This window comes from Phyllobates terribilis, unplaced genomic scaffold (genome assembly GCF_046119375.1).
Source record: "Phyllobates terribilis strain yellow unplaced genomic scaffold, ASM4611937v1 Scaffold_1__5_contigs__length_1240528914, whole genome shotgun sequence".
In the NCBI taxonomy this organism is placed as follows: Eukaryota; Metazoa; Chordata; class Amphibia; order Anura; family Dendrobatidae; genus Phyllobates; species Phyllobates terribilis.
The window spans coordinates 118,356,111-118,428,199 of NW_027362761.1; positions in this window are offsets into that span (position 1 = coordinate 118,356,111).

Below are 72,089 nucleotides of genomic sequence, written 5' to 3' on the forward strand. Positions count from 1 at the left end.
ACCAACACTTACACAGTTTTAGGCGCTCCCTTAAAAACACATCTGTTTAGTGTTTTCCTGCACTGAAGAGCAATCCCTGCATGTTCATTGGCTCTTTAAAGGGCACCAAACATGCAGGGAGGGGACCCGAGCATCCGCCCGAGCATCTCGCAAGTACTCGGCGATCGCCGAGCATCTCGAGTACTGAGATGCTCGGGCGAGTACCGAGTACTTGCGAGTATGCTCGCTCATCACTAGTATTTATCTAATTACTTTAACAGAATAACACTGCGATATAAGAATATAGCTCTAGGGTGACGGGTCGTTGCAGTTCATAAACTCTGTGTTTTTCCATGGAAGTAAAAAGTTATGGGCAACTTGCAACGATTGTCAGAAATCTGACTTTTTCCCACATAAGGAAACACTGAGATCATGAGATGGTCCTGTTATTTTGCAAAAAAACATTTTGTGGCCCAATGTCACAGTGGAGCCCTTGCAAAAATGAGGAATGAAAACAAAATTTTATGCTTTACAGCAAGAAAAGTCATAGCAATATGAAACCATACCCTATCATGATGTAAGAAATGGCTCCAAAAACTTTTTCTACAAGGGCCTCACCAAAGCAACCAAGATAAAGACAGGGCCTTGAACGGACAGACCAAGCTTCACCATCTGTAGTAGAAGTGTATGATCAAATTAACAATCTCACTTAAAATAAATCTATCAAAAATGACATATTCTTTAAATCAGGTTTTTGTGTTCCATATAATTTTTTTATTTTTTGTCGATGTATTTTTTATATCACTATTTGTATTAAAAAAAACAAAATGTATAATCTTGGAATTTTCACACAGGACACTGGCTACTTTAGACTTATTCTTTCTGTCCTTTCAGAAAGAGTTTACAGTATTTTTCTTATCAGCACAGGCAGTATTATAATGATAGGTAACACCTAATGATAGGTAATACACAGTTGATAACGGGATCTACACCAAGACACAATATCAATGCACTGCACGATGCAGCAGGTCCCCATGATAAAGGCTGAGGCAGCACGGGTGCAAAATACTGATGAAACAACCATTCACATGCCTGCTATTCATACAGAGGGTGGTTGCCTAGTATTATAAATGCACATGGATGAAGCTTGTATAAGGCGCCAGTTACACAGATAAGTGTAGTACTCAGTATCTGTCTTACAGCCCATTAGTGACAGCCATACTATTAGATCAGGTGGGCTGCCCAGCTCCATATAAGTAGGAACCAATAAAGGGCGCTAACTCTAAAGGGACTGGCTGCACTATGCAAAAGATGAAAAATGTGCAACAAAAAAAGATGAAAAAGATCTAGAAAATGCATGAGTTATTGGTTGATATTTTGACCAAAATACCTGAGGTTGCAACCCACGTCAAGGGTCCTCATTGTCTTCTGAGTCCCTACACTAAAGTTCAATTTAACTCACCAAAAACGACGTAGAATTAAAAAAAAATCACAGAAAAAATTCGGCCTTACTTACCAACTCCGGGTCACACTACCAATGCACTGCAGGATGTAGCCGGTCCCATGATAAAAGCTGAGGCAGCACTGGTGCAAAATACTGATGAAACAACCACTCACACGCCTACCATTCATGGAGGGTGTGGTTGCCTAATATCACACGAATAAGACTTCAATAGGGCGCCAGTCACACATAAAACCATTTTTACAATGGTGATCATTGTTCCTTCCATGTGTAGGGGTTGGGGGACCATTTTAATTTTCATGATGATGTTATATCCAATTTTGACTGATCATATTACAACTTCCTATTCAGGGGACATTTAAATGACCAGATTCAACTTGTTCATGGGGCAAAATCTAAGTTAACATTATACAAAAGGAATAATGTGCTGTGCCAAAATTCTCTACATTTATCCCTCAATGTATCAATAAACGAAAAGTGAAAAAAATAGTCATTTTTAAAACACCTTAAAGTTTTTATCTCATTTAATCACAATATAAAGCTGAAATGTAGCGTCCACTTCACAAATCCAGCTGTTTATCCACACTTTTTCCACGCCACCAGGCAGTACAGACTTCTTTTCCATGCACTCTACACATATGATCTTAGCAGAAAAATGTCCAACACTTCTCAAGAGGTTATTTAAGGTCTTTAAGTGTCACTTAACAACTACTAAAAAGTTGAATATTTGATGTACTTTCAAGAGGTCTGAAATAAATGTCCTACGCAATAAAGGTATGAATTACACTGCTTTTTCCATGTACCAGTTACCAGTGTGTATAATTCTAATGTATCCTAATAATTTCTATGCACTTAAGGACATCATGAAAAAGTCATAAGATTAATTTATGCGGCATTCTTGCTAAGCTTCGTCTGTGGTCCCTGCTCGGCCTGTTCTCAGTGTATGCTGCATAAATAAATGGACCTGAAAATCCTTCAACATCATTTAGAATTTCTCATATACACTATAAACCATTCCTTTTACCCACTAGGAATTATCTGGGAGCTGTGCCATGGTGCAATTTTGACTCCTAAGAATTAATACCACAGTGCCAGGGCTTAAGGGTAGACATCCTGTAGCTTAGGCACTGTGGTAGAGCCAGTTGGTTCTGGTCACATGACCCTCAGTGCCAATTTTTCTAGCATGTCACTGAGACAGGCACTAGGTCGAAAGGAATAAGAAAAATTTGGTACAAAAGAATAAATCAAAGGGCATGGGGGAACAGGGGCCTTAGATACTTAAAAGTGATTTAGGTAGTGCAAACTTGTGAATCTCTTACTCCTCGCCAAGTTAGTAGAATATCAGCACTAGAGCAATCATGTTATCTAAGGTCCAGATTATGACAATTTATTTGATGGCTAGTATTGTAAGGTATAGTGGAAAGTCTCGATTTCATGATAAAGTAAATCTGCCTATCAATGAGAACATAGGATGGTACAAGTGGTCCCCATTGGTTGGCATTTGAAAGTAATATACAGTGTTGTGCAAAAGGTTTAGGCAGGCATGGAAAACATGCTGAAAAGTAAGAATGTGTTTAAAAAATACAAGTGTTAATAATTATTTTTATTAATTAACAAAATGCAAAGTGAGTGAACATGGGAGAAATCTAAAAGAAATCAAAATTCGGTGTGACCACCCTTTGCTTTCAAAAGAGCATCTAAGCATCAATTCTCCTAGGTAAACTTGCACACAGTTTCTGTGGATGTAGGCTAGCGTAAATCCTTCTGTCTCTTCATGTAATCGCAGACAGACTTGATGTTGTTGAGATCAGGCCTCTGCGGTGGTCAGATCATCACTTCCATAACTCCTTGTTCTCCTTTATTGTGAAGATAATTCTTAGTGACATGTTTGGGGTTGTTGTCCGACTGCAGAATAAATTTGGAGCCAATTAGACGCCTCCCTGATGATACTGAATGATGGATAAGTATTTGCATGTATTTTTCAGATCCCAACAGCTGAAGGTATTTTGGAGTAACTGACTTAGGTCAATGGGCTTAGATTATGTAAAGGAATTATTAGATCGGTATAAAATCACCTTTGTGATTTTTGACATAGGTAGATATTAATTGCAATCGCAATGGTGTTGTGTAAAGTAGCCCCCCCATAGCTTTCCTGTGATTTATCCACTTCAATGAACAATTGCTTTATTACTTTACAGCTTACTAGCGAGTGTGTAATGTATTCTTCTATTATTTTTTCTCATTGACAAACTAGATGATTGTGGGACTTAGTGTCTTAAAGCTTGCAGTTCTTCCAGGTACGTCTAGCTGAAATGCTATGAACATAGGACACATCTTCTGCTCACTGTCATTTGAAAAGCTACTAGAGTATGTAAATGTGCGGGCCAGTAAAGTAGGGTTTCCATGTCTCTTTGCCAAAAGTTGGTCTCTTATATGGTACCATGATTACAGATGTAGCAGCCATGTTTGGAACAGATTGTGCTTTCTGTTTTTTTTTCCTACCACTAGTATCAGAGGTAAAAAAAATATTGGCTTATCCTGGTACCTGCATCAGGGACTATATCCTGTAATTTAGACAGTGGATCAAAAAAGTGGGTCTATATGACACAATACAGATGCACTTTATTTAATCACAACTGGTCACAGTCTTCTATGGTGATGCATAGATCCATGAAAAGGGTCTGATTACATCATTAGGGGGCTACCTTACACAACAACTTGTAGGACACGCCCAATAGAATTAGACCAGAAATAAGCAAGTTCTATTTTGGGACAGCCATTATTAGTTGTTCCCTGGATTTGTTTGACACCAGTTCACTAAAGGAAAGGAGGAACTATTTATAACAGTTCTGAATTTTGGGACATTCATATTTTACTAAGAGCATTGATAGAATAAACCTATAATTTCAACAGATTCCACTATATTGTGCCTATTCCGACACTATAAATTTTATGTCACTTCCTAAATCATAATTATTTTATTTTTCAAATTGTCCAGGAAAGTAGAAACTCATTTCTTTATTTTAGTAGTGATTCTTAAATTTCACTGTGACTCTAAAGGAAAAAAAAACTGTTATTACAAAATGTTCTCACTTGTGTGTCACATTGGCAATAATGTTCCCCAGCTGTGCTGTAGATTAACACTGGCATGGCTTTACAAATCCATATTTTTATTATAGCAAAAATGCATTGTATGATAACCTGTATATTTTGATGTACAAAAGCAATTACAATTCATTTGAAAAACTCACCAGGATCTACAGTACAGACCAAAAGTTTGGACACACCTTCTCTTTTAAAGATTTTTTCTGTATTTTCATGACTATGAAAATTGTACATTCACACTGAAGGCATCAAAACTATGAATTAACACATGTGGAATTATATACTTAAAAAAGTGTGAAACAACTGAAAATATGTCTTATATTCTAGGTTCTTCAAAGTAGCCACCTTTTGCTTTGATGACTGCTTTGCACACTCTTGGCAGTCTCTTGATGAGCTTCAAGAGGTAGTCACCGTAAAAGGTCTTCCAACAATCTTGAAGGAGTTCCCAGAGACGCTTATGTGTCACCCCAGGCCTGGATGCCACAAATAATAAAGGCTGTGTCTGAGAGCAGGAGGGAGGTTCCCTGGTTAGGGACAATTAGCATGCAGCACCTCCTGTCCCAGGCCAGTAGGGGGAGCAGGCTGCCCTATAAAAGCTGGAACTGGGGGCAGGGTTAGAGAGACCAGAGAGACCAGAGAGACCTGGGAGACCTGAGACTGTGACGGAGTCTAGGCCCAGAGAGTAAGGGTCAGCAGCAGGCTGAGGAGGTCGTGAGGCAGTGGAGGAACTGCTAGCCAGGGACGTACGGTGCTGAGAGCCTGTCCTGGCAGAAAGGGAGAATTATCTACCGGACATTGGGGTCCGAGGCTGTAAAGACTCTAAGTCCAGCAGCAGAGAACCAATCCGCGAGGGATTTCATGTCCTTTGGCCCAAAAAGCCCGGAGGCTCCGCCACAACAGAAGGGACCAGCAAAGCCAAGAGAGGCCAGAGGTAAAAGGAGCCCAAGTTGCAAGCCATACGGGTGAGAATACACGGCATGCTCAGGGACGTGGGCTATTTTACCACTAAGAGGGGAATAGTCAGAAAGAGCATAGAGAGCACGGTAGGCCTACACCCTCACGCTGACCAGAGGGGCTTCCCGAGTGTTCTCAGACATCCAGGCCCCCTTCTAGCCTGTACTGCTGTTGGGTCATTACCATCCGTTACAATAAAGACCCTGAACTGTTTAAGCGGACTCTGCATTCTGACCATCGTGGCCGGAACTATCACCCCCAACATCCACCTACACTGCCCTGGGGCTACACTCCTCCCGTGGGGAGTTATACCATTCCTGTGCTGCTCACCAACACCAGCCCCAGCGGTCTGTCCTGCAGCGGCGGTTATCGCTGACCGCAATCCACGGGTGGCGTAGTCGGACTTTCACATGTAAATATATATATAGAGAGGCTGCCACCATTTTAGCTTGACACCCTGAGCACGGGACCGGGTTGCCACTACTACCCCCATCAGCATCGCGCAACCTAGAGACCCGGTCTTGAGTACCCCACGGCCCAGAGGGCGAGTAACTTAGCACTTGTTGGCATTTTTGTCTTAACTATGCGGTCCAGCTAACACCAAACCATCTCGATTAGGTTCAGGTCTGGTGACTGTGGAGGCCAGGTCATCTGACGTAGCACCCCATCACTCTCCCTCTTGGTCAAATAGCCCTTACACAGCCTGGAGGTGTGTTTGGGGTCATTGTCCTGTTGAAAAATAAATGATGGTCCAACTAAATGCAAACCGGATGGAATAGCATGCCACTGCAAGATGCTGTGGTAGCCATGCTGGTTCAGTATGCCTTCAATTTTGAATAAATCCCCAACAGTGTCACCAGCAAAGCACCCCCACACCTCCTCCTCCATGCTTCACGGTGGAAACCAGGCATGTTGAGTCCATCCGTTCAACTTTTCTGCATCGCACAAAGACACGGTGGTTGGAACCAAAGATCTCAAATTTGGACTCATCAGAACAAAGCACAGATTTCCACTGGTCTAATGTCCATTCCTTGTGTTCTTTAGCCCAAATAAGTCTCTTCTGCTTGTTGCCTGTCCTTAGTAGTGGTTTCCCAGCAGCTATTTTACCATGAAGGCCTGCTGCACAAAGTCTCCTCTTAACAGTTGTTGTAGAGATGTGTCTGCTGCTAGAACTCTGTGTGGCACTGACCTGGTCTCTAATCTGAGCTGCTGTTAACCTGCAATTTCTGAGGCTGGTGACAAACTTATCCTCAGAAGCAGAGGTGACTCTTGGTCTTCCTTTCCTGGGGCGGTCCTCATGTGAGCCAGTTTCTTTGTAGCGCTTGATGGTTTTTGCAACTGCACTTGGTGACACTTTCAAAGTTTTCCCAATTTTTCGGACTGACTGACCTTCATTTCTTAAAGTAATGATGGCCACTCATTTTTCTTTAATTAGCTGCTTTTTTCTTGGCATAATACAAATTCTAACAGTCTATTCAGTAGGACAATCAGCTGTGTATCCACCTGACTTCTGCACAACACAACCCCATTTATAAGGCAAGAAATCCCACTTATTAAACCTGACAGGGCACACCTGTGAAGTGAAAACCATTTCCGGTGACTACCTCTTGAAGCTCATCAAGAGAATGCCAAGAGTGTGCAAAGCAGTCATCAAAGCAAAAGGTGGCTACTTTGAAGAACCTAGAATATAAGACATATTTTCAGTTGTTTCACACTTTTTTGTTAAGTATATAATTCCACATGTGTTAATTCATAGTTTTGATGCCTTCAGTGTGAATGTACAATTTTCAATGTCATGAAAATACAGAAAAATCTTTAAATGAGAAGGTGTGTCCAAACTTTTGGTCTGTACTGTATGTATATATATATATATATGTATATATATATATATATATTGTGATAGAGTCACTGGTGATATATGTGAGGGGAGATATGTTTGACTGCGGCTACTAGCTTCAGTGATCTGAACCTACAAGTTTTCTCCAGCATCTTATGTGTTAAGGGTTAAACCACCATTTTAAATGGGAGTGTTTTTTTTGAATGACCATTGTGGAGGGTGGGAGATCATTCACCATATCTCCACCTCAAGGGTGTGGCTGGAGGAGTTAAATCTCTAGCATTGAGTTTTTTTTTTCTGATGTGAGTTTGGAGAAGGAAGTCTCCAGCCTGTGGAACTTCAGCTCAGGAGGAGCTGAAGTGTGCTGTAACTTAAGTGGGCGAATCTCGCATGCGTATGGACTGTGCTATCATTTATCTTTTGTTTTACCTTTATGCCAGCAAGGCCATGTTTATTTTGTGGAACCTGCAGTGCTTTATACCATTTTAAATAAACCTGCAGACGAAAATGTTCCTGTGTCTACTTCTGGAAGCAGCTAAGTGAGTGGTCTTACCACAATATATATATATACTTGTGTGGTGTAAAGAGTCATCAAATAGCAGAAATCCTTTCATCAATTCCACTTATGCTCTATGTTTGTGCTAAACTCCTGCTACTGGTTAGTCATATTATCATTTCACTGATGAACTATGCACTTTAAATAAGCAGGCACTTTATGGGCGCCTCCACAGATATAATAGAATAAAAAGTACTTTATTGCATTAAAACACAACACTACGGAACCTGTCTGGTGCCTTTTCCAGTAAGCTTCCTCAGATAAAACCTAGGGTAAACACAAAATGAGCAAATACCCTATAGTAAGTTAATAAATAGTAATGGTACATGTAAATAACAATGGATACGTAGTTGACACTAATTTGATCAAAAGAGCGTAAAAGCCATCCCACCGCGACAAGGTGTACCTAATCAGGATGGACCCTAACTCTTGTAGTCCACCTCTTAGTTTCTGCAGACCTCAAAATAGTTGGGGGCAGACCAGGACCCAGACCTGATTGTTTTGCACTTGCCCATGGAAAACTATATAGACAAGATGCCAGCCCAAAATGGGGGAATCATGCCCCTCAGGTGCCTTTTTCATGTACATCCTTTCTTCATATTTGTTGGAGGGCTGCTTACCCTCTGAAGGTGGAGCACTAGCTGTGGTTTACTCCTTCTATGTCTTGTTTCAGTGCCTGCTATTTGACAACTTTAATATGTGAGTGCATGATTGTATTCATGCTATTCTTATTACGCTTTACATTTTTACACTATGGAGCGCTCCTCTTCCTTTTACATTATCATTTCGAACCTTGGACCCACTGGAGGATCCTTTGAAGAAAAGTAATAAACATTTCTGCTGTACCTTTTCCATGGGAAGTCTATATATGTAATTTCTTGATTGACCGTTCAAAAAACAAGAGCTTCCTAAATCTCTCTTCCAATTTTTCAATAAAAAAGGATTGAAAATTGTTTCAACTTGTTCTGACCTTTAACCCCTTTACAAATTTTGATGGCCTCTCTTTGGTCAGGTAATTGAAAATGAACAGGTCAGTTCCTAAACTCATAGTCAAACAATCTGAAGAAAAGCAGAACCAATGAAGTCATTGAAAACCTTGTTGCATACTATAAAAAATGATGGAAAGGCATTTGCTTTGTAATTTATTGAAGCTGTCCACAGTGGAATAGCTGGTGTAGGTTAAATGCCGGTGACAGCCCTTGATATGTACACATTTGACCTCTAAAAAGTATTAAGCTGCTTGAAAGTAGAGTCATAGATGGCTTGGATCATGCAGTACGAGTAATCCAAAGCTGCTGTGTAACAATTGGGAGATGTTACAAAACCACAGCGAAGCATTAAGAAAATTCCCCAGTAGTCACCACATGCTACTTGTTTTTCTTCTATCTATAGACAATAAACAAGCTACTTAAACACATGCCTATCTGGCTGCCTATTTATTACTGCTCCTGCTCTCTTTTCACATATGCAACCTATTTTCTGCCATTCCATACGCTCCTCTGCAGGTCTCACAAGCCAGGCTATTAAGACTAATCATAATCAATTACCAGTGTTTATAAGTCAGCCCCGTGAAATCAATTAGGTCAGTCCTTTCTGAGGTGGGTAATTACGTAGAAGCCCTGAGTATAATGGGAAAAAAAGTCAGGAAAAATTACATTAGAGAGTGATGTAATTCCCGGAGGGATGAAAGTTTGTGCAGCACAGTGTAGCAAGCTAGCAGATCATTCCATAAACTTGGATATCTCTCAAGACACATTAGAAAGTAAATACCGTGGTGGCGGAAGCCAGCATCCACTGTGTGCACTTAACAGAGTGACAGGCGAGTATCATCTGTGATATATTACTATCTATATCCATCATCTTTCTTCACTAACATAATATCTATTATGTCCATAAAACAAGGGGATGTCTTTATTATGACAGTTAGTAGAAAAACAAATATAGTATCTTGTATTCTTTGCTACTTCCTTTTAAAGAAGTGTTCCATTTATAGGGATATAACATTCACACACAAGTCGTTATAAGTATTGTGACCAGACAACAGTAGTTACCTATAACAAAAATACAAGTTTGTAATGTAGTAATTTTTATACAAACATTTTTTTCATGTTTTCTTTTATAGTGAAATCTATTGGGAAAAAAAAAAAACATGGCAAAACACCACATTGTGAGCCTGCTGTGTTTGAAAAAAATGCCATGGACTCAAAAAACCCTCAGAGAGTGTAAAAACAAACAAAAACCATGGACTGTTGGTAGTGTGTTTCCAATTTCCCTATTGATTTGCATTATCTTTTGCAAAAAAATAAAAAAGCACTATGTGAGATTGTCCTTAGAAGGAACCTAACAGGTCCCCCAAACCACCAGCATGTGTACATTTATATGCCCACTAGGGCAGGGTCCTCTTCCCTCTTTTCCAGTCAATCATTGTAGTTTGTTCTCTGTTATTTATATATGTATTTGTATGTAACCTTGCACCATAGAATCAATCGTGCTCTAAAAATTAATAATAAATATAATATAAATATCCTGCCTCCTGTATAACTCATTACAGACTAGTCGATGCGGCGTTGGTTTCCCCAGACTAGCCATCCCAATTTCACCATGTTGTCACGCACTGTGGGCATGATAACATGATTTACATGAGCTGGCATCATTGCCTGCTCTCTGCAAGCTTGCGCATCCATGCAACTTTCCTTCTTAGGGCAGAGACAGACTGCCGTATATCTCGTGCCGGATCACATCGCGCTGCACGGATTGGCCCGGCACCTCTCCTGATCTGAGCATGACAGCGTAATGTATTTCTATACAGCTGTCAAGCTCAGGTCAGGAGAGCAGACAGGCAGTATGAGGTCTACGATGTGATCCTCGCATGAGAAATACAGCCGTCTGTCTCTGCCCTTACTCGTCAGTGCGCCTATTAAGACGAGTGTACGCTTCCAAGTTCCATAAGCTCATGTCCGAGAGTAAAGAAGAAGCCTGATGTTAGAAGAATAGGGCTGACTGATCTTCGACTGATCTTCGACTCCTGGCTGGACTTCGGGCTTCTTCTTTGTTTCCAGGCATGCGCATCTGAAGCCAGGAAGCGTACAGTAGTCTGGGGAAACCAACTCCCGATCGACTAGTCTGAAACTTATTTGCGTATTGAAAATGGAATGTAAAAAGTTTTGTGTCACACATATTAATGAGTTATATAATAAAAGGGCTTGTTAGGCAAGGCATTTATATATGAATGTACACATGCTAATGGTTTGGAGGGCATGGAGGACCTGTCAGGTTCCCTTTAAAGGATTTTTCTGGCATACACTTGGTGCAGTGTACAGGCATGCATGGACCCGAATGCCACTGCAAAGTTCATGTGGTGTCTTGGCATTCAGGTCACTATAGAAATTGAGTGCTTACTTTTCAAACTAAAAAGCTAAGTAAATGGAAACAAACTGGTTCATTCTGACATGTAAAGTGACAATTTGATATGGACAAATGGTCAAAACTTCTTATTATGTTCATAATCCTCTATATTGTTCCCTATTGAATTTGCTTGATGGGTACCTTAGAAAGGCTGTTATGCCTCTCAAGCACAATGAGCAACTGATTTTACACTTAAGAGAAATTATGTGTATGCAGCAGGTGAAGGCTATGTCTTATAACCACATTGTGAAATGAAAGGTTCCATGCTTGCCTATCAATGCCTATTGAATATAGATCTTTAATTTTAGAATGAAGACTTTGCAGATCCAATACTACTGGTAGGTAGAATGGGCCAATGGCATTGTATTGTCTTGCTCTGGTTTGCAAGTTTATCTCTAAAATTGTCATTTCAAAAAATGATTAGCCCTAGAGTAGATCGAATTTGATGTAGTGGTACTGAATTCTACTTGGATTTTACAAAAATCCATATTCTCCAAAATATGGATTGTATTGTAATTCTCCTTGCATAAATTCAGTAAAATGGTGGCCAGCTGGTTGAGCCATAAAGAGACAGAAAAAGGTTAAAAAAAAGAATACTCGTCTCACCGATACCCCCTTTGGCCACCTTCATGGCTCGCTGTATGGTACTCGGCACCTCCTCTTAATGCCACCGCACAATGAAACTGGGACTGTCTGTGCAAGCGACCATAAAACGCGCAAGCATAGAAGTGCCAAGGCTTTGATGTGGCTAGAAGTCCCAGCCTAACGTGAAGACATCTGGGATTTCAGCGTGTTGTTGTAACAATACGTGCCGAGGACTTGGAGGATCAATGAGCAGCGGTGATGTATTAATTTTTTTTTTTCAACTTCTGTTTACTATGCTTTGGGATCTCTCCAGAACCCAGAACATAATAAGGGACATTCAATCCCTGGAGAAAAACTTCACTGTGAATCGAATTTCTCAGTAAAATCTGCTCATCTCTCAATTAGTAGCACGTTGACTGTAAAGAAGTGGAAAAGAAAAGAGAACTCAGAAACTGTAACTGCCACACACCAAACAATTACAATACTGACTATCAAGTATCTAAGCATTTTAGCATCATAGATAATGCTGTCAGTAAAAGATTGAAATATACCAGCCCTTCAACAGAACCATCCTGCAAAATTTATTTTCATGGCATTAAAAAGGTGACTAATTAATTACGGACTGTGATAATTACAGTAATTTTTTATAATTTGCTAATAATTTACCACACCCTATAGTTGTGTTGATGCCATTGACCGAAAGTGAAATTACTTCCAAAATACTTTATTGGAAAATTATATATTTGCACTTTCTATCTGGCTCTATAAATGGGATTTAGGAAGCTGGGATAGGAATTGAAATTAGACCAGTTACAAAGTGTAGGAAGGAAAAAACATACCCGCTTTCTTCCAGAAGCAGTGCCCCAATGGAACTGAACTGCAATACCAGACACATCTCATAGAAAGGCGTGGGGCTCTTTCCAGAACCAAGCAGCCATGGTTTCATATCCTTCAGGGGAACATGTCATCAGATTCATGCTGCTGGAACTACAGGCAGCATGAATCAAACAGTTTTAAACACTGCTGCCTTTCACAGAAAACATACCTTAAAAAGCTGGCTGGGGACAATGTGTCTTAACTGACTAGTCCACTGCCATCCTCAGATGGCTTTGCTCCTCTCGAGTAGACTGACAGGTGTTAACGTATGATTGGCCATAGGTAGAGACCTGTCAGTCATGAACAGTTGGGGCGGGAGAAGCCAACCAGGGACCACATCAGACTAGCCTAACTTTTAATGATATGCAGTGACGTTTCAGAGTAAAACATATCTGGCTGCAATCGTGCATAAAGGCTTAGCCCTAAGAGTATCCACCATATATCTGATAACAATTGAGCAGAATGAAGGAGGAAAGACCCAGGAGATTAATTCATTCAATGGAGTTTGCATGTTCTCCCCTTTTATTCGTGAGTTTCCTCCAGATATTCCGGTCTCCTCCCACACTCCAAAGACATACTGATAGGGAATGTAGATTGTGAGCCCCAATGGGGACAGTGATGATAATGTCTGTAAAGCGCTACAGAATATGATGGTACTATATAAACGAGTAAAATAAATTAATGAAATGAAGCAAATATATCACATAGGCAAGTAGTTAGCAGCCAGAGGGGTCTGATGTTGTAACAACTGAATTGTTTATTAGGGCTCTCTCACACTGGTGAGTAGTCAGCGTATAGCTCAGATGAGTGCTATGCGATGCTTTATCGGATAGCACTCGCTCCAATGTTATACTAGGGAGGACTACCGACTCGGCATGAGAAAAAAACGCTGCATGTTGTTATTGGCAGTGTATATTGGATGGCATGCACCCATATAAGTCTATGAGAGCATTCAAAACATCAGAGTGCAGTCCGATATATTCCTACTCACAAAATGGAAAAGATGAAGTTAAGTTCTACGCACCTGTGAGCCGATTCTCGCTTGTGAGACTCAGATCACAGTAAAATGACACTCAGATTGCGCTGGGAGCAGAGTTTGAGCCGAGGATCATTTGCATATAGCATCCAATTCTCTCGCATGAGAGACTCATCGGACGCTACTCGCCAGTGTGAGCGAGTCCTAAGGTGATGACTCACAAGTCACAATCCTGAAACTGCTATGAAAATGGTGATTGTGTACAGTGTCACTACAGAATACAATACAAACTCATTTCTCACGCCTACAAAGCTCTCCACAGTTCTGCACAGCCCTATATCTCATCCCTCATTTCTGTCTATCACCCCTACCGTGCCCTCCATTCTGCAACTGATCTAAGACAGACATCCTCCTTAATCTGAACCTCACACCTCCGTCTCCAAGACTTCTCTCGTGCCGCGCCAGTTTTCTGGAATGCACTACCCCAAACGATGCAATTTATGTCTAGCCCCATGTTTTTAAGCATGCTTTAAAAACACATCTGTTGACAAGCCTATCCCCTCAACTCACTAACCCAACTCTCCCCTGTTCCCTCCTAAATGTTAATGTTAATCTGCTCCTGCCTTTTCATCTGTCTCCGCATCCTCCATGCACCAAATACCACATGGTAACTGCCCTTAGACGGATACTGGCTGATGACCATGTTCTACCCATTATGTCCCCCCTTTTCCATATAAATTGTAAGCTTGCGATCAGGGCCCTCACTCCTTCTGTAACTGTTGAAATGTGATACTGTAACATACCTGGCGACGTCCTTGCATAGTGGTCCATCTCCCACTGTGCAAGAGCGCGCACTTGATCTCCAGTCCAGTCTGCTAGCCTGGCTTCCCTCCATGCTGTCTGCTTGCCTCTGTGTCTGCTGCTTAAGGGCGGCGCCCGATCACTTCCTGTTTCTTGTACCTGCTGCGGGCACACCCCTTGTGCGTCCTCAGCCTATTGCTGTCTGTCACCTGGTATTTAACCCAGCTGCTCCAATGAATCCCTGCCTGAGCTTTGTGTTTCATTCAGTGTGCGCTCTCACTCTGAATGTGCCAGGTCCCCTTCTGTGTTTTCTTGCCTGCCCTTCCTGGAGGCTGTATTTCCAGGCCTGTCTGAACACGCTCCTTGCCTGTTCGTTCTGCCTTCTAGGGGCCGCATACCTAGACCCGCTCCTGTATCTTGTCTGTCCTGTCTGAACACGCTCCTAGCCTGTTCCTCCCGCCTTCTAGGGGCTGCATACCTAGACCCGCTCCTGTATCTTGCTACTGTGTCTGTTCTTGTCTGTATACTCTTCTAGCCTGTTTCTCTATGTCCGTACCTTTCCTTTTTCTGCAGAGTCTGAACTCGTACCTAACTCCTGCTCGTTGTCACTCTACTTCCGTTTGTGAGTTTGTGGTTCACTCGCTACTTCACTGTAAGTACCCTGTGGGTATCTGGTTCTGCCTTTCCCTTCCTGCCTGTTCCGTGTTTACAGAGCCCTGTCCCCCCTGCTCTGCTTTGCTCACCACTCCGGCGGTTCTAACCTGCTCTGCCTCGCTCACCGCTCTGGCGGCTCTAGCCTGCTCTGCCTTGCTCACCGCTACGGCGGTTCTAGCCTGCTCTGCCTTTGCTCACCGCTCCGGCGGTTCTGGCCCGCTCTTACCCTTTGCTCACTGATCCGGCAGTCTTGCTCTGCTCTTACCCTTTGCTCACTGCTCCGGCAGTCTCGCTTCGCTCTTACCCTTTGCTCAGTGCTCCGGCAGTCTTGCTCCGCTCTGACCCTTTGCTCACTGCTCCGGCAGTCTTTCTCCGCTCTGACTCTTTGCTCACTGCTCCGGCAGTCTTGCTCCGCTCTGACCCTTTGCTCACTGCTCCGGCAGTCTTGCTCCGCTCTGACCCTTTGCTCACTGCTCCGGCAGTCTTGCTCCGCTCTGACCCTTTGCTCACTGCTCCGGCAGTCTCGCTCCACTCTGACCCTTTGCTCACTGCTCCGGCAGTCTCGCTCTGCTCTGACCCTTTGCTCACTGCTCCGGCAGTCTCGCTCTGCTCTGACCCTTTGCTCACTGCTCTGGCAGTCTCGCTCTGCTCTGACTACTCTTGCTCACCGCTCCAGGCGGCCTCGTCCTGCTCTACTCTTGCTCACCGCTCCAGGCGGCCTCGTCCTGCTCTACTCTTGCTCACCGCTCCAGGCGGCCTCGTCCTGCTCTACTCTTGCTCACCGCTCCAGGCGGCCTCGTCCTGCTCTACTCTTGCTCACCGCTCCAGGCGGCCTCGTCCTGCTCTACTCTTGCTCACCGCTCCGGGCGGCCTCGTCTTGCCCTGCTCTCGCTCACCTCTCTGGGCGGCCTCACTCTGCTGTGTTTGTCCACCACATCTGTGGTTCTGTTCCTGAGTCCCATTGTGTACTGGGTCCTATCCCGTCTGTGTTCCAACCTGCTAGTGCCTCCTTGTCTGCACTCTAGCCGTGCTTGCCTGTACCCCCCTGCCTGCATACCCGCCTGCCTGCATACCAGTCGTGCCTGCCTATACCCACCAGTCTGTGTGCCAGCCTAACCTGTCTGTTCCTGTATTCCCCTGTGTGGGTCAACAGCCGTGTCCGGGGTCTGTCCTGGAGTAGCACCTGGTCCCTCTGCTCGGTTCCTCCTTGGTGCACTGGCGTCGTATGCCGTCGTGTGACCCTGGTCGGATCGGGTGAATACCTAGTTACGCCCCTCCAGGCATTCACTCTCCGGCACGGTCCAGTGGAATCACACGCACACGCCGCTCAGCCCGGGTGTGTGCATTACAGCATGCTCAGGCCATGGTTCCCGTTGAGCCCCACGGCCTTCGCTCTCTGAGACGTTTTCCAGCGAATACGTGCATTAAAAATAAATAAAAAAAACATATTTATTTTTTTTTTCTTTAGGTAAGTTCCAGGTGAATTACACACCCGTCCAGATGGATCTTTCTGCACTCGTTCCTGTGGATCCGCCACGGTACTATGGGGATCCAAGACAGAATCGTGCATTTGTGGAGCAATGCATGCTACACTTCAAGTTCTACCCTCTTTGTTTTCCCACCGATCGGGTTAAGGTGGGATTCATGATGTCTTACCTAGCGGGTGATGCCTTGAAATGGATCACCCCCCCTATGGGACGCACAGGATCCTATCGTCCTGGACATAATGGCCTTCCTGGTGGCCTTTCTAATGGTCTTCGATGATCCTAACCCGGAGGCTCCTGCTGAAGCTTCACTTCCCAATATCCCGGAGCAGCCCCGATGGGTAATGTGTGTGGGTAGCGCACTAGTCCTCCTGCCCGAAGAGACTACTGCCCATCCAGAATCCACACAGGATGACTACACTCTCCGGAATACTTCTCCCAACCTCAAGAGGCAGTCCAGACGTGCTAGGCGTAGAGGCAAGCCGTCACGCCAGGGTCTGTCCTCCCAAAGACCTCCTGATCCCAACCTTGAAGTCCCTGCTGAAGCTTCATTTCCATGTATCCCGGAGCAGCCCCGACGGGTAATATGCGTGGGTAGCGCACCAGTTCTCCTGCCCGAAGAGACTTCTGCCCACCTAGAATCCTCCGGGATACCACCTGATGACAAATGGAGAGAGACTTCCCTACACCCGGTACCCGATACTTCGTCCGCTCCGTCCTGTGAGCCTGACAATGGGTACCTCAAAGCGGTAGTTAACCCCGAGTCTCTACACCCCTCCGACCAGGCGGAGGACCTCCAGTTGTCTCCAGAACCCTTTGGGGTGCTACCTGGTAGCAAATGGACAGAGTCTTCCCTATAATCTGTACCTGATACCTCGCCCGCTTCGTCCAGTGAGTCCGACCTAGTGTACTCCGAAGCAGAGGTTATCCCCGAGTCTCTACACCCCTCCGACCAGGCAGAGGACCTCCAGTTGTCTCCTGAACCCTTCGTGGTGCTACCTGATAGCGAATGGACAGAGACTCTCCTATACTCGGTACCTGATACCTCGCCCGCTTCTTCCAGTGAGTCCGACCTAGTGTACTCCGTAGCAGAGGTTATCCCCGAGTCTCTACACCCCTCCGACCTGGCGGAGGACCTCCAGTTGTCTCCTGAACCCTTCGGGGTGCTACCTGATAGTGAATGGACAGAGACTCTCCTATACTCGGTACCTGATACCTCGCCCGCTTCTTCCAGTGAGTCCGACCTAGTGTACTCCGAAGCAGAGGTTACCCCCGAGTCTCTGCACTCTTCCGACCCGGCGAAGGACCCCCAGTTGTTTCCTGAATCCTCCGGGGTACCACCTGATAACAAAGAGACAGTGACTTTTCTACACCTTGTACCTGATACCTCGCCCATTTCATCCTGTGAGCTTGACAAGATGTACCCCGAAGCAGAGGTTACCCCCGAGTCTCTGCACCCCTCCAACCCGGCGGAGGGCTTCCAGTTGCCTCCTGAACCCTCTGGGGTGCTACCTGATAATAAGTGGAGAGAGACTTCCTTGTGTGCTGTTCCTGGTACTCCACCCGTTTCGTCTGTTGCTGAGGATGGCTGGATAGGAGGTAGCATCCTAACTAATCAGATGAGACCAGTTTTTCCTGTGGACAGTGGTAGTGATCTCCTTGAGGTGAAGGAATGGCCCTCGAATTCCCTGCGGAACATTCTGGCAGGCCTGAAGAAGAGGGGGCGTAAGGGGGGGGGTACTGTAACATACCTGGCGGCGTCCTTGCATAGTGGTCCATCTCCCACTGTGCAAGAGCGCGCACTTGATCTCCAGTCCAGTCTGCTAGCCTGGCTTCCCTCCATGCTGTCTGCTTGCCTCTGTGTCTGCTGCTTAAGGGCGGCGTCCGATCACTTCCTGTTTCTTGTACCTGCTGCGGGCACACCCCTTGTGCGTCCTCAGCCTATTGCTGTCTGTCACCTGGTATTTAACCCAGCTGCTCCAATGAATCCCTGCCTGAGCATTGTGTTTCATTCAGTGTGCGCTCTCACTCTGAATGTGCCAGGTCCCCTTCTGTGTTTTCTTGCCTGCCCTTCCTGGAGGCTGTATTTCCAGGCCTGTCTGAACACGCTCCTTGCCTGTTCGTTCCGCCTTCTAGGAGCCGCATATCTAGACCCGCTCCTGTATCTAGTCTGTCCTGTCTGAACACGCTCCTAGCCTGTTCCTCCCGCCTTCTAGGGGCTGCATACCTAGACCCGCTCCTGTATCTTGCTACTGTGTCTGTTCTTGTCTGTATACTTTTCTAGCCTGTTTCTCTATGTCCGTACCTTTCCTTTTTCTGCAGAGTCTGAACTCGTACCTAACTCCTGCTCGTTGTCACTGTACTTCCGTTTGTGAGTTTGTGGTCCACTCGCTACTTCACTGTAAGTACCCTGTGGGTATCTGGTTCTGCCTTTCCCTTCCTGCCTGTTCCGTGTGTACAGAGCCCTGTCCCCCCTGCTCTGCCTTGCCCACCGCTCCGGCGGTTCTAGCCTGCTCTGCCTTGCCCACTGCTCCGGCGATTCTAGCCTGCTCTGCCTTGCTCACCACTCCGGCGGTTCTAGCCTGCTCTGCCTTGCTCACCGCTCCGGCGGTTCTAGCCTGCTCTGCCTTGCTCACCGCTCCGGCGGATCTAGCCTGCTCTGCCTTTGCTCACCGCTACGGCGGTTCTGGCCCGCTCTTACCCTTTGCTCACTGCTCCGGCAGTCTTGCTCCACTCTTACCCTTTGCTCACTGATCCAGCAGTCTCGCTCTGATCTTACCCTTTGCTCACTGCTCCGGCAGTCTCGCTCCGCTCTTACCCTTTGCTCACTGCTCTGGCAGTCTTGCTCCGCTCTGACCCTTTGCTCACTGCTCCGGCAGTCTTACTCCGCTCTGACCCTTTGCTCACTGCTCCAGCAGTCTTGCTCCGCTCTGACCCTTTGCTCACTGCTCCGGCAGTCTTGCTCCGCTCTGACCCTTTGCTCACTGCTCCGGCAGTCTTGCTCTGCTCTGACCCTTTGCTCACTGCTCCGGCAGTCTTGCTCCGCTCTGACCCTTTGCTCACTGCTCCGGCAGTCTCGCTCTGCTCTGACCCTTTGCTCACTGCTCCAGCAGTCTCGCTCTGCTCTGACCCTTTGCTCACTGCTCCGGCAGTCTCGCTCTGCTCTGACTACTCTTGCTCACCGCTCCAGGCGGCCTCGTCCTGCTCTACTCTTGCTCACCGCTCCAGGCGGCCTCGTCCTGCTCTACTCTTGCTCACCGCTCCAGGCGGCCTCGTCCTGCTCTACTCTTGCTCATCGCTCCAGGCGGCCTCGTCCTGCTCTACTTTTGCTCACCGCTCCAGGCAGCCTCGTCCTGCTCTACTCTTGCTCACTGCTCAAGGCGGTCTCGTCTTGCCCTGCTCTCGCTCACCTCTCTGGGCGGCCTCACTCTGCTGTGTTTGTCCACCACATCTGTGGTTCTGTTCCTGAGTCCCAGTGTGTACTGGGTCCTATCCCGTCTGTGTTCCAACCTGCTAGTGCCTCCCTGTCTGCACTCTAGCCGTGCTTGCCTGTACCCCCCTACCTGCATACCCGCCGGCCTGCATACCAGTCGTGCCTGCCTATACCCACCAGTCTGTGTGCCAGCCTAACCTGTCTGTTCCTGTATTCCCCTGTGTGGGTCAACAGCCGTGTCCGGGGTCTGTCCTGGAGAGTAGCACCTGGTCCCTCTGCTCGGTTCCTCCTTGGTGCACTGGCGTCGTATGCCGTCGTGCGACCCTGGTCGGATCGGGTGAATACCTAGTTACGCCCCTCCAGGCATTCACTCTTCGGCACAGTCCAGTGGAATCACATGCGCACGCCGCTCAGCCCGGGCGTGTGCATTACAGATACATTGTATTGTTTATATTGTCTGTACATGTCCCTACTTAATTGTAAAGTGCTGCGGAATATGTTGGCGCTATATAAATAAAAAATTATTATTATTATTATTAGTGTCGGACCGGGGTGCCACGGGCCCACCACTAACCAACTCCAGGGCCCCACTTTTCAGTTACATGCAAATGTGACATTATCCTCAATCACAAATTTATATAACAATGAACTGGGTAAAAAAATGATTCATGTTATATAAATAAGATGCTGACTTTATCTATACATAATGGTTCAAGTATATTGTGCTCAGTACTGCTCATATAATAAGGTGGTGGTCCAGTCCTTCACAGAGGCCCACCGGAGAATTCTCCTGTTCTGCTTTGGACCAGTCCAAGCCTGATTGTTTATGAGGGACTGTAATGTCATAGCTGTGAGGCGTAGGCTGCAAGAATGTGCAAAGTACCATACAAGCTACCACAGTACCTTGCTGCCAAAAGGGGAGACCGTGAGAGGGGCTGTGTAAGAGTGACACAAGATGGTACTAAATTGGTAAGGTGGCTGCTGAAGAGTTTGCCAAAAGACTGCTGTAAGTATTAGTAGTGTTGCAAGTGCCAGTAATACTCTGTAGCCATCAAGGTTCTTACCTCCTTGTCAGTAAAGTTGTGGAACTGCCCGAGTACATCTCCATCCTTTAAATCATCCCTGAGTGTGGAACTATTCTTCCATTCAGGTCCACTCCTTCCTATATTTATATTTAAAAGGGAACACCAACGCCTTTACATGTTCAAGTGTGTGGCAAGCACAACCGCTAAATCTTTCATAATTTATGCCAAAAAAGTGGCATAAATTATGAGCAAAATGTTCTCCACTGTCTTACCGGTTACATTTCTATCAGTGGCGCACAGCAGCTGAAAGATAAGCCAAATGCATTCTTGACCTCTGAATTAATTTGGCGAAACTTACTCCAGGGCGCTTTTGTACGCCAGTCTTGTTGAATCTGGGCCATAGAGCTATAAAATAATCTGGATGTGGCCGGTGATAAGCAGCTATAGGAATTTTAAAACTGTAAGGCTATTTTCACATGCAGCATTTCTGCAGTGTTTTTTTTGTACAGCCAAAACCTACTTTCTTAGCAGTAAAAATGCTGTATTCAAAATGCAGATTTTGCTGCATTTTAGCTGCTTTTTATGCATTTTGGGTGCATCTTTTTTACAGTTTTTGTTTGCTGATTGCTAGTGTAACTTGTCTGCAGTACATGCAAAAAATGCTGCAAAAGCAGAGGAAAAACAGCATTTTTTCTTATCATCACTTCTCATTGCTTTATATGGATAAAAAAATGCTGCAAAAACTATGAAAGTAATTGATATGCTACAGATTTTCAAAAATGCTCCAGCTTGCCAGCGTAACAATAGATGCAAAATGCGCATGTTAGCAATTGTCTAGTTGCTGTATGTTCAGTTTCATAAAATAAACTTATATGTTAATGGAACTAAAATCAACTGTCTAATGTTGAGTAGGAGTTCTGTTCATAAATGGAGTGCACTATGCACTATGCATACTATAGGCTTTTCATTGTGCTTATTAGGCTTCATTATATTCTCAGTCCAATTAATATGATGTCTACACAGGGGTCTCAAACTCAGCTGGGTAAATGGGCCGCACATAGAAAAAATTTCAATATAAAGGGCCGCTTTCTTGGCAGGAGAAGATTATTTCAGTGATACCATTATTTTCTATATGACTTTTTGATCATAATTTTTTTCTTTACATTTTTGGCATGATTTTTATTCTTTTTAATGGTGTTTATCATAATGGGTTATGATACTTGTCTTCTTTTTTACTTTAGTTTTTCCATAAAACAGCATTTTTAGTGGTCAAATATTATTCCATTATTTTTTTCATACTTTATTTTGAATATTTGAAAAAAATGTTTTCCTTTTTTTTTTGTCCCCCAATTGGCACCATACAGTATTATTGTTTTACAATTAGCCCTTCATAGTAATTCTGTCCCTCATCCTGTAATAATGTCCCCCATTCTGTAATAATGTCCTCAATCCTGTAATAATGGCCCCCATTCTGAATTAATGTCTCCATCTTGTACTTGTAACAATGTCCCACATTCTGCCTCTCTTTACACACACATAAAAAAATCCTTCGCACCTGACCTCTCTCCTTCGGTGAACAGTGTCCTCTTCCTCCTCCACAGCCGGGGCGGTGCACAGCATGCGCGGCCACAACAGAGAAGCCGATGTCAGTCGCTGGCCTCTGATTGGCTGGCGCTGGTATTGTGGTGCAGAGAATCAGTCGCTGTGCCATAGTACATTTCAATTGAATGTGCGTTCAAGGACGCATATTCAGTTGAAAAGGAACTCTGACATCGGCGGTCCCTTGACTGGGCCGCGATCGTCTCAGGGGCCACAGGGCCGTACAATGGAGCCTCGGGGGGCCGCATGCGGCCCATGTGTCGAGTGTTTAAGACCCCTGGTCTAGAATATAGTTATGCCTAAGCATTGGCCTGAAACAACCTTACAGATAATCAAAAACCAGATAGACCTGTTTTACCTATACAAAATATTAGAAAGAAAATAAAAGCTAACATTGGCTGAAAAAAGAACATAAGAATTTAGGAATATCTGCCAAGACAAATCCTTATCCATCTCAGGAACGGAAAGATTAGCATTTATCCACAGTGCATGGCCTTCAATATGCCTGAAATAGTTTAAACCTGTTGTCTTATAATGTTGTGGATGTAAAATCCTTTAATAAGGCAATTCCTCGCCGGAGTAACCTGATATTGCTGCTAATGTTTTTATTTCTAAATAATAATATCTATAGCTGCAGTATGTTATCTGAATTGTTAATCCACTGTGCAATGTGTACACATTCCTATCAAGGATCAGGTTGAAATGTCCACATTTTCTGGGTGCAATATTTGTATGACAAGCAGATTGTGAAAAATAAATATGACGACAGAAAAATTCAATATTTGTTGGTTATGTGCCATTTACAAAACGTATCCACATGTGCGTGCAAGAGTGTTGAAAAATGTCTCTGCCAAATGCTTACAAAAATGAAAACTGATGCCACCTGAACCCCACAGATATTATTGTTATATATTTAAAGAGCACCATAGATTCCATGGTGCTGTGCATATAAAAAAGGGGTTACATACAAAATATGAATACAGTGAACTAACTAACAGTGACAGACTGGTACAGATGGGGAAGGGCCCTGCCGTTTCGGGCTCTCGGTCTACAGGATAATGGAGAAGGAGGCAGTAGGTTTGGGGATTGCAGCAGCTCTTGTGGTGGTGAGGTGGCAGCATGGTCATTGCAGGCTGTAAACTTCTTGAAGAGATGGGTTTTCAAGTTCCATTTGAAAGTTCCGAATGTGGTGGATAATCTATCGTGTTGGGTCACAGAATTCCAGAGGATGGGGAATATGCAGGATAAGTCTTGGAGGCAATTTGGTGAGGAACATACTAGTGTGGAGGAGAGGAGGAGGTCTTGGGAGGACTGGAGATTACCCGTGGGAAGATCTCAGATTAGTTCAGAGATAAATGGCAGAGACAGATTATGGACAGCTTTGTAGTTTAATGTTAGTAGGATTGGGAGCTATATCGCCAGCAGTAAGCAGAAGCAAAAAGAGGGCGAACAAGTGGGAAAAGGAGAGTGCCTGGCTTGTTTTGTGTTTTAGAAGTAGAGATCTGAGGTTTAGAAGTAAGTCTGCAGATGAGATCAAGTGGGGAGGTAAGAGGGTAGGTGAGATCATAATTTGGAGAGTGCTGGGGTTTAGGGATAGTGAAGGAGAGTAAGGATTACTGTAGCAAAAATTGTAAGGGTGCTCTCACAATGCATTTCGGCAGCCGTTTGTTGATTCCGTAGGGGCTTAAGTCCAAACCCCATTAAGTCTACTACGTTTGAGTCTCCAATAGACGAACATGCTCGAAAATGATGCACGACACAGCACATGTTCACTCTGTCAGCAACGTTATAGTCTATGGCCCTGTCGGTGCATACACTCGAATCCCGTTTTGTGGGTGGTTCGGACGTAAGCCAATGAGCGGGTGCCAAAATGCAGTGTGAAATCACCCTAAGGGCATATGTAAGCATGGTGAGATAGTAAGTGTGGGAATATAAAGAGGTATGCACAGTTAATAAACAGTGGTACCTCTTATCTTCTGGTCACTTCTGGGAGATTTCCAGTAAATTTCTAATGGCACTTAAAGAGCTGCACTTGATGGAGCTGTATAGAACTGTTACATCCTTTGATGCTTGCCATGACTTGCTGCTAACCCGATGTTATGTTATTACCATGCAAATATTATATTGCTGCTATTTTATTGCCCTGTGGGTGGTATTATATGCCATATGGTGTATTGTATTAAGTGCTATGTATTGTAATGCCTGCTGCGCACCACCAGCTGTCTAGTATTGCTAGATAGTATTATGCTTTTTTAGTTAAACGCTACACCAATGCATGCCTATTGCCACTTTATAATGTTAGTGCTGCAATAAATGTGCAGCAAGTGTGTGGAATACGCCGCATGAATGATATCAGTGATCAGTGATTTCAGAGCTGATAAATACAGTATATGCAAGAGATGCTCAAAGACAAGAAATGCCAGTGTTTACTGGGTAGAGGTTGTAAATGGTGGATGTACTGCTAGGGAAAGTGAGAGTTTTGTGCTGTGTTCTTATTTTTTATTGAGCAGTAAGTTGCTGGTAAAATGGCTAGGTCATAGTGCAGTGTGGGGTCAGCGTCCCAAAGGCTCCCATCACATTTATGTCAGTGGAGATAAGACACATGCTGATGGTGTAGAGCAGTGTTCCCCAAGTCCAGTCCTCAAGAGCCACCAACAGGTCATGTTTTCAGGATTTCCTTAGTATTGCACAGGTGGTAATTACATCACCTCCACAGGCAATAATTCCATCACCTGTGTAATAGTAAGGAAATCCTGAAAACATGACCTGTTGGTGGGTCTTGAGGACTGGAGTTGGGGAGCCCTGGTGTAGAGAGACAAAAGATACTGTAGAAGAAGCGGTGCAGCACAGATAAGTGGTTGCGTTCTTGTTTGCAAGCAAGAGGAGTAAGTAGGATGCTATAATGTAAAAGGCTCCAGTCTGAACATAAAAGGAATCGGACAACTGATACACACTGCCTGATCCACGGGCAGCATGTGTCAGAAGCTACCTGTATTCAGCCATATATGTTTAACTCTGAAATGCTGCAGTGTTTAAGAGAAAAGCATAGTTTAGTAACTGTCAGGGAGTACGCTACAATGAAGACGAGTCAGATAGGCTGGTCCCCGGCAACTTCTTCCTGCCCCCTTCTCCCTGCCCTCTGCTCCCTGTATAGGCAGAGACCTGTCACTGGGAGATGAAACACCACCAGAGACCTCCCTGTCCGACTAGTCTCTCATGCCACTTGGTCCTCAGCAGCTATTAAACTGTTTTTCTCTGAAACGCCACAGCATTTCATATATGGCTGAATTCATACAGCCAGCGTCTGATATATGCTGCACATGGATTGGGCAGCATGCATAGAATACCTGAATTCAGTGATGAAGATGTGGGTCACAATAGTTTTCTCCTTACAGTGCACATACATATTAACATTTGGTGCTGCTCACTTGTCTCGTATTCTGGGATGAGCTCTGCTCCCTTCCCCTGTGGCTGCCACCCTTCACTATGATTCACACTGGGTCTTTGCTGTGCTCCTCAATGGCTTTGTCAATCCACCTCACTTGTTGATTCTGACAAAATACTCAGACCATGAATTCCAAAGGTGCAGCAGCAACAACACCATTGTCATGAAATATAGAGAATATATCTGGACTGGTTTTGCATATTTCTGTTGGCCAACACAAACTTATTCTGGCTGTGAAAGACCTCTCAGCCTGTGTGGATGCACTTCCTCAGACTCCTGTGGTTACACCACTGGCTCAACAGCACCTACCAGTACCTAATTCCAACTCGGGACATTCGGCTTGCTCAGCATCTCTACATTTACCTACTCCTGCCAATTTTTTCGAAGATCCAGAGGCGTAGCTGGGGGTTCAACTCAGGGGGGTGGGAAACATCTCAGTGGGTTCCTAACCAGATAACCCTGATAACAACTATGATGTCACACCCTAATCATGGGTATAGGGGAACCTCAGCAGATGACTGCACTGTTATTGAGAATAAATCTCTACACAAAGACCAACACTGATATTACTGCCATATCGTGACCATATAGCAGTAGATATCAGTCCTGCAGATCATATAGGAGATTACAGTACTGTTACAGATGGTGACTTACATCTGACATTCTTTCTGATGGAGTATTTCAGTTTTCCTCCCTATAGCTCCTCTATAAACAATATGCTGTCTCCACAGCTACTGTCGGGACCCCTCATACAGCAGGGTTACCTGGTTAGGGGTCCACTGAGATGTTTCCCACCCCACCTGAGTTGAACCCCAAGCTCCACACTGTATGAGCGGCCCTTATGCTTTATGATGCCCCCATAATCCCACCACACGTTTTAAATAAATTAAAAAAACATCCTATACTCACCTAATCCAGGATCCTGATGAGTTCTCCAGCGGGCAGGTCAACACGTTGTCATCGCACGCATAGGACATTAGAGTCCCAGTACGGTGCAATGACGGCAGCACGCCGGGACACAGAAGTCCTGTGCGTGTGCTGGCACATCACCTGCTGTTCTGTAGACTGCAGGCTTAAAGACATGTGATCTACAGAGAGCGGTAGTGCTAGGAGATCGGTTTCCCTGCTCTACTGAAGAGATTAACTATATCGGCCGCTGTGCACTCTGATATAGTTAACAGTAGCAATAGCTCTGGGTGGGCTCCTCCAAGTGCAGGGCCCGGGATGACCGCACCCTCTGTTCCCCTGGTAGCTACGCTACTGTAAAGAGCCTAAGGCCTGCATTTTGAAATAATGCACCATACAATTTGAGTTCGTTCCCAGATAATTTTTTTTGACTTGTGGAAAGTGGAATCCATTTTTTCTTTGTTATCGAAAGATACTTTGGCATGGGCTGCGCCATTATGGAGTGGGATGATAATTGATTCATTCTCTATCATTCTTACTAACTGTCATCAGTAGAGTGTTTGATGAACCAGGTCTTGCCCATTCAGTTGCATATTCTATACTGTGGCATAGACAAAGGACTAACTCTGTGGAACATTATGCTATCCAGTTCTATGCTATCTACTGAATTAGCTTGGAATAATGATGCTCTCCTGACAATTTCTATGCTGGAGTATCCAGTTGGATCAAAGACGAACTTGCTGATAGATATCTGCCTTCCCCCTTCATGATTTAATTTCCCTTGTTTTTTAGAGTGATCAAGAGAAAAAGACTAGATTCATGTGTTCATTATCCCAGAGAATCTTCTAATCCTCCCCCCAGAGTAGTCATACTGGAACCCCTGCAATTCGATTGTAAGGGACTACCATCAGCCAAAAGATCCATTGCCTTACTGAAAGACTTTGTTTATATTGTGGTGAATGGAATCATTCTTGCCTAATTTGTTCCGAACTGAAGGCCAGGCAGGGACATTTCAGACCATAAGCAAAAAAGGAGGGATCGGCTTGGGATTAACTCTATCATTCACTAAAGATAAACTGCTTGTGCCGATGTCTGTTTCCTTGTCTCTCTCTGTTTATGGGGCAAGCATTAACAGTTTCTGGAGCAACAGAGAATTTTAACTCTTCTGTTTTCAAAAGACTGAAGATTCCTTTTGCTGCTTTGCGGATGCCTCTGAAGCTAATTTCCATATTTGGCTCTGCAATTCTTGGTCGTTGTACCCATTTCTGGACAGAGAAGGTGATTCTTCAAACTGGAGCATTACACATTAAGGACATTCCTTAATTTTGCCAATTTCTGACGTAACAATGCTTATGGGACTTCCATGGCTACAGCTACATGCTCCCTTCATTGATTGGTCATCCGACCAGATCACAAAGTGGAGATCATCTTATTTTCAAAATTGACTCAAAGCTCTACTTTAACCACCTAATCTAAAACTCTGTTCTGTCCCCATTTCCTTCGATTGAATTGCTTCCCTTCAGGACTTTGCAGTTCTCTTGTCTAAGCAAAGGGCCAAATGACTACTTCTTCACCATTCATATGACTGCACCATTCCCCTTCTTCCAGGTACTGAGCCACCTAGAGGTAGAGTTTATCCTCTACCTATCCCAGAGACTAAGGCGATGTCCGCCTACATTAAACATTAACTGGAAAAGAGATTCTTTGCCTCTGGGTGTTGCAAACTTCTTCGTAAGAATGATGGGTCTCGGAGACCATTCATAGATTATTAGGTCTAAAGAGACTAAGCCAAAACCATCTTTATACCAAGTTAGAGAAATGTTTATTTGAGTGTCATGATTCATGAACTATCTTTCCTCGGATAAATCATCTCATCTGGAGGTCTGTGTATGGACCCAGAGAAAGCTTCTGCTTGGATTGGCCACAAATTCCTCCAAAGATTCCTCGACTTTGCAAATTATTACCTCTAGTTCATTAAAAACTACTCTCAAGTAGCTGCTCCTCTTAAGGCCCTAATGTGGAAGGGAGCTAATTCACAGAAGTAGCTGGATTCTGCTATCTCTAGCTTTCTGAGTCTTAGGCTGGGTGCCCACGTAGCGTTTTTCAAGCGTTTATGCTGCTGAATTTCCGCAGCGTAAACGCTTGTTAAACGCTAGGTAATCCGCACCCCATGGTCCCCAAGGGGATTCCGCATATTCTATGCACATGCTGCGGATTTTTCCGCAGCGTTTATGCTGCGTACAAAAATCCGCAGCATGTCATTTAATTTTGCGGTAGCGCAGCGGAACTCCCGCCATTGACTTGCATTGAAACGCATAGAAACCGCGACTGTACATTTCTACAAGCGGCTTCTATGCGTTTCTATGTGCGGATGGTACCCAGTTCTGGAGGAGATGAGACTCTCCTCCAGACCTGGGTACCATTGTACCTGTAAAAAAAAGAATAAAATAACAAATAAAGTTTATATTCACCTGTCCGGCGTCTTCTCTCTGAATGCCGGCATCGCTTGAGGACCTGCGGTGACGTCACAGTCATGTGACCGCAGGCCCTTCACCGCTCTGTCTCGCAATATGCCGGCAGCCGGGAACCAGACAGGAACGAGCGCTGCTGCACACACCGGGGCCTCGGGGGTGAGTATAGCTTTATTTGTTTTAATTTTTACGGTTCACACTGTATAAATCCATGCTGTTTGCATGGATTTATACAGTGTGACCTAGTTGTCAAGCACTTTCCAAGTGATGCTATCGCCTGGAAAGCGCTTGTCAATCTGCATGCGGAAACGCATGTGAATCCGCATGTATTCTGCAGGAAAACCGCATGCACAATCTGCATGCATTTTTTCTGCCAGGGAGATGCAGAAATGCTGCAGAAATTTTCTGCTTCATTTCTGCATCGTGGGCACATAGCCTTAGAACTCAATTCTAATTTTTTTACTGCCTTTGTCCTACACCATCCTGATTTCTTCAGACCATTCTTCCTTGCAGTAGATGCTTCTACCATTAGTGTAGGTGTAGGAGCAGGAGCAGTTCTCTCAAAAAAATCCTATGGATCTAGAAATCATACCTTTGTATTGTTCCTCAAGAAATTTTCTCCAGCAGAACCAAATTATTCCATTGGTGACCGTGAGCTCTTAAATTGAGCCCTTGACGAATGGCAACACCTACTTAAAGAGTAAAGTTCCTGGTTACCACCTATTGTATACTTAACATAAAAATCTGGTATATCTTCAATCAGTCAATCTTCAGTCAACTCAATGGTCTCTCTTCTTCTTCTCCTGGAGTAACTTCATCCTCACCTAATGTCCTAAGAAAAAGCACAGCAATAATGTCCTTTTTAGATCCTTTGACCCATGTGAGGATTATCAAAATGCGCTTTCACATGTAACTGAATCTGAATGGATTTTTGTAACCATCTCTGTTCATTCCAATTCTCCACCTATGACCACGGCCCCACTATCAGTATTTGGTCAGTATTTTTTCTCAGGAGTGGGAGTCAAAACCAGGTGAGGAACAATCAGAGAAAAGGTATAATAGAAACAAGTGCACCAATTGTGTATTTATCACCCACTCCTGATTTAGTCTCCCACTCCTGAGAAAAAATACTGACCGAATACTGACCAAATACTGATAGTGGGGCCGTGGTCTAAAGGTTGTTCTCTGGTCTCAAAAGCACTCCCCCTGAAACTCTTTTCTTGGGCCCATTCTTTTCTTATCTCTGGTTACCCAAGAGTTAAACAAACTGCTGAACTCCTTTCTCATTTCTAATGGTGGCCTAAATGGAGACAATACATAAAAGAATTTGTAGCAAAACAAAAAGGATATTAATGCTTCAGTTTTCCTGAGGAGATTTCATTGTAGGCATTCTATCTGCTATTACTGACTCTTCTGGAAGGGGCCTTAAAAGGAAAGGTACTGTTATGCTCCTATCTCACCTTTGGGGATGAGCACCACACCCCTTCCCCTATGGCTGTCGCCATTTGATGTGCTCCACGTTAGTTCTTGCAAGTTACTCATTGTTCCTCAGTGACATAATTTCCCAAAACTGATTACTTCTTAACTGGACACACCTCTGTGTCTGAGCATTGATTCTGTAATGTAATTCCGTTGTGATTAGACTTCAATGATTTCCATTATTGGCATCTGCTTGGGTCAACCCATTAATTGCTGCAAGCTTCACAAACTATTATTTGTATCTAGTCATATTACGCTGCTAACCTTGCCACCTACATGTCTGTGCTGCTTCAGACCTGCCTTCTCCTCTATTTCTGCTCTCCTGGTTCTCTGGCTTTCAGTGTGTCCTTACTTGCGTGTTTGTCTGCCATCCAGCATAGCCTGCTGTCCAAGTCCTTGGTTTTTAATGTGCCTTTCAAATTGCTGTACCAACATCCTGGGTCCATGTGTCCACCCACCCCAGTCATATTTTTTGGCATCAGCTAGTACCAAAATCTGTACTTGTCAAGTTTGACGTCTTGAACATTTCTCACCACAGGTATTTTGGTACCTCCCAACAACCATATGTAAAATACATATCAATATTGATGTTACATGGTCCTAAATCTTTTTTCCTTTTCTTGTGCGGGGAACAAAAGTCTGATTTCAAATTGATTTTTCAACAACACTGTAACAGTTTTTAGTACACATGCAAAATAATCTTTTTTACAAATATTGCAGTCTGTTAAATTCATTTTTACCTCTATTTCCTTGACCCTTTGGACTCTATGAATGATGGCAATGACATAAGCAGCATCACTTGCCATCTTAAACTTTTTGTTGTAGACATAGATAGGTGTTAGATTTGGAAATGGCAAGTAACTACCGAATACAGTTTCTTTGCTCTCTACATACACACGTGGTCAAAATTGTTGGTATCCCTCTTTTAATGAAAGAAAAACCCACAATGGTCACAAAAATAACTTGAATCTGACAGAAGTAATAATAAATTAAAAATCTATGAAAATGAACAAATGAAAGTCAGGCATTGCTTTTGAACCCTGCTTCCACAGAATTTAAAAAAAAATTAAACTCCTGAAATAGGCCTGGACAGAAATGATGGTACTCTTAACTTAATATTTTACTGAACAACCTTTTGAGGCCATCACTGCAATCAAATGATTCCTGTAACTGTCAATGAGACTTCTGCACCTCTCGACAGGTATTTTGGCCCACTTCTCATGAGCAAACTGCTCCAGTTGTCTCGTGTTTGAAGGTTGCCTTTTCCAGACGGCATGTTTCAGCTCTTTCCAAAGATGCTCAATAGGATTTAGGTCAGAGCTCATAGAAGGCCACTTCAGAATAGTCCACTCTTTTCCTCTTAGCCATTCTTGGGTGTTTTTAGCTGTGTGTTTTAGGTCATTATACTGTTGCAAGACACATGACCTGCGACTGAGACCAAGCTTTCTGACACTGGGCAGCACATTCCTCTCTAGAATCCCTTGATAGTCTTGAGATTTCATTGTACACTGCACAGATTCAAGACACCCTGTGCAAGATGCAGCAAAGCAGCCCCAGAACATAACAGAGCCTCCTCCATGTTTCACAGTACGGACAGTGTTCTTTTCTTGATATGCTTCATTTTTCCGTCTGTGAATATAGAGCTGATGTGCCTTGCCAAATACTTCCATTTTTGTCTCATCTGTCCATATGACATTCTCCCAGAAGATTTGTGGCTTGTCAACATGTAGTTTGGCAAATTCCAGTCTGGCTTTTTTATGATTTTTTTCAACAATGGTGTTCTCCTTGGTCGTCTCCCATGAAGTTCACTTTGAATCAAACAACGACGGATGGTGTGATCTGACACTGATGTTCCTTGAGCTTGAAGTTCACCTTTAATCTCTTTAGAACTTATCCTGAGCTCTTTTGTTACCATTTGTATTATCCGTCTCTTTGATTTGTCATCAATTTTTCTCCTACGGCCACGTCCAGGGAGGTTGGCTACAGTCCCATGGATCATAAATTTCTGACTAATATGTGCAACTGTAGTAACAGGAACATCAAGCTGCTTGGAGATGGTCTTATAACCTTTACCTTTAACCCTACAATGCGTATCGGGTTCCTTTTAGGCCCCGGTGCTTACTTTTTTTCTATTATCTGCAAAATTACTTTAGTTAGAATTTTGAAACTCTAGGTATTCCTCAAGTATGTCATTGTTGGTAATATCCCGTTGTTCATATAATTTTTTTGACAGCCATTTTGGTGTAACAATGCTTTTTTGGGGAAAACCACTTCTGTACGGAACGGGGGCTATTTTTACCATGTACTCAGCAGTATTTGTGTCTCAAGTTACTTTATTTGTAGTCAGGGTTGCTGGTGGAGGGGCCAGGGGGTGGATCATGCCATGTGAGGATGTCATGTGATTTTGGGATAAGTCCTGGAAAAATATCTCAAAAGAGGAACTTTATGCATATATTGAACTTTTACTGCTGGCAGGGAGTCAAAAATCGTATGATGTTCCAATCAGAGAATTATTTCTGGACCCACTTTCTGATCCACACTATAAAGCGACAATGGCAGTGGACAGATATGAGGAAATTAGAAGAAACATTTGATTTGATGATAAGCGATCTCCTGCAGCGAGGTTCCAAACAGACAAATTAGCCCCTATCAGTTATATCTGGAACATATTTATCAAAAATTGCACCAAACTTTACAATCCTAGTACTAATGTTACCGTAGATGAGCAACTTGTACCCTTCAGAGGACGTTGCAAGTTCATACAATACATGCCCAGTAAACCAGCCAGGTATGGAATAAAAATCTTCTGGATGTGTGATTCTGCAAATTATTATGGCATAAATGGGCTTATCTACTGTGGCAAAGAAGTTGATGCACCAGTACAGAAAAATGTAGGGTCTGAGATTGTGAAAACACTTGCTGTACCAATGTACAATTCAGGTAGAAACATTACCATGGACAATTATTTTACCAATGTTGCACTGGGCAATTTTCTGAAAAAGCTGTTACACTTGTTGGTACTATGAACCAAACCGACGAGAAATTCCTCAAGCAATGAAACACAATCCACAGCGAGCACTTTATGAGAGTGCCTGTGGTTTCAACAACAAAGCGACACTGGTATCTTACAAAGCGAAGAAGGAGAAATCCGTTATATTGTTCAGTACCATGCATTATGATTGCAGTATTGACAGCAATGACAGGAAATTGAAACCAGAAATCATCCTGTATTACAATAAAACTAAAGGAGGTGTAGACAAAATGGATGAAATGGTGGGAGAATATTCATGCAAGAGGCAAACAAGATGTTGGCCTGTAGTAATTTTTTCAAATTTGCTTGATGTAGCAGCCCTGAATTCATTCATTATTTATACAGAAACCCATCCAGAATTCCATGCAAGGAGGAAGGACAGGAGACGCCTTTTCTTGAAGGACCTTTGTCATGAACTTGTAATGCCTCACATGATGGAGCAAAGCAACATGAAATGCTTGCCAAAGCAAACTAAAGAAGCAATGAAACAGTGTGGCGTACAGTTTCAGGATATTCCAGGGCCAGGAGAAAGAAAACGAGAGCGTTGTTTCATTTCTCCAAGAAACTTAGAGAGGAAAACTGAGCGATATTGTACCACTTGTGGGGAAAATGTCTGTAAAGAACATTCTTCAGAAAAGATAACATGTGAAAATTGTTTGGGAGACCAATAAAATTGAAAAGAAAAAGTTAGAAAAGAAATGTAGCTGCAGCTAGTTTACTCTAGATTTATATACCTTTGTATGTTTTTCATATCTTTGTTTGAAATTTTGAAAAAAAATGTTTTTTGGTGTTTTCTACAAAAAATTATAAGTAAAATGTTGTGCATTATTCATATCTTATTTTGTAATTTTGAAATAAACTTGTGAAAGTTATTTATGTGAGTTTCTCCATATGAAAGACCCCCGTTATTGTAAAGTGTAGATTTGTGACGTCACGCATGCTAGGGTTAACATGCTTGTCTATAGTTTTCTTTCTATTCTCCTGAGACAACTCTTTCCTTTGCTTCCTCTGGTCCATGTTGAGTGTGGTACACACAATGTCACCAAACAGCACAGTGAGAATCTGTAGCCCTATATACAGGCCCACTGACTGATTACAAGATTGTAGACACCTGTGATGCTAATTAGTGGACACAACTTGATTTAACATGTCCCTTTTGTCACATTATTTTCTGGGGTACCATCATTTCTGTCCAGGCCTATTTCATGAGTTAAATTTTTTTTAAAATTCTGTGGAAGCAGGGTTGAAAAGCAATGTCTGACTTTCATTTGTTTATTTTCATAGATTTTTAATTTATTATTACGTTTGCCAGATTCAAGTTATTTCTGTGACCATTGTGGGTTTTTCTTTCAATAAACGAGGGGTACCAAACAATTTTGACCACGTGTGTATATAAATTTGCAGCCAATTTATATTCACTGTGATTATGACTGCTCAGATTTTACTTTTAACAACCCCAATATATTGGGATTTCCAGGTGTCTGAGTCTGGAAAATGGGATCTTCTTATACTAAATTGTACAGTATATTTTAATTTCCAGCTCTTTTCAAAAATCTGGACATATATTTACTGTGTGCCAAACCAATAAAGTGTATTCCCATGTTCCATGATTAGAATCTATATTTGCAGACATTTTATATATATATATATATATATATATATATATATATAGCTTCTGAGCTTTCTCTTCCAAATTCCTGGCTATCACCTGGAGTTTCCAAAGACTTTCAATTGTTTGTCATAAAGCATTTCTTGGGTATTCAGAATTAACTGTTTGTTATCTACCCAACTTTGCATGCATTTATTGCACACAGCTGTGGATGGAGATGAAATTACCATATGGTCAGGTTTTCGGCTCATCTGCGAGAAAAACAGATGAGTGCAATCCAATAAACAATCAGATTGCACTCTGGCCAATGTTATTCTATGAGGCACATCTCATCGTCAATTTTTTTTCTTAGCTAAAATCCGACTGCAAGTCAATGGGTGCAAGAAAAAATTGCATGGCACTCAGACTATGCGAGTTCCATCTGATTTTTACACACCCGTCTCCTTGAAAACCCGATAGTTCATCAGCCGCGTACAGTAAAATCACAGCAAGCCCGACATTATAGAACAGAGTGAAGAATAGATATATACAGTACATAGAATAGATAGTTTGAAAGATTTCAGTGACATATATAATTTGTGCAGTGACAGTGTAGTTTACTGTATATGTATTTTATCATTAGGGCTCTCTGATACACGTGGCAGTTCCATTCAATCATGGGTGAGCAATAGTTGGCCATATGATATACTAACCAGAGTTTGTATCCTTATGTTTGTTGACTGCACATAGGTTGCACAATTATGCTCTGTGTCCTTTTATCTTCTATTTGAATCAATCCGAACTTTGCTAATATTGTCTCCCCTGGAAACCTGCATTCCTAGGATTAAGTAGCATTTACATGAATATTTAAATAAGGGGATCGTATAACTCCAAATACTTTTGGGTTAGCACTGTCCTGACATTATATTGCATATTTACATGGTCTTACTACCCTTTTGCGTATATGATTGATATGTGTCCTGTTCGTGTTGTGACATTTTTCCGGCGGCTCCCCCCGGCGGTCTGCAGAGGGCCTAAAAATTGCCCAAATCGATGGGAACAGTGCTCAAATGACATGAGATCAGCATGGGGAAGACCCCTGGAAGCATTTCTGACACCCAGGTCACTACTGTCAACAATGTTGTCAGAGGTATTACGCCACTTTTACGGACTCACAATAAAACATGCAAAAACGAAACCAAAATAGATTTTCCTGGGAAATATGTTAAGGAACATCCTTTCCAGGGTTATGACTTGTATATAAGGCAAAATAAATAACAAAAGCCAAAAATGCTTCTCCGCACCTGTGGCTATGTTCACACGTAGCGTTTTTGATGCGTTTTTGCACTTTTGCATTGCTTTCAATCAAGACAAATGCATTCACTGGGAAATGTCATTTTAACATTTTACAACCTTATCTGGCCATGTGGTGTGTGACACATCATCAGACACATGCATATAGTGCTGAAAAGACATGGTAACAGCACGGGAAAGACCCCTGGAAGCATCTCTGACTCCCAGGTTACTGCCCAAAAGTGTGCCCATCATAAGTGATCCTTGGCGCATACGAAGGTGCCTCCCGCCATGCACCTGTCGTTGCACACTTGCAACAATCATCGTCCACGTCCTTGTCCCAGTGCAGTGTTCAGTTGTCCCTACCCCTTTCCTTGGAATGCAAGCACAAGTATGCCATCAGCCACCCACCCACAGGCCCCAATAGTAAACTGCCAGAATTCTGGGAAGCTGCTTGCACTTGAAATGTGGCCTTTTAGGCTCGTGGAGGCAGAAGCTGTCCACAACATCTCCGGTGTCCTCTCCGCATTCCACAAGCACGGGTCCCACAACATTACCAATGCCCTCCCCAATACACTTACTGTGAAGGACCGCCTAACCACAAACATGTGGACAGGTGAATGTGGCTAGTCCACATTAAAAAAGAAGCCATAGAGTGTCCGGAAACCTTCCCACACTTCTCTTAGCCAGGGCTGCTTCTCGGCAGGGTTGGACGGGCCCACCAGAGAACCGGAGACTCCTCCGATGGGCGCTGGCTTCTCCTTCAGGAGAGTTCATAGTGCCGAGGTGAGGCCATGATGATGATAGAGGCCACCATCTGCTTAGTTTTCTGTTACTTGGAATGCAAGCGCAAGTATGTAGCCAGCCACCCACCCACTCACAGGCCGCAATAGTAAACTGCCAGATTTCTGGGCAGCTGCTTGCACTTGGAATGTGGCCTTTTAGGCTCATGGAGGTGGAAGCTGTCCACAACCTCATGGTGGTGGCGGCTGGATGTCCATACTCGGTCCCCAGCCGCCACTATTTCTCCTGGTATCGTCTCCGCCTTCCACAAGCACGGGTCCCTGAACATTACTGCTTGTACGTTTCTGTGGGAATCTGCTTGATTCCTACCAGCCTGGAATATTTCCAGTAAACTATGGTACGACTGCCCCCAGTACCAGTAGCGAAGCCATCCCCAATTTCCTTCTCAGGAATTTTATTTGGTAGACTGAGTGGCTGCCAAAATACATTAGTTTCTCACAAAGGAGCTGAAGATAGAGTGGCAGTAGGTGCAAGTTTCTCCAGTCTGTTAGATATCAGAGGGTGAACGGCAGCACATTGGTTCAGTGGTTAGCCCTGAAGCCTTGCAGTGCTGAGATCCTGGGTTCAAATTCCAGCAAGGACAACATCTGCAAGGCAGCCATAGAGTGTCCGGGAACCTTCCCACACACTTCTCTTAGCCAGGACTGCTTCTCGACAGGGTTGGACGGTCCCACCAGAGAATCCTCGGATAGGCCCTGGCTTCTGCATCAGGAGAGTTCATGATAGCGCAAACTTTGCAGCTGCTATGGGGCTCTTGAGCAGGGGAGAAAGGTGAGTCCTAGGAATCATATCCTCTGGTGGGCCCAATGTTTTTCAGTCTGAAACTGCTTTTCAGTGGGAGTTGTATTTCAACACAGCCATATTCTTTAGCTCGGTGAAAGGACTGGCATAGAGGGAAACCGTATCTACTCCAGCTGTCATTTCCGACGATTGTCACACGACCATGCCTGGCTGTAGGGTCAGCGGTGTCAGCCACAGATCTGCCTGCTTTTTCAGAGCTGTCCACAACTCTTCAGCGTTGTGTGGCTTGTCACCTAAGCATATTAGCTTCAGCACAGCCTGTTGTCGCTTGGCCGAGGCAGTGCTGCAGTGCTTCCAGCTTGCGACTGATGTGGTCATTTCAAAGATGGATGCTGAAGAGGAGGAGGAGGAGGTGCAGGAGCTGTAGAATGTGGGGGCAACCCTGATTGACCCAGGGCCCGCAATCCTCGGCATCGGGAGGACGTGTTCAGTCCCAAGGTCCGACTGGGACCCGGCTTATACTATATTAACCCAGTGTGCCGTCAGCGAGATGTACCGTCCCTGCCCACAAGCACTTGTCCACGTGACCGTGGTTAGGTGGACTTTCCCAGTAACTGCGTTGTTAAGGGCACATCTAAAATTATGGGACACGTGCTCGTGTAATGCGGGGACGGCACACCGGGAGAAATAGTGGCAGCTGGTGACCGAGTACCGAGGGACGACCTCCGCCATCAGGTCATGGAAAGCTTCCGTCTCCATGAGCCTAAAAGGCAACATTTCGAGCGCAAGCTTTCACGAAATGTATGTGTGACACCCCAGGGGTCTGGTTGTCACAGTGATAGAGATATTACGTCTGAGAGCAGGTGGGAGGTCCTTTGGTCAGGGATCCTGTGCATGCCACACCTCCTGCCCAGCCTTGGGAGGGGAAGAACTTCCCCTGTATAAACCCGGGGCTGAGGCAGGGTGAGTGAGTCCAGGAAGAGTAGAGACAAGAGCAGCATAGGAAGCAGCAGAGTCACAAGGAGTCAGGGGCTGGCAGCTAAAGAGCTCGCCCTGACTAAGGAGATTCTTTACCGGACCCGGAGTCCGAGGCTGTGGGGACTAACTTCTACCCAGCAGCAGAATCCGTCAGGCAGGGGATTTCAGGTCCCCTGGCCCAGAAGCCCGAAGGCCCGGTCACACGCGTGGGACCAGCACCGCCATCGTGGAGCGGAAGCCATTAGAAGGCCCCGAGTCACCGGCCATACGGGTGAGCACCACACGGTACACTCAGGGACGTGGGCTACTTACATCAGCTTCTAGCAAGGTAGCCAGAAGAGTACAGTCAGCTTGGGAGGCCTACAACTACGCCTGGCCAGGGGAGATCCCATCTGCTCAAGGACTGACCAGGCCCCGTTCGCTAGCAAGTACTCCGGGAGGGTCTATCGTTGTTACCAGTAAAGACCCTGAACGCTACCATACCGTCTCTGAGTGGTTCCTGCTACCCCCATCATCCACGTCGGCTGCCCTGAGGCCATACCCCTCCCGTTGGGGGTTATACTATCACGCTGCACCATCCTTCCACCGGCCTCAGCGGTCTGCCCTGCAGCAGCAGCCCCCTGGCTGCATTCAACGGGTGGCGTAGTCATCAACCATTTTCTACCGCTAACAGACTGCCGTCCAGTTTGACTCCCTGGGCACGGACCGGGTCACCGCCACGAGACTACAACCCTAAACAGATCCGGCTCCGGGTAAGCTCCCGCGTGCGCAACGCAGCGCGACACAGGCCCAGGGGCGCGTCAACTTTGGCGTAGTCGGCAGGATCACGTGCCCGCAACCACCGGGTACTGCGTGCCTGAAAAGCAAAGACTGTTCAAACTTACCAGTGGTGAAGATTCCCGCCATCGGTGAAGATTCCCGCCATCCGGCGCCATCTTCAGCCTTCTTCCCGCCATCGGTGAAGTTTCCCGCCATCCGGCGCCATCTTCAGCCTTCTTCCCGCCATCCGTGGAGTTTTCCCGCCATTGGACGCCATCTTGAGGACGCCGCGCGGGAAGAAGAGGGGCGTGGACTCCGAAAGCGCGCGAGAACTGAAGCCCCGCCTCACGTCCGGACGTTGCGTAAGGTCCTGGAAGGAGCCCAGCAGACGCCGACGTCACAGGAGCGCGACGGAAGGTCCTCAACCCTGACGATCCACTGCGGAGCCGCGGCCTACGGAACAGGATCATCGCAAGGTAGGCCACGGTCCACTAGGGGGGAGGAAGATGTCGGATACGGAGGAGAGCTCCACTGCCTCAACCCCCGCCAGCGCTACCGCTGTTGCAGTTATGCCCTTCACCATGCCCTATATCCCGGGAGCAGCTTGGCTACCCCAGTACTCAGGGGAGTCACATACCCTGCATGACTTTAGAGAAAAGCTGGATAGCCTCTTCCAGGTGTACCCCCTCACAGAAGAGCAAAAAGTGAGCATCCTGGTGGCCCAACTAACTGGGGCAGCCAAAAGGGAAGTAAAATCCTGGCCACCTGGGAGGAAGACTGTCGCAGGGATACTAACCCGGCTGAAGGACACCTTTGATACCCGCACCTCAGCCGAGATTAAACTTAGATTCTACGGGTGCAAGCAGCGAGCGCATGAGAGTATAAGGGACTATGCACTCAACCTACAAGAGGCCCTGAGGGCCATTAAGCAGACCGACCCTAATGGAGTGGGAAACGAGGACAGGCTGTTGACCGAACAATTTATAGAGGGTTTATATTGCAATGCCCACCGCACCCAGTTGCGGGCAATGGCCTTACAGGACCCTCATCTAGAATTTGCACAGTTCAAGGACAGAGCCATCCGGGTGCTCCGAGAACCGGCACCAGGTGGCGTTGTGACCCACAGACGCCCCACTACCACTTACTACCAGGAGGCGGCGCCCTTGTCAGCAGGGCCTGTGGGAGCTGATGCGCAGGCTTTGGACAATGACCCGGCTCCAGACCTACACCATCAGGTCCAAGAGCTAGCTAAAAGCGTTGCTGCGCTAACCCGAACTGTGCAGTCTTTACAGGTTTCCACTCCAGGGAAGATCCAGCTGGCATCCGGACCGGAGGACATCCCGTGGCGTCGACCAAGGAGGACCCCACCGGCCAGAGGAAGACCCAGTGACCGATACAGCGAGGACGGACGACCCATCTGCCGCCGCTGCAATCAACCCGGACATATGGAAAGGTACTGTTCTTTAAACGGGCACAACCTGGGGTAGAGGGCCAACCCCCAGGAAAAAGATCACCAGGCCCATCGAACTGGCGCGACAGATATGTGGGAGGACGTCCAGTCTTGCCTGTGGTACTGGATGGCATTCCCATGAGTGCCCTACTGGACACCGGGTCACAGGTCACCACCATCCCGTACGTGCTCTTCAAGCAGTACTGGAATGACTCGGATATTACCCGCTACCCTGACGACGACTTGAGTATCATCGCCAGCAATGGTCAGCCCGTGCCACAGATCGGATTTAAAGAGGTGACCATCAAAATTGGTAGAGTCGAACTGGCCGCACAGGGACTGATCATTGTAGATATTGACAAACATGAGAGTCACCCAAAAATAACTCTAGGAACTAATGTAATTGAAAATTGTCTTGCAGAGGTGATTTTCCTTTTACAGCAGGTTGCCAAGAATGCCAGCTCCGGTGAGCAGCGGGTGCTCCAGAAAGAGATCCGGGCACTGATGCAACGGCAACAAGTGGAACTCTCCGGCGGTGAGATTGGTAGCGTAAGAATGTGTGACCCTTTTCCTATTGCCATGCCCCCAAAAAGTGAAATGATGATTTGGTGCCGGGCAGCTATTGGTCTGAGAGGTAGAGATTACCAGGCAATGGTAGAACCAGTTTACTCAGACAGTAGGCCCACCATTTTGACAGCACGGGGGGTGGTCAATGTACGCCATGGGAGGGTGCCCGTTCGCATAATAAATATCGGGGAGAGGGAAGTGTACCTGCCCCGGTATGCCACGCTAGCCAAATTATATACCACTAATCAAAATTCTATACAATCTGTGGAACCCTTGCCTCCATCTCACCCGGAGGAAGGTAACGGCTCTAAGAAAGACATGGAGGACTGGTGTCAGCAACTACATCTGGGTACTGACTCCACTCCCTCACACCAGAAACAAGGAGTCTATCGGGTGGTTCAAGAGTATGAGAGAGTGTTTAGTAAACACCCGTTAGACTTCGGGCGAGTCAAGGGGGTAGAACACCGCATCCCCACGGGAGATCATCCTCCCATAAAAGAGAGGTATCGACCCGTACCCCCTGCACATTACCAACACGCCAAGGGGATGCTTAGAGACATGAAGGAGGCTGGGGTAATCCGGGATAGCTGTAGCCCCTGGGCAGCCCCACTAGTTTTAGTCAAAAAGAAAGACAACACCATGAGGATGTGTGTAGATTACCGGAAAATCAACCGTATCACACACAAGGATGCGTACCCCTTACCAAGGATAGAGGAGTCATTGGCTGCTTTAAGATCTGCTAACTTCTTCTCTACCTTGGATCTCACTAGCGGGTACTGGCAGGTTCCTGTAGCAGAGGCGGACCGGGAGAAGACCGCATTCACCACCCCGATGGGACTTAGCGAGTTCACCTGCATGCCGTTCGGACTCTGCAACGCCCCAGGAACCTTCCAACGATTAATGGAGTGCTGTCTGGGCCACAGAAACTTCGAGACGGTCCTGTTGTACCTGGACGATGTCATCGTATACTCCAAAACTTATGAGGACCACCTGAAACACCTGGCGGAGGTGTTCGAAGCTCTGGCGAGTTACGGCCTAAAGGTGAAACCCTCCAAGTGTCACCTCCTGAAACCAAAGGTGCAATACCTGGGACACGTGGTGAGCGCTGACGGAGTGGCTCCCGACCCCGATAAGATCACCGCAATTAAGGGATGGCCAAGCCCCTCCAGCGTAAAAGAAGTGCGGCAGTTCCTAGGGTTGGTAGGCTACTACCGAAGGTTTATTCCCGGTTTCACCAAAAAGGCAGCACCTATGCAGGACCTCCTGATAGGCCAGTCCCGGAAGGCCAAGAACCAGAAGCCGCCCTTCAAATGGGAAAAGCTAGAAGAAGAGTCCTTCCGCCAGCTGAAGATGGCCCTCACGGGGGATGAAATCTTGGCGTACCCGGACTATAGCCAGCCCTTCATCCTCTACACCGACGCCAGTAACATCGGGCTAGGAGCCGTACTGTCCCAGATTCAGCAGGGGAGAGAACGAGTAATCTCCTATGCCAGCCGAAAACTGCGACCCACCGAAAGGAACCCCGAAAATTACAGCTCATTTAAGCTAGAGTTCCTGGCCGTGGTATGGGCAGTCACCGAGCGCTTTAGGCATTACCTCGCTTCTTCCCGGTTCACCGTATACACGGATAACAACCCGCTGACACACCTGGACACGGCAAGACTCGGTGCCCTGGAGCAGAGGTGGATGGCCCGTCTGTCCAACTACGAGTTCACAATTAAATACCGGGCAGGGCGCTCCAATACCAACGCGGACGCCCTGTCCAGGATGCCCAACCTGCCGGACGGAGGAGAAGATCCGGAGGGACTGGAAGAAGTTGAACTCCCTGCGTTCCACCGTCATGGGACTATCCAGTATTCCCACCGGGTAAGGAGTAAGCAGGCTGCTACGTTGAACCCCTTACCTCACTACAACTGGGCGGAAACGCAAGACAGCGACCCTGCCGTCCGACTGGTGAAGGAGATGCTGACTCGCCCGGAGGCTAGCCTGGAATCAGACGCTCCAGAGGAAGCCAAACAACTATGGGCAGAGAAGAGTCGACTGTTCCTTTACAAGGGGAAGTTGTGCCGCAGAATGGTTAACTCCAGGACGCATGAACTACTCTGGCAAGTAGTGGTGCCACGAAGAGACGCAGCCATGGTGATGGAGGCATACCACGACGGAGCTGGACACTTCGGGTGGAAAAAGCTGGAGTTCCTGCTGCGCGAGCGGTTCCACTGGGTAGGCATGAGGGGAACCATCGAGAAGTGGTGCAGAGACTGTGGCCCGTGCAATCTGAGAAGGAAGGACCGGGCCAGCCAGAAGACTCCCCTGCAGTCCATCGTCACCCGGCAACCGTTGGAACTGGTAGCCTTGGATCATGTAAAACTGACCCCCAGCAGAAGTGGCTACGTCTACGCGTTAACCATCGTGGATCATTACTCCCGGTTTCTGGTTGTCGTCCCCGTCAAGGACTTAACGGCTCGAACAGCAGCTAGAGCCTTCCAGCAGCACTTTTGCCGTCCACACGGGTACCCGGACCAAGTGCTGACGGACCAGGGACCTGCCTTTGAAGCGGAGGTCTTCCAGGAATTCTGCAATCTGTATGGCTGCCGGAAGATAAGGACGACACCCTACCATCCGCAAACTAATGGACTTTGTGAGAAAATGAACCAGGTGGTAATGGATCTTCTAAAAACGTTGCCCCTGGAAGAACGCAGTCTGTGGCCTGAGAAGTTGCCCGATCTGGTGGACCTATACAACCACATCCCGGTAGGTTCCACCAACTGTACCCCGGCTTACCTAATGAGGGCAAGACCTGGTAAGTTACCTGTTGACCTGGAAATGGGAGTCCTGACGCCCGAGGACACTTCACCAGAAACGGACTGGGACACAGAGAGGCAGCAGCAGTACCGGAAAGTACAGGAGAGCGTGGAGCGAAGTCTCTGTCAGGCTAGGGAAAGACAAGAGAAGACTTACAACCAGTATGCTCCCGCTGTTCCCCTGGTACCCGGAGAGCAGGTCTTGAAGAGGAAGAGACGGCTCCACAAGTTGGACGACCAGTGGGAGAAGGACCCGTACACCGTACTGCCCTCAAGCCACGAGAACCCGAAGGTCTGTACCATCAGTAAAGACGGAGGGGAAACCACAGCCATTGTATCCCGGGACCACCTGAAGAAGTGCCCCGAACAACTGAGGAACCCTGAGGAGGAACAGGAAGACCATCGACCCGTGGAAGAAAGGGAAGATATGGTTAGTACCGTGCTCGGGGACTTCCCTCGGTCTTGGACTCAAGTCAATGGTGCAGTTGTGGTACCCGTACTCACCTTCCTCCAACCATCATCCCAAGAACCTACGGAGCAACGGGTAGAGCTGGAAGAGCAGCCAGTCCAGGAGGCAGAAGACTCCACCCAAGCGGAACAGGAGAATCCACCCTCTGCTTATAGTGAGCCTGCCGTACCCCTAGTGAGACAAAGAGCCGGTAGACAGCTGCCCAGTTTACCCTTGACAGCTCCTACACCCTGTAGTTCAGGGCCAGACAGTCAGCTCCGTAGGTCCACTAGGGCCACTAGAGGCCAGTTACCCGCACGTTGGAGGATCTAAATGTTTAAGTTGTTTTACAATGTTTACCTGTTTATTGTTGCTTGTGTGTAATTTTGTGTTTCTAGTTGTTTTTAGGAGTCTTCGGTGGATTTACCGGGAATCCTTTGTATATAGTTGGAGCGTAACCCAGGATGGACTAGAGACTGTTAAGGACTCGGGGTAGGACAGACCCCTACCTGGTTACGTCTCCCTGTGTTGGTGAAATGGACACCTTTGCTTTTCTTCAAAGACTGCACCCGGTTGCGGACATCCGTGACCATCTTATTGTGTTTCCTTATTGTATTTTATTGTTCTTTGATATACCTTGTTATATTTTTCTAAAAAGTGTTTAGTCCCGGAGTACTAAATTTCACTAGGGGGGAGTGTGACACCCCAGGGGTCTGGTTGTCACAGTGATAGAGATATTACGTCTGAGAGCAGGTGGGAGGTCCTTTGGTCAGGGATCCTGTGCATGCCACACCTCCTGCCCAGCCTTGGGAGGGGAAGAACTTCCCCTGTATAAACCCGGGGCTGAGGCAGGGTGAGTGAGTCCAGGAAGAGTAGAGACAAGAGCAGCATAGGAAGCAGCAGAGTCACAAGGAGTCAGGGGCTGGCAGCTAAAGAGCTCGCCCTGACTAAGAAGATTCTTTACCGGACCCGGAGTCCGAGGCTGTGGGGACTAACTTCTACCCAGCAGCAGAATCCGTCAGGCAGGGGATTTCAGGTCCCCTGGCCCAGAAGCCCGAAGGCCCGGTCACACGCGTGGGACCAGCACCGCCATCGTGGAGCGGAAGCCATTAGAAGGCCCCGAGTCACCGGCCATACGGGTGAGCACCACACGGTACACTCAGGGACGTGGGCTACTTACATCAGCTTCTAGCAAGGTAGCCAGAAGAGTACAGTCAGCTTGGGAGGCCTACAACTACGCCTGGCCAGGGGAGATCCCATCTGCTCAAGGACTGACCAGGCCCCGTTCGCTAGCAAGTACTCCGGGAGGGTCTATCGTTGTTACCAGTAAAGACCCTGAACGCTACCATACCGTCTCTGAGTGGTTCCTGCTACCCCCATCATCCACGTCGGCTGCCCTGAGGCCATACCCCTCCCGTTGGGGGTTATACTATCACGCTGCACCATCCTTCCACCGGCCTCAGCGGTCTGCCCTGCAGCAGCAGCCCCCTGGCTGCATTCAACGGGTGGCGTAGTCATCAACCATTTTCTACCGCTAACAGACTGCCGTCCAGTTTGACTCCCTGGGCACGGACCGGGTCACCGCCACGAGACTACAACCCTAAACAGATCCGGCTCCGGGTAAGCTCCCGCGTGCGCAACGCAGCGCGACACAGGCCCAGGGGCGCGTCATATGGATTTAGTAGTCTGGCCTGTGGGGCGTTGGCTGCGTATTTGCACTTGGGTTCCAAGGACTGGGGTAGAGACAATTGAACGCTGCGCTGGGACAAGGACGTGGACGTGCTTGCTGATGGTGCTTCTTGAGAGTGTGCAATGACAGGTTCAGGGCGTGAGGCATCTTCGCATGCGCCATGGACAGGGGATTGACGTGCAGACACAACAGCGGAAGAAGCAGTGGTGTCACCCACAGATACTATTACTGGACCCTGGGGTTCGGCCCACTTAGTCGGGTGCCTTGCTGCCATGTGCCTGATCATGCTGGTGGTGGTCAGGCTGCTAGTTTTGCTACCCCTGCTGATGCTGGCCTGGCAGATGGTACTAATGGCCATTTTGGGGTTATCTGCAAAGTCTTTAAAAAATAACCAGACTTTACAGTTGTACTTGCAACTTTCATCGTGTTGGCGTTACGAGGAACGCTTTCCCGCCTTGTGTCTGCGGCCACCAAACTGCTTCTTTCTGCCAGTTGTGGTGCTACGCCTCCCTCCCACTGTGTGCTGCTGTCCTCACTCTTTATGTCCCCCTGCCAGGTTGGATCAGTTACTGTATCATCCACCTCCTCATTTTCCACTTCCGCACACCTGGTCCTCCTCCTGACTTTCTGGCAATTGTGTCTCATCATCATCATCTACCTCTTGCGACAATAATTGCACTTTACCACCGTCGCCTTCATGCGACTGTGGCTGCTCCAATATATGGGCATCGCTACACGCATTCTCCTCTTGATTCACTTGAAGCTGGCCAGACGAGAGGCCCGAATCTACAAATGGAAAAGTGAACAGCTCTTCTTAGTGTCCAAGTGTGAGATCAGTTGTCTCCGGTCACTCGGCATGGTGGGAGGAAGGAGGATCAGGGTGAAGAATATGCGGTCCAGACTCATGGCTACTGAGACTTGACCGTGTGAAGACAGGGTGGTGGTGGTGGTGGTGGCTAAGTCACTTGAAGCATTAGCTGCTATCCAACCAAAAACCTTTTCACACTGCTCTGTGTTCAATAGTGGTGTTCTGCGGTGCCCTATTAATTGGGGCAGGAAGGTCGAGCGACAAGATGTGTGTGTTTGTTGTGGCACAATTTCACCTCGCCTACGGCCACGACCTCGGCCTCTGCATGCACCATCACCATCAGGTCCACTTCCCCGTCCCTTGCCATGCACCTTGCTCATTTTACATGGAGGACAATATTTTCCACGTTCCCGAGAAATGGCTGATTTTGGAACGCAGTTATATGTGATACGTCTGAAAGAGAACCACAATTTTAAATAGCAGGCCTGTAATTTACTAATATTATTCTACACAGAGACCTAGTGTGAATAGCTTCACCGACACACTGTAACGGAATGAAAATGGAAGAAATGTATGATTTTTGAACAGTCTTATAGGTGATATGTCTGACAGAGAGCCATGGTTTTAAATAGCAGGCCTGTAATTTACTAATATTATTCTACACAAAGACCTAGTGTGAATAGCTTCACCGACACACTGCAACAGAATGAAAAATGAGGCCAATATTTTCCATGTTCAGTTCAAATTTCTGGATTTTTATCTCTGAAATATGGAACAGATCTGGCTTTAGTCTGCAGTGAGAACAAGCAAATGGAGCAGAAAAATGGTGTACTCTGGATTGCTTTTTAAGCAAATAACCAGGATTAAGATAAAAAAAAAATTTGCCCTGGCCCCTGATATCTGGGGCTATGGCTAGAAATATCTGTAATTATTACAGCAGCACCAGACAGGATGTTCAATGGACCCTCTTGTGCTGCATCATACACTGCAGTGTGCCACTTACACTGCCAGCCTGCCTAGCACTGATTATATGCAGCTGGATTAGTCATCAGAAGGACTGTTAGTTCAAATGGAGCTCTCCATACTCTGCTTGATTCCAGGGTAGACTATGACGAGCATGGCGGCGCCAGGTCTTATATAGACCTGATGATGTTGTGCGGCCAGCCAATCACTGTAATGCCCACAATCAACATGGCTACGGCATTACAGTGCATGGCAGGCAATCCCTGAATGTTCATTGGCTCTCTAAAGAGTGCCAAACATGCAGGGAGGGGACCCGGAAATACTAGCCGAGCTCGTCGAGCACAGTGATGCTCGGGCAAGTACCGAGCAGTGGCGAGCACATTCACTCATCACTAGTCTTCACCCTGCAATTATCCATGTTTGTATAATCATGACTACTAATTTTAAATGAGTTGTAATATAATGTATATTTTTTAATATTATATTATTCTCATATATTCATTTTATATTGGGGATTAGTGGCTCCTTTTTTCTTGTTCATAATGAGTATTTATATTTGGATATTGGTCCCTTTCCAGACTACAAACATCAGTTTTCAGTTGTCCCAGAGAAGGCGCATCCATAAGATGCACCAATTCTGTCGCTTAGCCACCGCTCTTCCCACTTGCCCTGGTGCGCACGTCAGGAACTCGCAGTGACATAATAAAGTTGAGCGGAGGTTATATTCAATGAACTCCGTTCACCTCACTCACGTCACCACGAGCGTGAGAAGTTCTCACACTCGCAGTGCTGGCAGAAAGGTCATCGCAGTTCATATCCAATGAACGCCGATCATCTCAATGACATCAGAGCATGCGGGGGGAGAATGTTCTCACACTCGCCCTGACGTTAGTGAGGTGAATGGAGTTCATTGGATATGAACTCCGCTGAACTTAATCATGTCACTGCGAGTCACTAAGGTGCGCTAGCATGTGGTCCTCAGTGTCTCTGCAGGATAGCAGGCTATATAGTCACATCAAGCTACTATGCAGCCCACCATCGAGATGTAGCAGAGCTAGACCCATCGCGGGACAAATGGATGGGAGGTGAGGATGAGGTTGCGTTATTTTATTTTTATTCCAGGTGTGCCATGGGTGTGTCAGGGGTGACAGGAAGTCATACGGTGTCTGGCTGTAGAAGGTCGCTGCGTTTGGCCTTACAAACATCTCCCTGATCCTTTTATGATTCCTCTCTTTAGGACCTAGCTGTGATCTTCACCTTGCTTGGGGATTATACCTTTCCCTTTAGGACCCTGAGGTATCCTCACCTTTCTGCTGTTAATCCGCACTTCCTTGCTGTGTCCTTAAATACACTTAGATTGCTCGGAGAGTTGCTGGTGATAGCAAGTATATCTATTCAGGCTTGGGAGTTTTTTTCGTGGATTGTCGCCATGCACCGGTGTCATCTTGTAGCTAAGTGTATTCTCCTGTTTGTTTCCCCTGTGTGTACTTTAATTGGTAGTGGTGCTGACTCAGTGCTCACTCCTCCCACTCCCTACCTAGGGCCTAGCCTTAGAGTCAGCTAGGGCCAGGTTTCCTGCTTGGCCAAAGGTGCAGACCCTATTTAGGGTCTATAGGGGAGTTAGGGTTTGTTGTTTAGATCTGTTTAAGGGTCTCCACTCTCCCTTTCCCTGTCACGAGTGTGTCGGAGGTGACAGACAGTTGCCCTGCAGTGGCCTGTAGGAGATCTCCATGTTTGGTATTGCAGACAGCTTCCTCGATAGGAGGTTGTCTTTAGGACTCAGCGACTACCTCCCTCTGGCCTGGGTGTACAGTACAGACCAAAAGTTTGGACACACCTTCTCATTTAAAGATTTTTCGGTATTTTCATGACTTTGAAAATTGTACATTCACACTGAAGGCATCAAAACTATGAATTAACACATGTGGAATTATATACTTAACAAAAAAGTGTGAAACAACTGAAAACATGTCTTATATTCTACGTTCTTCAAAGTAGCAACCTTTTGCTTTGATGACTGCTTTGCACACTCTTGGCATTCTCTTGATGAGCTTCAAGAGGTAATCACCGGAAATGGTTTTCACTTCACAGGTGTGCCCAGTTAGGTTTAATAAGTGGGATTTCTTGCTTTATTAATGGGGTTGGGACCATCAGTTGTGTTGCGCAGAAGTCAGGTGGATACACAGCTGATAGTCTTACTGAATAGACTGTTAGAATTTGTATTATGGCAAGAAGAAAGCTGCTAAGTAAAGAAAAACGAGTGGCCATCATTACTTTACAAAATGAAGGTCAGTTAGTCCGAAAAATTGGGCAAACTTTGAATGTGTCCCCAAGTGCAGTTGCAAAAACCATCAAGCGCTACAAAGAAACTGGCTCACATGAGGACCGCCCCAGGAAAGGAAGACCAAGAGTCACCTCTGCTTCTGAGGATAAGTTTATCTGAGTCACCAGCCTCAGAAATCGCAGGTTAACAGCAGCTCAGATAAGAGACCAGGTCAATGCCACACAGAGTTCTAGCAGCAGACACATCTCTTCAACAACTGTTAAGAGGAGACTTAGTATTCGGTCAGTTTTTTACCTCAGTATTTATAAGCCAAAACCAGGAGTGGGTGATAAATACAGAAGTAGTGACGTGTTTCTATTATACTTTTCCTCTGATTATTCCACTCCTGGTTTTGGCTTACAGATACTAAGGTAGAATACTGACCAAATACTCAACGTGTGAACATGGCCTTAAGGTAAGATTACTTGTGTTTTATTTTCATTGTGTTTTTAAGTGAGTTTTTATAGTATTTTTCTTCAGCTACAGTCTTTGTCTCTTTCTGGTACATCATGTTTTAAAAAAACTACTGTTTTATTTCTTCTTTGTATTTGGCTTTGATACGATGTTATTGAGTGTCAAGTACATATTAAATCCACTTTTTTGCTGCAGAAATGTACTAAAAACAGTGATGGATTTTTTACCCATGGATTTTCCTCATCTCATTTAAGTCTATGTGGAAAATCTATAAATACATATACCATGAGAGAAATTGACATGCCGTAGGTGAGATTTATATTAATCCCCAATTCCATTGCGTTTTCGAGTGCGTTTTTTCACATACATTTTTTCAGCTGCGGTTTTCGTCGCCTTTTTGTATGTCATGTTTTAAACAAAAATTCTTTGTTTTGGAAACTTCTTGTTACTCAGCTTTGATCAAAGTTTAGTGATAGCCATGTGTGGATGCGTTTTTTACCTGCAGATTTTCATCAACTCATTGTGCAAATAATACACATATTTACCAAAAGAGAAATTGACAAGTTCAAAACACAAAGCTGGTCCATTCATGCAGCATAATAAAAAGCACGATGGGCATGAGATTTCTATAAATCCCATAAAGTTTGTTGGTACTGTGAGATGCTGTATTTTTTCATCAAAATTGCAGCAACTACTCACCATGGGAACTTGGCCCTAATGTCCACAAGCCATTAATGTTGCTCACAAAGAAATATACTTACTTAAAGCTGATCAGTGCCCCTGAAATACAGTTGAAACCAGAAGTTTACATACACTATATAAAAAGACACATATGCATGTTTTTCTCAGTATCTGACATGAAATCGGAGTAAACCTTTCCCGTTTTTGGTCAATTAGGATTACCATAATTTTTAATATTTGCCAAATGCCAGAATAATGAGAGAGAGAGAGGATGTTTTAAGGCATTTTTATTACTTACTGCAAAGTCAAAAGTTTACATACATTTCATTAGTGTTTGGTACCATTGCCCTTAAACTGAATGACTTGGGTCAAACGTTTGGGATATCCTTCCACAAGCTTCTCACAATAGTTAGTTGGAATTTGGGCCCGTTCCTCCTGACAAAACTGGTGTAACTGATCCAGGTTTGTAGGTCACCTTGCTTGCACCTGCCTTTTCATTTTTGCACATTGTATTGCTCCGTTGGTACTCCTCCTGAAAAAGTGTGAGTAAATTGAAATTTTGTATTACATTTCTTTTAATGACAGGATGTGTCCCTATAAAGTATGATTTTGCTTTAAGAATTGAAACTAATTTCTGTTTTATGCCAAAACTTTCAGCCTTTCTGGTACACAGCTTAATATATAATGTTTCCCACAAATGCATTATTGAGCCACAACTGTACTGATACACATAAAAAATCTGCCTATTAATCTAAGACTATGGTGATTTCTTCTACAGGGAAAGTTTATATGAGTTAGTCTATAGAAGGGGAGCGCACGGTCAATTTTCATGCATACAATTGTACATATTACAATACATAAATAAGGTGAAATAAGTATTGAATACGTCACCAATTTTCTAAGTAAATATATTTCTAAAGGTGCTATTGATATGAAATTCTCACCAGATCATAGAATCATAGAATCATAGAATCATAGAATGGTAGAGTTGGAGGGGACCTCCTGGGTCATCTGGTCCAACCCCCTGCTCAAAGCAGGATTCACTAAATCATCTCAGACAGATGTCTGTCCAGCCTCTGTTTGAAGACGTCCATTGAAGGGGAACTCACCACCTCTCGTGGCAGCCTGTTCCACTCATTAATCACCCTAACTGTCAAAAAGTTTTTTCTAATATCTAATCTGTGTCTCCTCCCATTTAGTTTCATCCCATTGCTTCTAGTCTTTCCTTGTGCAAATGAGAATAAAGATGATCCTTCTACAATGTGACAGCCCTTGACATATTTGTAGACAGCTATTAAGTCTCCTCTCAGTCTTCTTTTTTGCAAGCTAAACATTCCCAAATCCTGCAACCGTTCCTCATATGACATGGTTTGCAGACCAGTCACCATTCTGGTCGCTCTTCTCTGAACTTGCTCCAGTTTGTCTATGTCTTTTTTAAAATGTGGTGCCCAAAACTGTACACAGTATTCCAGATGAGGTCTGACCAAAGAGGAGTAAAGACCGATAATGACTTCACGTGATCTAGACTGTATGCTTCTGTTTGTTAGAACCTTGCTGTTAGGTTTTTTTTCCTTTGCTGGTCACATGACCTTGTTGGCCTATTTAGTCCTGCTCCGCCCTTCTGGCTTTGCTGGACTTCATTGTATATCTACTTTCTAGCTAGCCTGTGCTCTGTATCTAACTCTGTTAGTTTGCTTGGTCTACGGACCTCTATGTTCTATCTATTTTGTTTGTTCGTCTGTCTGCTACTATTTCTGTTAGGAGGTGTCCCATATTCCTCCCAGTCCTTAGTACTTGTAGGGATTCCCTCCCCACATCTATAGGTCTTCGTACAGACTAGATTAGGACTTTAGCAGGTCTGATCGCAGGATCAGGTTCCCTGTTACATCGTAGGGATTCAGCTGAGTCTCATAGTAGGGACAGATCTCCTCTCTTTCCTTAGCTTTGGTAGCAGAACATAACAGTAAGTCCAGCCAGCAAATTCTCTAAGGAAAGATTTTTCTGTTCCATCATGGTGTCGGTTCAGGATTTGGCTCATCGCCTGCAGGGACTCTCTCTGGAGGTGGCCGAGCTCCGTCAGCACGTGAGTAACTGTCCTGGAGCACATTTCTTGGAGCCTAAGGTATGTTTGCCGGATTTGTTTTTTGGTGAACACCGAGAATTTTTTTCATTTAAAAATGCTTGCTTATTGTATTTTCGTTTGAGACCTAAGTCCTCTGGGGATGAATCCCAGCGCGTAGGGTTCATAATGTCACTTTTGCGCAAAGAGCCTCAGGAGTGGGCCTTTTCTTTGCAACCTAGTGATTCATGCTTCAGATCAGTGGATAGTTTTTTTTCTGCTTTGGGACTATTATATGATGATCCTGACCGTGTCGCATCAGCTGAGACTGAGTTGAGACGTCTAAAACAAGGATCGGGTAATGTGGAAAAATATTGTACACATTTTCGTCGTTGGTCCACTCAAACAGGGTGGAACGATTCTGCTCTGAAAAGTCTATTTCTTGCTGGGCTCAGTGAAAGGGTTAAAGACCTGCTAATTGCTTATCCTACACCTGAAGATTTGCAACAGGCTATGCAATTAGCTATACGGGTGGATAGAAGACTGCGTGCTAGGGTTAATGAGAGCAAATCCTCTGCTATGTCAGTTTCTGGTTATGATAATGTGTGTACTAACAGTGGTGAACCGATGGAGATTGGATCGGTGGCACCTCGCTCTCAAGAAAAAGACCGTCGTTTTTCGCAAGGCTTGTGCTTCTACTGCGGAAAATCTGGTCATTTGATTAAAGGCTGTGAGCTTCGTATGAAGAAAGAAAAAAAAATGGTCAGTTACGCCCGTATTGCCTGTTTAAATTCCAAGGGTATATTTTTAGCTGCTTCCACGATTGCTCAGGAAAAATTAATGGAATTTCGGGTGTTTGTTGATTGTGGGTCTACACTGAATGTAATTGATGGGGGATTCGTGGAAAAACTCAATTTAAAACCTGAACCTTTGTCATCCCCCATTGCTGTGGTTTCTGTGGATGGCTCCCCTTTGAAGAATATTACTCTCAAGGTCAGTGAATTTCCTCTCACTATTAATGGTGTTCACCATGAGAAATTGGATTTGGTAGTGTTGAATAACTTGCCTTCTCCAGTAATATTGGGTTTGCCCTGGTTAAAATTTCACAATCCTGTACTGGATTGGTCTACCAGTGAAATTAAATCCTGGAGCCATAAATGTTATGACAAGTGTTGTAACGGGCGTATTGCAGCTTTGGATAGGGGAGAATTGCCTGTTCCTATTCAGGATTTTTGGAGAGTTTTTTCTGAGAAGGAATCGCAGGTTTTGCCTCCCCATAGAGACTATGATTGTTCTATTGAATTTGTCCCTGGAGCGACTCTTCCTAAGAGTCGTTTATTTAACCTTACTATTCCTGAGAGGAAGGCTTTGGAGGAATACATACAGACAAGCTTGGCCGCCGGTCACATTAGGCCTTCTAAGTCTCCTGTGGCGGTTGGATTTTTTTTTGTAAAAAAAAAGGACGGCGGTTTACGTCCTTGTCTGGATTTTCGTGAGATTAACAAAATTACGGTACGCAATCCTTACCCACTGCCATTGATTCCTGATCTGTTTAACCAGTTATTGGGGGCCAAGTGGTTCTCTAAAATTGACCTTAAGGGGGCATACAATCTGTTGCGCATGAAGGAGGGTGATGAATGGAAGACTGCTTTTAACACTCCTGTGGGTCATTTTGAGAATCTGGTTATGCCTTTTGGTCTCACTAATGCTCCTGCATTTTTTCAGAATCTGATTAATGACATCCTTAGACCTTTGATCGGTAAAAATGTGGTTGTGTATTTGGATGACATTTTGATTTATTCGCCAGATCTGGAGTCTCATTGGCGGAGCGTGCGTGAGGTATTACAGTTATTAATGGACAATTCGCTTTTTGCTAAGCTGGAGAAATGTGAGTTCGCTGTACAGAGAATTAGTTTTTTGGGCTACATTATCTCCAGCAAAGGTTTTGAGATGGATCCGGTTAAGGTTCAGGCTGTGCAGGAATGGCCTAGGCCTATTGGTTTGAAATCGATACAGAGGTTTTTGGGTTTCGCCAATTACTATAGAAAGTTCATAAAAAATTTTTCTAGTATTGTCAAACCTCTGACTGATCTCACCAGGAAAGGTGCTGATGCGGTTCAGTGGTCTTCTGAGGCCATTGAAGCTTTTGTGTATCTCAAGGAGAGGTTCACCTCTGCTCCCATCCTTATGCAGCCTGATGTTACTAGGCCGTTTTTGGTTGAGGTTGATGCTTCCTCTGTGGGGGTTGGCGCAGTATTGTCTCAGGATAACGGGGATGGATTACATCCCTGTGCCTTTTTTTCAAAAAAATTTTCGGAGACTGAATTGAATTACGATATTGGTAATCGGGAATTATTGGCTATTAAACTCGCATTTGAACACTGGCGCCACTTCTTGGAAGGTGCGGAATTTCCCGTTCAGGTTCTTACGGATCATAAAAATCTGATATATCTTGATGCTGCCAAGCGCCTGAATGCCCGTCAGGCTAGGTGGGCACTGTTTTTCTCGCGGTTTAATTTCTCCGTTACTTACATCCCTGGTACTAAGAATGTTAAGGCGGATGCCTTTTCTCGCAGTTTTTCTCCCATAGTCGGTGCTGAGAAAGAGGAAAACATTTTACAAGAAGGTGTTGTGATAGCTGCTTTAGACTCCGTTTTGGAAGATGAGATTCTTAAAGCTCAGGAGAATGCCCCATCTAACACTCCTCATGGGAGGTTGTTTGTGCCTGAGACCTTTAGGAGAGATTTGTTTGTTGAGTGTCACGAATCTCGGTTGGCAGGTCATCCCGGAATCTCTGAGACCAAGAGACTGGTGGGTCGCAGTTTTTGGTGGCCTGGATGGCAGAAGGAAGTCATTAAGTGGGTGCGCCAATGTACTATATGTGCTAGATCTAAGTCCTCACATACTCCTGCTGCGGGGTTGCTTTGTCCTTTGGAGGTCCCCAGTGCTCCTTGGACACATTTGGCTATGGACTTTATAACTGACCTTCCCCCCTCTGAGGGTTTTACTGTCATCTGGGTGGTCGTGGACCGCTTTAGCAAGATGTGTCACTTGGTTCCCTTCGTCAAACTGCCCTGCGCTAAAACTCTCGCTAAGGCCTTTGTCAAGGAAATTGTCAGACTTCATGGCGTTCCTACTGACATTGTTTCTGATAGGGGTCCTCAATTCGTGGCTCGTTTTTGGCGTGCCTTTTGTGACAGGTTGGGAATTCATTTGTCGTTTTCGTCCGGATATCATCCTGAATCTAATGGCCAGACAGAAAGGAAAAACCAGGATGTTGAGCAGTTCTTGCGTTGTTTTGTGGCAGACAATCAAGAGGGGTGGTCTGAGTTTCTGCCACTTGCCGAATTTGCTCTGAACAATCATACATCTTCTTCTGCTGGTTGTTCGCCTTTTTTTTGTTGTTCTGGGAGACATCCGTCGTTTGGGTCGTTCTCCAAGTTGGGATCTGCCGTGCCTGAGGAGGAGAATTTTTCCGGTGATTTGGAAAGAGTTTGGACGGATGTGCGTGGTAATCTTCAGGAGGCCAACAGAAAATCTAAAGACTACTTTGATAGGAAACGACAGGAGGTTTTGTTCGCTGTTGGTGACATGGTTTGGTTGTCCTCTAGGAATCTGCGGTTGAGGATTCCTTCTAAGAAATTGGGTCCCAAGTTTGTAGGGCCCTTTAAGGTGCTTCAGGTTGTCAACCAATCTGCTGTTAGGTTGGAGGTTCCTACCTCCTGGAGAATTAATCCGGTCTTTCATGTCTCTCTGTTAAAAAAAGCTGTTGTGTCGGATGGTGACGCCTCTGCCTCTGTTCCTCCGGTGGTGGAGGACGGGGAATATGAAATTTCTCGCATCCTTGACTCTAGACGGTATAGAGGTAGTTTGCAGTATCTTGTGGCCTGGAAAGGTTTCGGACCCGAGGATAACTCTTGGGTGAGGTCAGATGATGTTTCCGCGTCCAGACTTATCAGAGCGTTTCACAGGAGATTTCCTGATAAGCCTGGTCCTAGGGGATCCGGAGGATCCTCTTAGAAGGGGGGGTACTGTTAGAACCTTGCTGTTAGGTTTTTTTTCCTTTGCTGGTCACATGACCTTGTTGGCCTATTTAGTCCTGCTCCGCCCTTCTGGCTTTGCTGGACTTCATTGTATATCTACTTTCTAGCTAGCCTGTGCTCTGTATCTAACTCTGTTAGTTTGCTTGGTCTACGGACCTCTATGTTCTATCTATTTTGTTTGTTCGTCTGTCTGCTACTATTTCTGTTAGGAGGTGTCCCATATTCCTCCCAGTCCTTAGTACTTGTAGGGATTCCCTCCCCACATCTATAGGTCTTCGTACAGACTAGATTAGGACTTTAGCAGGTCTGATCGCAGGATCAGGTTCCCTGTTACATCGTAGGGATTCAGCTGAGTCTCATAGTAGGGACAGATCTCCTCTCTTTCCTTAGCTTTGGTAGCAGAACATAACACTGTTAATACATCCCAGAATTGTATTTGCCTTTTTGCTGCTGCATCACACTGTTGACTCATGTTCAGTCTATGATCTATTAGTATACCTAAGTCTTTTTCACATGTACTGTTGCTTAGCTCTATTTCTCCCATTCTGTATATGCTTTTTTCATTTTTATTGCCCAGATGTAGTACTTTGCATTTTTCCCTGTTAAAAAACATTCTGTTGGTTGCTGCCCACTGCTCCAGTTTATTTAGGTCTTTTTGAATCCTCTCTCTCTCTTCTCTAGTATTAGCTATCCCTCCTAGCTTTGTGTCATCAGCAAATTTAATCAGTTTACCCTCAATTCCTTCATCTAAATCATTGATAAAGATGTTGAACAATACAGGTCCCAGGACGGAGCCCTGTGGTACCCCACTTGAGACATTCATCCAGCTGGATGTGAAGCCATTTACAACCACCCTTTGAGTCCGATCACTAAGCCAGTTATGAATCCACTTAACAGTTGCCTGGTCCATTGCATACTTGGTCATTTTTTCAATAAGGATGGTGTGAGATACTTTGTCAAATGCTTTGCTGAAGTCAAGATATACTATATCTGCAGCATTTCGCTGATCCACCCAGTCAGTGATTCTGTCATAGAAGGAAATTAAGTTAGTCTGACATGACTTGTTAGTTACAAACCCATGCTGACTCTGGTTAATCACTTCATTCTTATCCATGTACTTACATACATGTTGTTTAATAATTTGTTCAAAGATCTTTCCTGGTATAGAAGTCAGACTCACCGGCCTATAGTTCCCTGGGTCCACCTTCTTCCCCTTTTTGAAGATAGGAACAACATTTGCTCTTCTCCAGTCTTCTGGGACTTCTCCTGTTCTCCAAGAATTTTCAAAGATTATGGAGAGTGGTTCTAAAATTTCTTCTACGATCTCCTTCAGTACTCTGGGGTGTAATTCATCTGGACCTGGAGACTTGAACTCATTTATGTTAGCTAAATATTCCCTCACAATCTTTCTGTTTACAGATAACTTGGATTCCTCTATTCCTTTAAAAGGACAGTGAAGATCAGTTGATGTTACATTTTCTTTCTGAGAGAAAACAGATGCAAAATAGGAATTAAAAAGTTCGGCCTTCTCAACATCCTCTCTTACCATTTCTCCATTTTCATCCTGTAAAAATCCTATAGCATCTTTGACTTTTCTTTTACTTTTGACATACCCCCAAAATCCTTTTTTATTGCTTTTGACATCTCTTGCAAGCCTTAATTCAATGTCAGCTTTAGCTAACCTGATACGTGCCCTGCAGGATCTGCAGACTGCATTATATTGGATGTTGGTAACAACCCATCCAATCCACACAGGCAAAGAAATCAAACCATAGATGTCCATAAATTAGGTTATATGTAAGAATGAGAAATGACACGAGGGAAAAAGTATTGAACACTCTTACTGAAATGTATTTAATACTTCGTACAAAAGACTTTGTTGGTGATGACAAGATGCCTCCTGTATGGAGAAACTAGTCGCATGGATTGCTCAAGTGTAATTTTGGGTCATTCATTATACTATATGGGGGCTGCAATATACTATATGAGGAAAGCATGATACCATATGGGGACTGCATTATACCATATGGGGGCTCCATTATACCATATGGGGGCTGCATTATACTTTATCAAGGACTATGGGGAGTGGATTATACCATATGTACTATATGGGGGCTGAATTATACTATATGGGGGCTGAATTATACTCTATCAAAGACTATAGGCTGTGTATTATGCTATATGTACTATATGAGAGCTGCATTATACTATATCAAGGTCTAAGGGGTGCATTATACTAAGTATACTATATGGGGGCTTCATTATACTCTATTGAAGACTTTGAGTTGCATTATACTATGCATACATACGTATACTATATGTACTATATGGGGGCTACATTATACTCTATCACGGACTATGGAGTGTGCATTATACTGTATGTACTATATGGGGGCTGCATTATACTCTGTCAAGGACTTTGGGGTGCATTATATTATGTGTACTATATGGGGACTGCATTATACTCTATTGAGGACTATGAGGTGCATTATACTGTATGGTGGACAATGGGGAATGCACTATGCTTTATGAAAGACTATGGGGTGCATTTTACTATGGGGAGTGCATTGTACTATATGGAGGACTATGGAGGGTGCATTATACAATATGGGGGACTATGAGGTACATTATACTGTAAGGAGGACTATTGGGTTTGTATTATGCTAAATGGAGGACTATGGGGAGTGTATTATACTATATGGAGGACTATGGGGCACATTATACTATGTGGAGGACTATGGAGAATGCGTTATACAATACGGAGGACTATGGATGTTCATTATTCTATATGCAGAACTATGAGGGTGTATTATACTATACGGAGGACTATGGGGCACATTATACTATGTGGAGGACTATGAGGTGTATTATACTAAGCAAGCAAAATGCTGCCTATTCATCAATTGATTGGATTGTTTATGCCGGAACAAAAATCATTGTTCTCAGCAGCGGGTGTAAACTGCAGATGTGCTGCTGATAACATGATGTGTATGGGGATAGATTGATCTACTAGTGATCATTCTGTAAGAGAAATAGGAGGACACTTGAGTACTGTGGCAAACAATGAATATAATTTTATTTAGGTACAAAATTCCAAGTTATAAAAAGCATATAAAAGTTACAGTGGCAGAGGGGTAAGGTGCACAGTGCCAGAGGCTGGGGAGTACCGAGGGGGAGCGGGCAGTATTTTGTACCTAAATAAAATTATATTCATTGTTTGCCACAGTACTCAAATGTCCTCCTATTTCTTATGCATTTATTGGAGTAGGCAATATGGACTTGGTGCCTGACACTAGGTTTTGGTACTATGGTCTGTCCAGTATTGAACATTTGGCCTTTTTTCTTCTCATAGTGATCATTCTATGCCCATCATTCTTCGTCAATCGGTGTAAGGAGGCCGGGAAACAAGCGCCGAATGACTTCAATATTGTAGATCACGCTTGTTTCCCGGTCTGAACTCAGCACAAGTAAATACAACCGAAATGTTTCTGTGTGATGGTACAACCTGTCAGAATTTGGGACCCCACTTTAAACTATTGCCCAGGGCCCCACTTTGTCTAAAACCGACCCTGCTGACATTGTAATGCGCTGTATGAATATGCTTATAAGTGGAATGTGTACAAAACTGATAAAGGTTTAGTGGTGTGGAAGGTTTCCCTCAGATACAACAATTGTATCTAACGTAACAGTAACCACACACTCTGTTTGGGAGGGTGGAAAGATTATAGCAATTAAACATTTTTTTTTAGACTTTTCAATAGTTGTGGGAAAGTGGATGAGAAGAAGAATGTTAAAGGACAAGATGTCAGGATTTGCCAAGTGTATTAAAGCTGGACATTGGTTTCTTGTTAGGCAACAGCATGGTGCCAGATTGCCTGTGGTAAGGTGATAGCCCATGGCAGATTTTATGCAAGCAAAGATGCCAACTTATTCTTTGGGGACTTATAACACTTTGCATGCCCAGTTACTGTTAGATTTCCTGGCTTTCAGTGTACCAGTGCTGGTGGATTTAATTGTTTCTGATGGTGGCATAGTAGTGCCAAAGAACGGAGTTTGAGGTCTGAGGATTTAAGAACATCACTATGCCAACACAATACTTGTTATACAACTTAGCTCCTGGCACATGCTCTTCTATGAACAGAGTTAAACTAACCTGGTGGCTTTTAAGATACACATTCTGGAAATTTAAATAATATAATTGAAGCAAAGAGTGTTTTATATTAAAACTTGGTTTGGATTAAATACCACAATGCTGGAAAATGCTGGAATACAGAACTGAACTGAAGATTTGGATACACTACACAGTTAAATAGAAATTCTTGAAGAGGGGAATTTCTCACAGCTGATATAGGTCAACACCCATTACTCGATTGGAATATTAGATTGAGTGTTTCAATTTATGCAAATCTTTATTCTGCATATCCAGGCCATGCTAGTGGAATTTCTGATTGCAAAAATATATTACACATTGTATTCTTTTATTTCCAAAAGTATTATACCATTTTTGAACAATTCTGTTAAAGCGACCCTCTACCTCACAACAAAAATTTCACAATAAATGATTAATGCATAGTTAAAGAGGTTGTCTCATCATCATAAATGGGTAAAAGTGCAAAGTCCTTGCAAAAACAAGCAACTTTACAATTTAGTTGATCTCAGATCTCAAGGGGATTTTTAATTTCATTATTTACCTCTCGTCGTTAATGTCCACTGCTTCAGTTTATCAATGCTGGCTGGCCTTCTAGACTAATAGTGCAGCACTAACAAGCTCTTTACCATAGAGCTTGGAAGGGGTGCTCTGAATCTGGCTGGATCTTGTGTGACAGAGTCACTGGTGTTATATACGAGGAGAGGTGTGTGTCATTCCGACTGCGAGCCAGTGTGAACTGAAACCTACAAACTTTCTGCCAGCATGTTATATGCTGGGGGTTAACTCACTTAAAGGGTGTGGTTTATTATGAATGGCAAAGAGGGTGGGAAGCCATTCACACTACCTCCCCTCAGGGTGTGGCTGAGCAAGTTTAAATACTCAGTCCTGTTTTTTTTCTGTTGTTGGTGAGTCTGGAGAGACTCGTCTCCAGACTATGGAGTCTCAGCTAAGGAGGAGCTGAAGTTTGCTGCAAACTGGTGCAGGCGAACCTGTACACATATGGACTCTGTTATCCTTTGTCGTTTTGTTTTACCTTTATGCCAGCAAGGCTAAGTTTTATTTTGCTAAAGTCTGCAGTGCTTTATGCTGTTAGAATAAACCTGCCGCTGAAATCGTTCCTGTGCCTACTTCCGACTGCAGCCGAGTGAGTCGTCTTGCCACACTGGTGATCTTCAGAGGTAAAACTGCCTCTGCTTGCAGAATAGGAAAATGCGGCTATGCTGCTGGTCAAAACTGCCAATCAGGAGTGCATCACATCCCAGCAAACAGAAAATGCGAGGTGGAGGAATCTTGCATTCCTTAAAATTAGTGATAAGCGAGTATGTTCGGGTAACCCTTTCGCCGAGCATACTCGGCCGAGCACCGAGTATTTATAGCATGCTCGGGCTTTAAGTTTTCGTCGCTCCATGAACATAATTTGCGACTGTTTGACAGATTTAATACATGTGAGGAATGCCTGTTTTTCCAGCAGTCCTCACATGTATTAAATTTGTCAAACAGTTGCAAATCATGTTCACGGAGCAACGAAAACTTAAAGCCCGAGCATTCTATGAATACTCGGTGCTCGGCTGAGTATACTCGGTGAAAGGGTTAACCGAACATACTCGCTCATCACTACTTAAAATTAATCTATCAGTACTGAATGGCCTTCTAGGCAAAAAGTGTAGCACTTACAAGCTGTTTCAAATAGATCTTGGAAGCGTTGGTCTGAAGCTGGCTGGATTGCTGTCTCTGATGATCCTCAATGCTGCAGAGGTAAATCTGCCTTTGCTTGCAGAATAGGAAAGTCAAAACTGTCAATCAGGATTGCTCTGTGTTCTCAGCAAGCAGGAAAACGCAAGGCCAAGGAATCATGCAATCCTTAAGATTAACATTGAGAATAACCCTTTAAAATACCTGGTGCCCTCCTTTATATCCTTTCTGGCATGGCTCCTCTGATTCCCAGTTTTCTCTTCATTAATTTAAAAAGTTTGACAGCTCCTTCTTTGCACTCTGCTGTTTGGTCATCTGAGACACTCTCTACATTTGGTTGGATGAGCCCAGAGCAGGGGAGGTACTTCATATAATGATATTCTAATGGACTACCCATTAATTAAATGAGCACCTCCATTGGTACGACATGCCAGCAAAAATGCCCAGTGATCAAATGTCATTAGTATGAAAAGAGATATTCCATTGATCCTATTCAATTGTACATGCACAGCTATGTAATTCAGGTTGGGGCAGAATCCACCAGAACGGGAGCGGTCATTGTCTGCTTTGTCTAATAGAGTCAAGCTCCGAGCGGTGAACCCCCTCTATGATGCCATGAGCTCTGATGGGATAACCTTTTGACTACTCCCTTTTTAAAAGGCAGCTAATTTCCCTGCCATTGACCTGCAAGTGATATCTGCAGAATTCAAATAGAATTTACCCTAGCTATATTTTCTCCGTATCTCAGTAATGTAACAATTTGTCTTCAATGATTACAGATTTTACCCAGGAACTGAGATATTTGAGTCCTGGAGGAGAATAAATGATGTTCTGGCAGAGAAAGAAACGGATTTCTCTGAAAATATATAAAACAAAGTTTCTTATTTTTATGTGTACTGTTGATTTATAAAATAAAAATTATGACAGTTATTCTTTAAAACATTGTTGGTGGTTCAATGATTCTACATTTTTGGACAAGGACAATCATACAACTTCGACTTGACATTCTTCAACTTGTATGATCAAAAGAAAAGAATTGCCAGTAAACAGCAATGACTGTAACACAGAGAGAAACCTATGAAGAACCAAATGTCAAGAGAAGTGACATATATACTTTGACAGTATAATATCCTTCATATTACCCAATTTAAATCCAAATTACATATATTTATTATGTAATATGGAAGGGACAAGAAAGGTGAAAAAATGTGCATTAAAGCAGTCATGGCTCTAAGCAGTCAGTCATGGCTGGGTCACCATGTACAATATGTCTAGAGTATGATGTGATTTCTTAAAAATTGCTACATCATACTCTGTTACTAAAAAAATCATGTTGCAAACATAAATATTACACCAATATTCCATCAAACTGTGATAATTGGAAACATATTAATCTTACTAAATCTGTCTTTGCTGGTTAAAATAAGAAAGAAAACTAGGAGCACACAGCTTCTGGTGAGCACAGAAAATAATCTAAGCTAATTAAAGTCTGGTTAAGTATTCTGAATGCTTCAGGCTTCATTTACATTTTTATATTCAGATTCTATTGAAGGGATGGAGAAGGGATGGAGAATATTGGACATTAACCAATCTCACACAATCGCTCACTTTCTCTTTGGCAATCTAATTTGTGAACCTTTCATCCAGTGAAGAACAAGGGGGTGAGGTCAAAAGATAGTTTAGTCATCTGAATTTTCATCAGCTTGAATAAAAACTAGAACAGAGAGTAAATAATACTTTTTACTCCATCATGTAGCAATGCCTATACATTTGTGTCAGTCATATAGCAGCATTAATGGGAGTCAGTACAAAATGACTGTTGAAACCAAGCACAGGTGTCCATTGCACACTTGATGTTTTCAAACAGTTCAGTGCAGCTTTCCACCTACTTGTTTCCAATTTATCTCCTTCCTTCTATGGCTTCTATAAAGTCAAAGCTGTTCATCAAGTGGAGGAAAAGATAAAAGGCAACAGATAAGAGAGTACATGCTCTGAACTGCCCGAAAATGCCAAGGATGCATTCTGGGTGCCTGAGCTTTGTTTTGAACAGTCATCTTGGACCAGCAAGACTCCCTTTAATAAAACAGGACAATTTATATAGCAATGTGAATAACAATTTTATTTATAAAGTGCCAACATATTCAGAAACACTTTAAAATTAAGGTTTGGCTATTTTCATATTTTGATTTCCTTACATTCATGGAATACTAACATAGAATGTATACATACAGTGCCTTGAAAAACTATTCAACTTTTCCACATTTTTTCACGTTACACCCGCAAACTTAAATGTATTTTATTGTGATTTTATGTGATATACCAACACAAAGTAGCCAGTGTTTGTGAAGTCTAAAGTAAATTATTTCTACATATTTAAAAAAATTTAAATCTCAAAATTGTGACATGTATGTGTATTGAACCCACCTGAGTCAATACTTTGTAGGACCCCCTTTCACTTTTGTTACTGCTGCAAGTCTTTTGGGGTATGTCTCTACCGGCTAAAATTTTTGCAAACTAGCTCTAGCTCAATGAAATTGGATGGAGAGCATCTGTGAACAGCAATTTTCAAGTCTTGCCACTAGTGTTGAGCGGTACTTGCCCGAGCATCTCACTACTCGGGATGTTCGGCGAGCACCGAGCATTTTCTGGTTACTCGGGCGGGAGCTCGGGTCTCCGCCCTGCATGTTTGGCGCTCTTTACAGAGCCAATGAACATGCAGGGATTGCCAGCCAGTCACTGTAATGCCGCAGCGTCACCTCGAGTATTTAAAACCGGGCGCCGGCATCTTGGACACAGTCGCTCCGGATCAGATGGTGTAGGGAGAGTGCTGCTGAGCTAGGGAGAGATTTATACTGCGAAATAGGTAGTGTAGGGTCTCTAAAGCCTGCAAAATCAAACAAACAGTCCTTCTCAGGACTAATATCCATCCCAGATATCAGGCAGGTAGGCAGGCAGGCTGTATAGCAGACGCAGTGGTTATTAGTGTTGAGCCACCCCCGCAGTGTTCGGGTTCGGTTCGTCGAACACCGGGATGTTCGTGGAACTGTTCGTCGAACACCTTAGAACACTGTCGAACACCGTCGAACACCGTTAAAACCAATGGCAGGCAAATAAAAACACATAGAAAACACCTTCAAAGGTGTCCAAAAGCTGAAAAACTGCTCAGAAGACACTCTCTTTAAAAAAGGCGGCCAGCAATTCAGCATCGGTACCCAACAATCTAGAACAGAAAGAATAGAGCATCACACATAGATTAGATAGATAGAAACATGTCAGTCACATATATAAGAAGTACAGTGACGGTGTTGGTTACTGTACTTGTCATTTAGTGTTAAAGTATTTATTAAAAAAATAATAGTGTTTTCATGCACCGTCTCTTTATAAAAGCCGGCGGCAATTCAGCATCGGTACCCGACAACTTAGAACAGAAAGAATAGAGCATCACACATAGATTAGATAGATAGAAAAATGTCAGTCACATATATAATAAGTACAGTGATAGTGTTGATTACTGTACTTGTCATTTAGTGTTAAAATAAAGGATTTATTAAAAAAAAATTGGCGTGGGGTTCCCCGTAATTTTAGTCTCTAGCGGAGGTTAAGCAGACGGCTGGGGCAGATGTTTGAAGCCTGGGAAGGGGGTAACACCCACTAATATCAGCCCCCAGCTGAAAACCTAGCCTTTACTAGCTATTAAAATGGGGGACCCAAAAAAAAAATGACGTGGGGTCCCCCCCTATTTTAATAGCTAGCAAAGGCTAGGCAGACAGCTGGGGGCTGATATTAATAGCCCAGGAAGGGTGCCATGAATATTGGCCCCCTCCCAGGCTAGAAACACCAGCCGTCAGCCACCCCAGAAATGAAATTCAGGAAATAATTTAAAAAAAAAGGGCTTCCCTATATTATTGTGTCCGGCCAGGTACAAATAGGCAGCTGGTGGTTGGGGGCAGCCCGTTCCTGCCTGCTGTACCTGGCTGGACACAAAAATAGGACGAAGCCCCACGTCAATTTTTTTTAAATTAATTCATGAATTTCTCAGGGGCCAGGAAAAATCATTTTTTTTCATCTAAATCCTATTTTTTATTTTTTTTCCTCAGTCAGACTGTACAAATACCCGTCTTATTAACCTTTTGGTATTCCCTCCCCCCCAAAAAAATTGAGTGTCTCTGTGAGTGTTCAGACACAAATATATCTGTTTAAAAGAGTCTGGTGTAGGCCAGATAACTAGAACTGTGGTTTTGCAGTTCCACGGTTCAAATCTCTGTATTATCCACTTTTTTGCCTTTTTTCCCATAAAAAAACAGTTTAAGTGTCTCACTGACTGTTCAGACACAAATATATCTGTTTAAAAGATTCTGGTGTAGGCCAGAGAAATAGAACTGTGGTTTTCCTCTTCCACGGTTCAAATCTGGGTGAAATCTACCTTTTTGCCTTTTTTCCATAAAAAAAACAGTTTGAGTGTCACGCTAACTGTTCAGACACAAATATATCTGTTTAAAAGATTCTGGTGTATGCCAGAGAACTAGAACTGTGGTTTTCCTCATTCACGGTTCAAATCTGGCTGTAATCCACCTTTTTGCATATAAAAAAGAGTTTGAGTATCTCGCTGACTGTTCAGACACAAATATATCTGTTTAAAAGATTCTGGTGTAGGCCAGAGAACTAGAACTGTGATTTTCCTCTTTCATGGTTCAAATCTGGGTGAAATCCACATTTTTGCCTTTTTTACATAAAAAAAACAGTTTGAGTGTCTCGCTGACTGTTCAGACACAAATAAATCTGTTAAAAAGATTGTGGTGAAGGCCAGAGAACTAGAACTGTGGTTTTCCTCTTCCACGGTTCAAATCTGGGTGTAATCCACCATTTTGCATAAAAAAAAACAGTTTGAGTGCCTCGCTGACTGTTCAGACACAAATATATCTGTTTAAAAGATTCTTGTGTAGGCCAGAGAAATAGAACTGTGGTTTTCCTCTTCCACGGTTGAAATCTTGGTGTAATCCACCTTTTTGCATAAAAAAAAACAGTCTCAGTGTCTCGCTGACTGTTCAGAAACAAATATATCTGTTTTAAAGATTCTGGTGTAGGCCAGAGAACTAGAACTGTGGTTTTCCTCTTTCACGGTTCAAATCTCGGTGTAATCCACCTTTTAACCTTTTTACATAAAAAAAAACAGTTTGAGTATCTCGCTGACTGTTCAGACACAAATATATCTGTTTAAAAGATTCTGGTGTAGGCCAGAGAACTAGAACTGTGGTTTTCCTCTTCGACGGTGGAAATCTGGGTGTAATCCACCTTTTTACATAAAAAAAAACAGTTTCAGTGTCTCACTGACTGTTCAGACACAAATATATCTGTTTAAAAGATTCTGGTGTAGGCCAGAGAACTAGAACTGTGATTTTGCTCTTCCTCGGTTCAAATCTGGGTGTAATCCACCTTTTTGCATAAAAAAAACAATTTCAGTGTCTCGCTGACTGTTCAGACACAAATAAATCTGTTTAAAAGTTTCTGGTGTAGGCCAGAGAACTAGAACTGTGGTTTTCCTCTTCCACGGTTGAAATCTGGGTGTAATCCACCTTTTTGCATAAAAAAAAACAGTTTCAGTGTCTCGTTGACTGTTCAGACACAAATATATCTGTTTAAAAGATTCTGGTGTAGGCCAGAGAACTAGAACTGTGGTTTTCCTCTTTCTCGGTTCAAATCTGGGTGTAATCCACTTTTTAACCTTTTTTACATTAAAAAAAACAGTTTGAGTGTCTCGCTGACTGTTCAGACACAAATAAATCTGTTTAAAAGTTTCTGGTGTAGGCCAGAGAACTAGAACTGTGGTTTTCCTCTTTCACGGTTCAAATCTCGGCGTAATCCACCTTTTTGCCTTTTTTACATAAAAAAAAACAGTTTGAGTGTCTAGCTGACTGTTCAGACACAAATATATCTGTTTAAAAGATTCTGGTGTAAGCCAGAGAACTAGAACTGTGGTTTTCCTCTTTCACGGTTCAAATCTCGGTGTAATCCACCTTTTTGCCTTTTTTGCATAAAAAAAAACAGTTTGAGTGTCTCGCTGACTGTTCAGACACAAATATATCTGTTTAAAAGATTCTGGTGTAGGCCATAGAACTAGAACTGTGGTTTTCCTCTTCCACGGTTCAAATTTGGGTGTAATCCACCTTTTTGCATAAAAAAAAACAGTTTCAGTGTCTCGCTGACTGTTCAGACACAAATATATCTGTTTAAAAGATTCTGGTGTAGGCCAGAGAACTAGAACTGTGGTTTTCCTCTTTCACGGTTCAAATCTGGGTGTAATCCACGTTTTAACCTTTTTTACATAAAAAAAACAGTTTGAGTGTCTCGCTGACTGTTCAGACACAAATAAATCTGTTTAAAAGTTTCTGGTGTAGGCCAGAGAACTAGAACTATGGTTTTTCTCTTCCACGGTTCAAATCTGGGTGTAATCCACCATTTGCATAAAAAAAACACAGTTTCAGTGTCTCGCTGACTGTTCAGACACAAATATATCTGTTTAAAAGATTCTGGTGTAGGCCAGAGAACTAGAACTGTGGTTTTCCTCTTCCATGGTTCAAATCTGGGTGTAATCCACCTTTTAACCTTTTTAACATAAAAAAACAGTTTGAGTGTCTCGCTGACTGTTCAGACACAAATATATCTGTTTAAAAGATTTTAATGTAGGCCAGAGAACTAGAACTATGGTTTTCCTCTTTCACGGTTCAAATCTCGGTGTAATCCACCTTTTTGCCTTTTTTACATAAAAAAAAACAGTTTGAGTGTCTCGCTGACTGTTCAGACACAAATATATCTGTTTAAAAGATTCTGGTGTAGGCCAGAGAACTAGAACTGTGGTTTTCCTCTTCGACGGTGGAAATCTGGGTGTAATCCACCTTTTTACATAAAAAAAAACAGTTTCAGTGTCTCACTGACTGTTCAGACACAAATATATCTGTTTAAAAGATTCTGGTGTCGGCCAGAGAACTAGAACTGTGGTTTTCCTCTTCCACGGTTCAAATCTGGGTGTAATCCACCATTTGCATAAAAAAAAACTGTTTCAGTGTCTCGCTGACTGTTCAGACACAAATATATCTGTTTAAAAGATTCTGGTGTAGGCCAGAGAACTAGAACTGTGATTTTGCTCTTCCTCGGTTCAAATCTGGGTGTAATCCACCTTTTTGCATAAAAAAAACAATTTCAGTGTCTCGCTGACTGTTCAGACACAACTAAATCTGTTTAAAAGTTTCTGGTGTAGGCCAGAGAACTAGAACTGTGGTTTTCCTCTTCCACGGTTCAAATCTCGGTGTAATCCACGATTTTGCATAAAAAAAACAGTTTCAGTGTCTCGCTGACTGTTCAGACACAAATATATCTGTTTAAAAGATTCTGGTGTAGGCCAGAGAAATAGAACTGTGGTTTTCCTCTTCCACGGTTGAAATCTGGGTGTAATCCACCTTTTTGCATAAAAAAAAACAGTTTCAGTGTCTCGTTGACTGTTCAGACACAAATATATCTGTTTAAAAGATTCTGGTGTAGGCCAGAGAACTAGAACTGTGGTTTTCCTCTTTCTCGGTTCAAATCTGGGTGTAATCCACTTTTTAACCTTTTTTACATTAAAAAAACAGTTTGAGTGTCTCGCTGACTGTTCAGACACAAATAAATCTGTTTAAAAGTTTCTGGTTTAGGCCAGAGAACTAGAACTGTGGTTTTCCTCTTTCACGGTTCAAATCTCGGCGTAATCCACCTTTTTGCCTTTTTTACATAAAAAAAAACA